We start from the raw sequence: 63,871 nt of genomic DNA on the forward strand, positions 1-63,871 counted from the left end.
GGATTGATGTCACTAACTTGCTGAGATAATAACCACCTCAGCTGCACAAAGCCCCAGTTGGAGGTTAAGAAGGGAATTGCCTACAAGCAATTTACACAGAGCAGCTAAGAAATAAAACACAGTGTCAGATGGGCCACTAAAAGCCAGCCTGGGAATATGTTCCTTCTTTCCTGCCCCCACCATCTCTGGAAAGAAACAGAAGGTAAAGCCACTGGCTACATTTATTTTTGGAGTAGGGAGGAGGGAAAAGAAGAAAAATAGGTTAAAAAAAAAAAAAACTAGTGGAAAAACAGCCATCTCAGAATGTCAGGGTTAAAAGGGGCCATGTACTCATGACCTGCACCATCAGAACGGCATATTTGATCTCGATTTTAGTGGAAAGGGCAAGAATGCCAGTAAGGGATCATCCTAGAATCAAAAGTTGATTCTCAAGCTTTAGCATCACCTGAATCAACTGAGGAGCTTATACAAATGCAGGCTCTGGCTCAGAAGGTCTGCCGTGAGACCCAAGAATTTGCATTTCTAACAAGCTCCCATGTGTTGCTGGCAATGCCAGTCTGGAGATTACATTTTGAGTGGCCAGATTATAGGCTACCTATGATAGGGCATAAGTTTTGTTGAGTTGAAAACTGGTGTCGTTTTAATATGTATAGATTTTAAGACAGGAAAGAATATTTAAAAGTCAAGTATTAGAGATTGATATATGGCATGGGAGGCTGAGGCCAGAGGATTGCAAATTCAAAGCCAGCCTCAGCAACTTAGTGAGTCCCTAAACAACTTAGTGAGACCCTGCCTCTAGATAAAATATAAAAAGGGCTGGGGATGTGGCTCAGTGATTAAGCACCCCTGGGTTCAATTTTCAGTACCAAAAAAAAAAAAAAAAAAAAGGAAGGGAGGGAGGGAGGGAAGGAGGAAGGGAATTCCTACAGCTCAACAACAACAAACCAACTCAACTTTAAAATGGGTGAAGAACTTGAATAGACATTTCTCCCAAGAAGATACACAAATGGCCAGTAGGCATATACAAAGATGTTCTTCTTCACTAATCATTAGGAAAAAGTAAATCAAAACCAACTCACACCCATTAGAATAGCAATTATCAAAAATAAAAAGTAAGCTGAGCTTGGTGGCACATGTCTATAATCCCAGCTATTTGGGAAGCTGAGGCAGGAGGATCTCTTGAGACCAGAAGTTTGAGGACAGCCTGGGCAACATAGTGAGAACCCCATCTCAAAATAAATAAGTAAATAAAAATAATTAAACAATTTTTTTAAAAAAATAACAAGTGTTGGAGGAGATGAGAAGAAATTAGAACACTTGTGCATTGCTGGTAGGAATGTAAAATGATTAAGCCACTGGGGAAAACAGTATGACAGTTCCTCAAAAAATCAAACATAGAATTACCATGTTCCATCAATCCATCAACTCTGCTTCTGGGTTTATATACAAAGAATTGATAGCGAGATTTCCAGCAGATTTTTGTGTACCAGTATTCCTAGCAGCATTATTTCACAAGAGCCAGAAAATTAAAATAACCCAAAGTCCACTGATGGATACTATAGTTTGGGTCTGAGATATGCTCCAAAGGCCCATGTGTTAAAGGATTAGAGTCCCCTTGGTGCTATTGGGAGGTGTGGAAACTTTAAAGAGGTGAGGCCTAGCAGGAGACAAAGGATGACTTAAGTGGCTGAGCAGAGAACACAGCTGGGTGGTAGGGACACAAAAGACAGAAGCTCTGAGACCTAACTCCCAATTCTAATTCACCTTCCTTGGTGTGAGAACCATCAGCTGAGGATGGGCTGCTCTAGATGCAAAACATGTAGCAAAGAGAAAAGAGGACCAGGCATCAGGAAACTGAAATTCCGGTTATAATTCTGTCAGACCTGCCTATGACCCTTCAGATGAATCCTTGACTTTCCTGGGATTAGTTCTCTAGTCAGTAACATGTAGAGATTGACAACATTCTCATGTGTAAAATAAAGAGAATGTCTCCCAAAATATTTTGCTTAGAATACTGGTCTCAAGAGATATCTGTGGGGGGAAAAGCATAATTTTGTTATGAAATATTTGGAAAATGCTGCAGATTAATCCACCTTCTGGATAGTCACAAAGCACATTAGCATGTTAAGGGCTCTGGAATGTTCTGTAGTAAAGAAATCTGTTCATTTTTCTTTACCCAGCTATCCTACTTTGGGTTCCAGAAGCAGATGCTGAAACAAGAATTTGAGTACAAGTAGTTTATTTAGGAAGTGAAGGAAATCTGGGAGAAAGACAGGGAAGGGAACATGGCGTTGAAGGATACATAACTAAGCCCACTACTGTAGGGGCAACTGGAGCTCAATCCCACTGGGGGAAATTCCAGAAGCCATCATAGAACAAACACTTCAGTCATTACACTGAAGGGCGAGGGAGCTGGGATGTTTATACACCAACTCCCACCAGTCATAGGAGTGGTTATGATGGGTGCCAAGCCTCTGTACTCCTGGCCCATGTAAGAACAGAAAAGCCCTTCATGGCTTCAGGAAGAACATTAGACAAAGAGATACAGACTCAGGCTCCTGGAAGTCATTTTCTTGTGCTGAAGTGGTAAGGCCAAAGGGACATAGCAAAGTGCTAGCAGCATTGCAACATTAGCTCATTTGCAACATTAGCTCCTTCCAAACTTATATGACCATACACTGTCTCCTGCCTTATTCCCCAACACCTAAAAATATCCTACAGAACTTTTGGAAACTGAACAATCTCTAAGGTCCCCCTGGTTCTAATGTTCTGAAGTATTCTCATTTACATTACTTAAAAATAACTTTACAAATCCTGTTGAGAGGTGAATTGTCCTTCTGTTTCTCAGCCTTGACCCTATTCCCTGATCTCCCCATATGTTAGGCAAGGCTGGCCTCCTACCAGGACTAGTGAGGAGACAGACTCTCCAAGCATCCCAGTTGGGACATCTCAGGGATGCACACTCTGCTTTTGTCCGTCTCATGCCCCAGATCCATGGGTCTGTGTCTCAGGCTTCCTCCAGAGATGAATACACCATCTGTGAGAAGCTGGCATGTTCCTTTAAAAAAGAGAGCTCCTTTCTAGGTTCCTCAGTTTGCATGTTTGATTTTTTTTTATTTTCCAACTGCATATTTGACTTTTTAAATTTCCCACCTGAAAATTTAATGGTGTTCAGAAAGAGAACTCTTAGAGCTGGGGGTGTAGCTCAGTGGTAGAGCACTTGCCTAGCACATGCAAGGTCCTGGGTTCAATCCCCAGTACTGAAAGGAAAAAAGAAAATTGGGGAAGAACTCTTGTCTGAGCCTGTGGAAAACCGGGAGACAGAAACCACTCTAGTCTCAAATCACACCTGTTTGTAATAAAGAAAAGAAAGACATCCCAGCAACTCAGGAGGCTCAGGCAGAAGGACTGCAAGTTCAAGGCTAGCCTCTGCAACTTAGCAAGACTCTCAAAATGAAAAATTTTGAATTTCAAGAAAATGGGCTGGGGATGTAATTCAGTGGCAAAACATCTCTGAGTTCAATCCCCAGTGCTGTGGGAAAAAAATTAAAAAGAATAGGACAAATCCTTAACCAAGAACTTGAACAGTCCCTCCAGACAAATGGGCTGTCTTTTAAAGAAGTCACAGACTGACGAACAGTCAGCCCCATCTGACCTGGCTGTCATCATTCTCTCTCAGAGCCCAGCGTTTTGAAGGCTTCCTTTGGTGGAAAAAAAAATTACACTGGCCTTGGTTCAAGTCTTCTCACTCTCTTTAGCTGACAAGTCTTAAAAAGAAATCAAGAACCAGAAAGAATTAGAGGTTTGCCTATTTTTCCTCAGTCAGAAGCTGCATAGCTTCTAGAATTCATCTTGAAGTCCCATTTTCAATCTCTTTCTCCCTGCACAAACATATCAATAACTGTCCCATTATACACACACCTGGACTATATTTACAAAATGTGAGTAGAAATTATCCTGCAAATTGTATTAACACTGCGAATAAATTTAAAGATGTTTGTGAGAGACAGCAAACCAACCTGTTTCTAAATACCAATGTCAACGTGACATCAATGCCAAGTTAGTTCAGCCGGGAGCCTGGCTCTGTGCTGGGCACTGAGGAAAAGCCAGCCCGACTCTGTGCAACTACTGCTTTTGGAGGCAGAAAAAGGTCAGATGCTAGCAATTGAATACGGCTCACCTCACACAAAAAATGAATCATACAGACCTTGGGTTCAAGGAGTTTACAGTTCAGGAGAGAAGACTAATATGTTAAACAACCAAGGTGAAACAAGGACTTTAAAAGGTCCAAGTACTATGCTGAGGAGGCTGGGGGTGTTAGGGTCAGATGCTGTAAGGAAGTAGAGTTTCTGACTTTTGTTAAAAAAGAAAATAAACAATTACAAAAGTATGGTTTAAGTCTCCTATAGTTCTCCCTTCCCAAAACAACATTAACGGTTTAGTGCATTTTAGATTTTTCTATGCATTTTTTTTCTTCTTTGATTTAAAGAAAATTTGATCACGCAGCCTATATTGTTTCACAACTTTTTTTTCACTTAACCTTATATACTTATGCATCACTTAAGGCTGGGGATATGTTCTGAGAAATGTGTCAGTAGCCAATTTCATCATTGTTCAAATATCATACTAGCACAAATTAAGATGACTGTGATGTCACTAGGTGATGTAATCTTAGGGGGCCATAAGAGTATACAACCTCTAATTAACCAAAACATTGATCTTCAATGCATACTGTATCCTGAACATCTTCCTGTGCTTTATCAATTTCATTTTTTTCAAACTCCAACATATTCCACTGTGAGGAGGCATCATAATTTGTTTTTTACCATCCCCTATGAATGGACATTTAGGTTGTTTCCACTTCTTGACATTTCAAAGAAAATTGCAATAAGTATCTTTGAATTTAGATCTCTTGTATCCTTATATCTTCCTTTTTTTTAACTTTAAAAATCCTAAGAGTGAAATTATTCAATGAAAAGGTACAAACATTTAACATCTGACAAACATTGCCAGATTTGAGGAAATAGATTTTAAACTGGGTCTTGAGAATTCGAAGGAAAGAGAAAAACAGGGGCTGGGGATATAGCTAGGTAGAGTGCTTGCCTCAAATGCACAAGGCCCTGGGTTCAATCCCCAACACCAACAAAAAAAGAAGGAAAAGGAAAACAGGACTTTTCAGAGAAGGAACATAGAGCTGTAAGAGCAAGTGGCAAGCTTATTCTTGCTACCTGGAATTTCACAACTCCTCATTGCAATTAATTCCCATCCCTGTGTTCTCTCTTCAAACTCACCCCCATCACCGTTCGAGTAACTGAGCTATCTATGATCATGCCCAGGACAATGGCTGTGTTACATAGAGGGAAAACAGAGAAGAGACTTTTCCATTTCTTCTGCCTGACTCAGAGCCACCATATGGAGGACTGGCCCTTGGCTACCCATCTGGAATCAAACAGCCAACCCTTGACTCCAATTCCAAAACTTTCCACCACCAGGTGGCCTCAAGCAAGCATCTACCTCCTCTGTGCCTCAAGGATTACATGGGGATCGTGACAATACCACTGCTCCATAGGGTTGTCTTGAGGATGAGTGAGATTGAATAACCTTTCAAAGCCTGATGCACACAAGAGCTCCAGGCTTGTCTTTTCATGAGGTTTTGATTATTCTGTGGCAGGCTGTCTTCAGCCCCTCTCCCTTCCAATGACAGTGATCCCTCAGTGGAGGACAAGCAGAGGCCTCAGCATTTTGGCTCAAATGTAAAATGGAGATGCTACTGCCTACCTTAAAAGGGTGTTGTATAGATTCAAGGTGAGATAGCTAAAGGACCTGACCCCCTGCTGGGACTCACTAGCCAATATCTGCTATACAGTTGCATGCATGTATCTTCCCTATCTACAAAGGGTATTAACCCCCTGGGCCTATTTAAGGTAGCAAACAGAAACAAAGTCCATATTGGATAACCATTTATAAGCAATAGAGCAGGAGGTCCTGTAACGGTAGTTTAGAAATCAGGAGGTAGAATGGTAACATAAGTGGAGGTCATAGAGATTTAGGCAATGGTGATAGAATTAATAGGGGCAGGTGGTGACTTACCTAGTCCCTGTCTTTTTGACTGGGGACTATATAGAGGGTCTTCCCTTAAATATGGAGGCTGATAAAGTGTTAAGAGGGATGCCCTCAGATGCAGGGGAGATTTTGAGAATGTGGAAAACAACAGTATTCAAACTGGAACCCAAACCCTGAGGGTATGCAAAGGCTTCCCAAAGGGCATGTGTGTACAGATGGTTTGGGAGTGGAATTAAGGTTCGTGGCCTCAATTTTCGCACATTAATCTGCCTGAGGATACATCTAAAGCCAAACGTCTTGGAAATTTGCCTTCCCATCTCCCCCCTCATGAGTGCCCAACCCTCGTTGTTAATTCCTATTTTGCTGCTGTTGTTGTTAACCGTTTTCTCGATGCACATATTTTCTTTATTGGAACATGATTTTGTCCAGAGGAGAATTTTGCAAAACTCTGGTAGGAAAAACAAGGAAAGAATATGATCTGCAAAATGTCAAGAACCAGGAGAGGTTTTCTGACACTCTGTATGTGATGAGAGATAGCCAGATCAGGACTTTTATTACAGTCTGTCTGATCAGTGTATCAGAAGGAATTCTACCATGCACTGGGTCATATTCTGTAATCGATGATAAGTTGTCAAGAAAGGTTTTTTAAATGAATTGCTTAGACTAGATTGTGCCTTGAGAAAAATGGTCCTGCATTCAGAAAATCTCATTTTTTTAGAGAGGCAATTTTAGTAGCTAAATATTTGAATGTAGTTAAATATTTATAGATTCACAGTATTAAAAATTCAGGTTACCTCTGGTAGGCAGATGTTTCTTATCATCAGTCATAGACTTACAGATCCACATATCTCTCATTACCTGCTTCTTCAGTTACTCTTATATGTCCTTTCAAATCATCTAATTGCTCCAGCAACCAGGGCATTTTTATCAATTCTTCTTAGTTAAAAGGCTCAACCTCCAGTGTACCATGTCTAAAGCTGGAATAAATCTAGAACTCCAAGCTTTCCTTTATCTTGTCATTCCCCACCCCCTCCTTGCTTCTACCATCGAGACCAATCACCTCCAACTCCAGCCCTAAGCTGTCTGCTGCTTGTTCCCTCTGATCCTGCTTGTCTTAGCCTATTTGAGATCTTAGAACAAAATGCCATAAATGGGTAGAATATAAAGAACATAGGGGCTGGGGTTGTGGCTCAGTGCGCTCGCCTAGCAAGCACAAGGCACTGGGTTCAATCCTCAGCACCACATAAATGTAAAATAAAGATATTGTGTCCACCTAAAACAAAAAAAAATAAAATAAAAAAAGAACATAAATTTATTTGTCACTGTTCCAGAAGCCAAGAAGTTCAAGGTCATGGTGACCACAGATATAGTATCTAGTGAGAACCTTTCCTGGATCATAGATCGTGCCTTCTCATTTTGTCCTCAAATGGTAGAAGGAGCAAGCTAGCTCTCTGAGTTCTCTTTTATGGGCACTAATCCCATTTTTAAAGGCTCTCTCTTTATGACCTACTGACCTTCAAATGGCCCCACCTCCTATTATCATCCATCATTTGAGTTAAGGATTTTAACGTGAATTTTGGAGAAACACAGACATTCAGACCATAATACTCCTATTTTCCTACCCATTCACAGAAGAAAGATCTGTGACTGCCTCTGTTGGTCTACTTCTTCTGCAGGAGCTGGAAGACCCAGTTAGGGAGTCTGGGGTTGCCTTCTGTAAATCTCGTAGTCTGGACCAAAAGCAATAGAGTTGAGACTTGTCATCTATTTAATCACCTTATGTGATTATATATGGTCCAGAAGAGCCCGCCCCCTACCCCTTCATCCTTCTCACTGCTCACTCTCCCACCCTTACCTTAAAATTAACTCCCAGAGAGAAATCAAGATGAGGTGCACATAGGATCTATACAACACAGACAGCTCCTGGCTCTAGTCCCTGCAGCCCTCTGAAACTACCCTGGTTCCTTCATCTTCTTCAATTCTGCAAACCCATGCCCTTCAAATCAGTCCCATTGTTGATTAACCTAGTATCACACAGAGTGACAATCAGTGAACACGCATGCAATGTATATGAACTTCTGTTGCTTTATCATCACACTGGTAGAAGATCTAAAGGATCTCAGTTCTATTTTTCCACCAAACAATATGTTCCCTGTGATAGATATTACCTGCTAGGAATGCACAAATTTGTGAGTTGCTCCATCATCAGAATCAACAGAGGTTGTTTTTTGTTTGTTTGTTTGTTTGTTTGTTTTTGAGTGCTTGATGTAAGTCACTGTCATGAGCTTGCTAGCCCAAGAGGTCATTCCTTACTAATTTTGATAACTGTCATAAGAAAGTGATAAAATACTTGCTACAATGCTCAAGGTGGGAACAATGATGTCCTACTGTGGGAGCAGAGAAGGCTTATGATTAAGAGTGCATTTTGTTGATACCTGAAGTCCAGTAGACCAAGATCAGAAGGAACATTTCTGACAGAAGGCCAAAAGAAAGGAAAAGCAGACAAGCAACAAGGTACAAGGCAAGCTTAAAGAACAGCAATGCCCAGTTTGACTGACAGGTCAGGTGTGTGAATGTGAACTGCGGGAAAAAATGCAGGAAGGGAAGGTATGGCTACACAGTGGAGGGGACCTGCTTTGTGCTTGGTCAAAAGAGGGTCCCCTTAATTCATCACACAATGGAAAGATATCATAAAATGTATCTGAACCAGAGAATGACTCCATCTGAGCTATACTATAAGAATCCAGCAGCTTTGTGTGGGATGATTTTTAAGGCAGAGAGAATGGGGGCAGAGAAACTAGTAAGAAAACAGACACAATAATCTTGGGAGATAATGCAGGATTGAATTAGCACAGTCAAGAGAGGAAGGAGGGAATTGATGGATGGGAGAGATACTGCAAAGGTAGAAAACTGACACTATTTGACAATTCTAAATATGAAATCTTTGGCAAATGTGTGTATCATTCTTATTTGGTGTTACTTAGAGTAGTCAAGATCTGAAGACCATCTGTCATTAATGTTAATGAGCAAATAAGATTTTCTCCCCATTTAAAGCAAGCTGTCACAATTCAGAGACCACACCCTCACAGGATAGCACAATAAGGGAATATCAAAGGACTGAGACTTACCAGAGCCAGTCACCTACTCAGTGTAAAATGGGATGAAAATAGCCTCCTGTACCCCAACACATCCCAAGTAGAACACCCAGCAGGATGTGAATCATCACTGTGCTCAAGAGCTATCCTAGGGGGCAGTAAGGCTGCATTGCAGCAGGAGGCAAACCTGTTTCAGAGCTCCTGCCAGGAAGTGGGCCCAGGGCTCAGGGTAGGGACAGAGAATGATCTTTCGAGGACAGGAAATGCTGTCCATTTCTCACCTGCATCCCTAGTACCAAGCAGAGAGCCTGGCATGTGGTAGGTGTACTATAAATAAATGGTTCAATAATTGAATGCATTTCAGGATTTCTGGAATATTCAAGCACTTTATTGAGCCACAGCAGCTGTTACCCTTCCACCAGCATCATGTTCCTGCACATCTTCTGAAGCACCTAAAAAGGCTGAGGTCTCTATGGCTTCAACTGCAACTTGAGAGGTGGTGAAGAAAGAGGCGACTCCAGAGGGGAGAGGAAGCAGGGGCCAGGGAAGAAAGGTGCATGAGGAGCACCTTGCAGAGACAGGAATCCAAGCCTACTCCCCGCCCCCCCCACCCCCACTGGTAGGGAAGGCCGCAATGCTTGTTCTCTCAAGGGCAGACGAAATAACTGAAAGTATTAAATAATCATTTTTTAATTTAAGTCAGGAAAGCATTTGGGAATATCAGCCGCGTGAGCAACTCTCATAACCAAATAACATTCAAGGCGCCCACCGCAGTGACTGCTTATGTCTCAACACTTGTTTCCTTCCTATCATTCCAGTATTGCTTCCAGCCACGATTTGATGAATCTTGGTGCCAGAAAAAAACAAAACTTATTAAAATTATGCTGTCAAACTCTTGTAATTTCACTTCATGCCGCTTCCAGCTATTTAAAAACAATGTCCCCCCAGCCCTTGGGCCCAAGTTTGGAAGTGACACCTGACTCGGGTCTCTCTGCTTCTTTCTTGTGCAAGCGGAAGTTTCTCGTATAACATCGGAGTCCACAAAGATCTAAAGGGAGAACTCTTTTGCTGTTCTCCTCTCCCTGACTATCTGTGGGTTGTCATTACATATGTGTGAAGCATTCTGAGATAGAAAATTAAACATTTTTCTAAAAAAAAAAAAGAAAGAAAGAAAGAAAAGAAAATTATAGCAATCAGATTTCTGCTACACCACACCCTCATGGGAGTCCCTGGAGCCTTTGGGAATATGAGGGGAATAAATAAAGATATAAATATAAACATATACACAGAGCATACATACACTATATATACTCTCAAGCAAAAGGTCATACTGGGTTATGGCTATGTTGATGATCTTGGCCCATCAGATGAACTAAATGGAAGAAATTCAGGAACTTCCAAGGTGGACCTATGCAATATTAGACAATGAAAGGTATGAGCCTCCCAGAAGAAAGTAGGACATTAAGAAAGGGTAATGGTGCCCTCCCTGGATCTGATGTCCACCTGTGAGCCTTCACCTTTGTGGCTGATAAAACTAAACATACCCAAGGGTGGGACCAGCCTCAAGAATAAGCAGATGAGTGTGCCTCTGGGAAACAGTGCCAGGCAATGCTGGGGAAAGAAACAAGAGGCTTAGGAGCCTGGCAACAGTAGCACACAAACTAGTTGGTGACTGAACTTTAGTGAAACCAAGACAGGGAATCCCTCTGTGATCACATTCATTTCCTCCCTCTGGGTTTTCTTGTTGTTCGGTTTGGATTTGTTATTCCAATGCATTTTCTAGTAAGTTTCCTGTGGAAAAAGTCCAAACTTACTTCAGTGGAACCAGGGGCAGGAAGGATGCCAACCTCTAGACGAAAGTAACCAACAGAAACCAGATCACCCCCATCCCAGCTCAGATACTTAGAGGAGTGGGGGCCATGACAGCAGCTCAGGTGAAACAGGGGAAAGCAAGTAGAAGCAGAGTCGGGTAGGCAGGAGAGAGCACAATGTGACAGCCAGGTGTTACAGACCTTCCTGGGTCTTCCTGTCATCTGAGGGTGATCCCTCTCTTCATTTTGTTCCTCAAGTCTCTAACCTATGTTGACCATAAGGAAGAGTATGGGCTATGACTGGGGACAGAGAAGAAGGTTAAGAGCACAGAGTTTTCACTCAGAAAACTTGAGTGTGCCACACTTGAGTGTGTTCCCTTATACACAAGATTGGCAATCTCTAAGCTTCTATTTTTTTCATTTGTTAGAAAGAGAAACAGTACTCACCACCTCATGATCAGTTGTTGTGGATAATATAAGTGAAAGTTGATTGGACTTTGGTTGTTCAGACAGCCTGTTGCTCTCTTCTTTCAGGGAACTACCTTTCCTTCCACACCTTCACCCTAACGTCCAAATGGGACTTGTTACCTTTATGCATGACCTTGATGACACTGACTGGTCAAGAGATAATCACTTATTCCAAATTATTCCAGGCACAGAACATACCCCATGAGTATTATCATTGGTCCCAGGATGGGTATGGGTCCTAAGCAAGTCATTGGGACGCTTCAGAAGACACACTGCTAGCCACCTTGCTTTTCTGTGATTTAGCTCTATGCTAATTTGAATTGTGATCTTGTCATATGCAACCAAAAGAATATTCTATGAGACGGGAGTGTGATATTCAAAGTAACAGAGCCTAAAATTGGAACTGAATAAGTTAAGGTCAGTATAGTGGTTTTAACACATCTGCAAATTCTCTGACACTCCTTCCTCAAAAGGTAGAATCTCTGTTCTCTCCTCTCGAAATTGGGCAGGTCTTGGCAACAGACTGAATGAAGAGAGTATGGTAGAAAGGACAGTGCGTGGTTTCTGAAGCTAGGAAAGAAAAACCCATGGAACTTTTTCTAGTTTCTCGTAGGATTCTCACTCTGAGAACCTTCAGTTATCAAGCAAGAAATTCAGATACCTGAGACTGCCAAATAGAGAAACCATGTGGGCAGAGTCAGCTGTTGGAGTCTTCCCAACCCTGGTGCCCTTCTCAGAATGAAGAAGTCTTTGAGAGGGCCCCAGCCTCAGCCACCCTCTGAGACCATGAATGAGAATTGCCTGACTGAAGCCAGTCAATCCAGCATCATGAGCAAAGCACACCCAGATCACCCCCATCCCAGCTCAGGTACCACACAGGGTTTAGCCCTGTGTGGAATGCTTTGTTGTGCAGCAACAGATGATCAGAAGAGCAAATGTAAGGCAGCCCAATTCCTTGCTCTGATAGCAATCTTTGGGAAGAATCTGTTAAGCTATTTGATAAATGATCATCTGCCATGTCTGAGGATTCAGCACACTAAGACTGGATCCTTAGGGACTTGGGCAAGTTGAGAACAGGTTTATGCATCGTATTGCCTATAAGTTGCAAAATCTTAAGAAGCTACTTCTGGAACTGATGAAAAGAAATGGACATTGCCAAAGATGTACTCTGGTGTATAGTAGTTGAACATGACTTGAGCATTGCAAAATGCTGAGGTGATAAGAATGTGTAATTTTTTCACGGGATGGTGCTTTAAATTGGATGAGACGTTTCTAGAAGGAGTGTACGCACCTTGGAAGGAGTGGGTGGGAGGGGGTAAGTGTGTGTGTACACTCACACCTAGGCAGTGAAAAACCAAAAGTGTGGACTGTGCTAGATTTGTTTTGCTCATTTCCCACTACTCTTCCCTTCATCTGAAAACAGCCCTTTCCCCTTCCTCTCTGTGGGTTCTCCCTTAGGAGACACCTGGCTCCCCCTGATTCTTCACTGTAAGATCTGAAGCTGCCGCCATCATACTACATCCTGCCTCACCAGGAGAATGAGGAGGTTAAAACCCAGCCCACTGGAGGCCACTCAAGGTCCTTCCCAGCATTGTTCAGATGGGATGGGGACATAGTGGCACGGGAGGGGAAAACCCTTCCTTTCTAGAGTTGACTCTGCAAAGAGGTAAGACTGAATCTGACAGTGGAAACGGCTCTAGCCTCATGAAGGATAAAGCCAACACACAGAGAGAAGAATTGGTGCAGGCCCAGGAAAGCCCACAAGAAGCCTGAGTTCCTGCTTTTTCACGATTTAATTACACAGTCCCAAATTCACAGCTCAGGCTGTTTCGTTGCATCCTCTACAATTGAAGTAATCTTTAACACAATTCCAGGGGTGTGGAGAGTGCCCAGAATATGCTTTTCACACCTGTTTCTCACCACTGCACTTCCAGCAAGAAGGAGAAAAGACACCTATGTAAGAGAAAAGCACTAACAGCCACATTCTCTTGGGACTCAGTGGGCCACAAAGCTGGCTTACCTCACTGACCTCCTGGAAAGTCTTTAAGACATAGGAATGGCCAGATTTCATCCCAAACCCCTGAATGAGAATCTTCCAAGATGGGGTCTGGTGCCTGTAAATTGTTAAAGTTCCATGGGTGAGTTTCTGATTACTTAAATACAAGTGTTTATCTCTCTTTCTTCCTAAAATTCAATAAGATGACAGCAAAAAAGAATTAAGGAGCTAAAAATATCCAAAAGCAAAAAGAACAGGAATAGAGCCAACAGCAAATGAGAAATGTCCATAACATTCTGTAATATAGAAACTACATCAAAGAGTTAGAAAAGAACACCAAACCTAAATGGCTGCAGGGGAAAGCACTTTCACATCTGGGCACAGAATGGTCAAGGGTGTGGACTGTGATGGATTTATCTTTCTCCTTACCCAGCACTCTTCCCCTTGTCTGAATACCTTTTATCTCTCCTCTCCTAGGGGCTTCATTAGAAGACTCATCCATCCTTCTAGCTCCTTCACTAGAATATTCAAAGCTCCCGTCATCTTACAATGCTCCTAAAAACAGAGGTGCAAAGTAGGGCTGAAAACAGATTGGTCAAAAGTCTATGTAAGAATCAGTTTGTGCCCAGATGAATGTCTTAGCCATGTAGCCAGGCAACAGCCCTTCCTCAACAGACAAAAGATAAAGTTCACGCTCTTCAGAGGATCAACATGCCAGGTGTCTGGGACTTAGGCAAGGGTGAGGACAAATGAGATGCTTGTAAATACAGAGAATTAAAGAAAATACTGCAGGTTGCATGGAGAGAATCTCCTGCCCTCTTATCTTCCAGCTCCCAGAGTGCTTAAACCCTTAAGACAGGAGTTTATAAAGGACTTATTGTTACTAGAATCCTTGGGTGAAGGCCCCAGCTCAGGTGACCCCAACAGACCAGGCTCTGCTGCCCAATACAGTAGACCAATCAAATAGAAGAGCAGAGGTGAAGGGCAGGAAAGAAACTTTTAATCAGTGTGGCCACACCGGGGAGAACAGATAAAGCAAAGATCTGTCTTCAAGGGACTAACAGAAATGTTGACATTTTTATAGAAAAGAGGAACAAAGGCAAGGATCAATGGTTTGGATGGTTGGGGGTTACTAGCTGGCAGAGGACGTTGTTCTGATCAGGCATGGTCTGGTTGATCATTTTCTCAGAACTGGCTTTGTGAAGCTCTGGGAAGGTCATCATCAAGATCATCATTGCTCGAGGAGGCTACCTGGTTCCCATCATGAGATGATTGCTCCTGCTTAGTTGGGCAGCCTCAGTTCCATCATGGAATAATTGCTCCGACTTACAGGGGCAATCTCATGGAGTAATCTATTCTGTAAGACTCCCTGCCACTTGGAAGTAATTTTCATCCCTGTGAGAAAGAAGTTATCTACTAAGCCTATAGTTCCTGGCATCCAAGGTAACTGCAGAAGTGGCTCAGAAAGAAAATCATTGAAAAAGGCAAATGGAAAGCCAGGAGCGGTGGCACACACCTATAATCCCAGCAATTGAGGAGGCTGAGGCAGGAGGATTCCAAGTTCAAAGCCAGCCTCAGCAATTTAGCAAGGTCCTAAGCAATTTAGAAAGACCCTGTCTCAAAATAAAAAGTAAAAAAGGGCTGGGATGTGGCTCAGTGGTTAAGCACCTCTAGGTTCAATCCTTGGTACCAAAAAAAAAAAAAAAAAAAAAAGGTAAATGGAGTCATAAAGGAACAAAATGGAATTGGTTGGGTCAATGACGGGATCATCCTTAATTTTCTCTAAGAAAACTTTCTCAGAGAAAGATAATTGGATGAAACCAACAGAAAGTCAAATACCCATCCCTTGAACAAATTTGTTCCTAGGTCTACCCAGGCACACTGAGCTTAGGTTCAGCTTTTCAGGAGTCTACAGTTAAATATGAATTGCAGCCAAGAGTCCCTAACATGGCAGGGTACTTCGGGAAAAGAGAGACCTGAACCAATGCACAGGAAAAAGAAGCCTGGAAGAAATAAAGGCAATGTAGAGAGTAGAAGAAAACTTCTTTAAAAGCTGTAATTAAGATTCTCCCAGATACAAGAAGATATTACACCAATAAAATGCTGTTTCTAAGAACCATTTGAGAACAAGAAATATTATAGCAGAATAAAAGAAGTAGAAGATAAAGGTGTGAAATTAGAATTTTTTTAAATAGAGAATAAAAGATAAAAGATGAATGGCCATTCAAAAAATATTCCAAAAAGTAAAAGCTTAGGGAAAGAAATTGACCAAAGCAAAAAGTATATGAAAAATTCTTAGAACAGAGGACATACATTTTCCCTTTTATGATAGTAAGAAGTTGAAAACCCAATCTTAAAACCCCCAAACTACCGTGTAACTGTTCATTTTATCTTTAAAATACTTACATTCACCGGAAATGTGTGGGAATAATAAAATAGCTGCTACTTACTGAGGGTTTGCTCTATGCTAGGTATTTGCCATGTTTTACATATTTTATATTTGATTTGATCTTCATGACTGTCTTACAGAGTGGGTACTATTGTTTTTCCTACTTGGAGATGAAAAAACTGAGACTCAAAGAAGTTAAATTATCTGAAGACTATGATTCAATACAAGACTGCCTGTCCTCCTAACCATTATGTTCTTTTGTCTCTTTTAGGTTAACACAAACTGCATATATGTATGTACATGTGCATGTGTTCTCTCTCTCTCTCTCTCTCTCTCTCTCTCTCTCTCTCTCTCACACACACACACAGATTTTTTCACCTGTGCTCTTCCTTGCTTTTACTGGTTGGGTCTCTGCTAACAAGTTCTGTTACTTGCTTTTGTTGTTGTTATTTTACTTTTCAGAAAGACTTAGTCCTTTGTGCCACTTCATATTTTCAATTCTTAACTAAACTGGCCATTTTATGCTTTTTGTTTGGGAGTTCAGCTCACAAAATGTGAAAAATAGACCAGTCCTTGGGTGTGTTTAACCCTCTCATTCATTCTTTGGAATTCGAAATGCCCTGGAAAGAAGAATCTTCTTTTTGTCCCTATCTGATGAGGGAAAGACCTGGTAAGAAAGGACTTTGCAGAGATGCAGGAAAGTTCACATCCCCCTTGAAAAACAAAGACCAGCTGGGAGCCAATGTTGATGGACCTTTTGACAGGAACAAGACTGCCTTTCACCAAGGAATGATTTATTTGAAATTGGGAAGATAATGTCAACAATGTCTGTCTTTGGGCTGCTCTCTAAAGAAAGGCTATGTATTCAGCTGGGCTCGGCCAAACCTCTACAAATATAGACAATGACAGAAATTTTCAAGGCATGTTGGCTCTTCTGTGAACATTATGGTACAATGGCACCAAAAAGATCATTAAATGCCTCAAGGGGCTACAGTGTTGCTGCACAACTAGAAGAGGCCTTTCTTCTTCAAGAGTTCACTTTATGTAGTATCTGAAGTTCCATCTGTCTGTCTAGGTATTCTTAATGAGTCTGTTTCCACAGTTTGTCTGAGACTCCCTTCAGTTTTGCAAAAACTAGGTATAACCAATACCCTCCCTTCCAGACTTGTGAAGGTGAAAGGGGCAATGAGGGATCTAGCTTTGACTCCAGACCAATACATGTCCAACCTGTATCACAGAAGCAGACAGTAGAAAGGTAAGAGAAAATGTCAACCACCAAAAAGAGAAAAGGCCTATACAATGACAGGCCATCTTTCAAGGGGAGGGTGTCCTATGAAATCATTGAAAACAATTCTATGGTAACATAAGAACAGTATTTTCTTAAGCCACTGGATGATCCTTATGCCTTTGACTATTAAAAAGATTATTAGGGGCTGGGGTTGTGGCTCAGTGGTAGAGTGCTTGCCTAGCATGTGTGAAACACTGGTTTCAATTCTCAGCACCACATATAAATAAGTAAAATAAAGGTCAAGAAGAGGAAAAATATTTTTTTTTAAAAAAGGATTATTAGACTCTTGGAAATCACCTGTAGTTCAGATTAAATGAATGGCAGCATTCGACAAGGTACAGAAGTCATCAAATCATCCCAGAGTGAATAATACTCAAAATAACCCACTTGAATATTTTTAAATTAATTTACTAAAATAATATTATGCAGTTAAACCAGTTTTTCATATAATTTACTTTGGAGTTTTGAGATGCCTTTATGAATTGGATAGGCCTGTCATTACTTTCCCCATTTCACAGAGAAAGAAACTAATATCTGGAAAGCTAAGAGATTTGTCTAAGGTTACATAATTATTAGTAAGAATAGCGGCTAAATTATTATAGTACTTGCCATAGTATGGTACTGGAGTTCCCCCCAAAACCCATGTTTCCACCCACTATTGGAAGGTGATGAAAACTTTAGAAAGTGAGGCCTAGTGAGAGGAAGTTAGGTCATTGGTGGGGAGGTCTGTCCTTGAAAGGGACATTGTGATCCTGGCCCTTTCCTGTCTCTTTGCTTCCCATTCACTAAAGGTGAACAGATCTCCTTCACCACAAGCTCCTGCCGTGATGTGCTATGCCACTGCAGACCCAAAGCAATGGTGCCAAGCAACCATGGACTGAAACCAGGGGCTAAAATGAATTTTTCCTTCTTATAAATTGATTATCATTGGGTATATTGTCACAGTCATGGAAAGCTAACATAGTACTTTTCAAGATACAAAGCACTTTTGCATACATTATATCCTATAAAACTCTCCCAACTGTCCTGAAAGAACAATGTTACTAGTAGACTCAATTCTAGGAAGTAAACTCAGGCTCTGAGAGGTGAGAATTTCCCTTTTCAGCCTCTCACAGCTACCAAGATTGGCCTATACAGTACTTACACCCTAGATTTTAAATTTCACCCCTTTATATTAGAATTCAAACCCAGATCTACTGACTACAAATCCACTGTACTTTCTGCTAAATCACACGCCCTTGAAGAAGATGAAGAAATAAAACTTCCTCCTTGAGTGGCAATTTTTGAGTCACGTATTTGGAAAGTGTTTGGGGGATCTATGTTGAAAAATCTTTCAGTTCAGTGGGTATTGAAGGAATAGTCCACCCAGACACCAATTTAAACTGATTTACAAATAGAAGATTCCTTTAAAACTAGAGAAGTATTGGGCTTTGGATGTAACCCAGTGATAGAGGACTAGAGGACTTGCCTAGAGGTACCAAGCCCAGGGTTGATCATTAGCACTGAAGGGGAGAAAAAAAGGAAAAAAAGAAACAAAGTCTTACATATCCCTATTTAGCACAATATTTGAAATTTTAAATCCAATCAAGAAAGGCCATGATTTTAGAAACCCTAAATGTGCCTCAGCGTGCCACCCTTAAGCCCTCCTCCAGACCAGTGTACTGAAATGAAACACATGGTTAAGACAGTAACATCAAGCAGTGCAACACTCAAATGGTGTTATGGTTGGATGTGAGGTGTCCCCCAAAAGCTCATGTGTGAGACAATGCAAAAAGGGTTAGAGGAGAAATGATTGGGTTATGAGAGTCTTAGCCCAATCAGTGCATTAATCCCCTGATGGGGTTAACTGAAGGTGAATAGGGTGTGGCTGGAGGAGGTGGGCATTGGGGACATGGCTTTCGGGTACATATTTTGTATCTGGTGAATGGAGTCTCTCTCTCTGCTTTCTCATCATGTGAGCCATTTCCCTCCACCATATTCTTCTACCATGATGTTCTGCCTCACCTCCAACCTGCTTGTCTATGAATTGAGACTTCTGAAACCGTGAGCCCTCAAATAAAATTTTCTTTCTCTACAGTTGTTCTGGTCAGGTCTTTTAGTCACAAAAGTGAAAAATCTGACTAAACCAAGTGGCCATCTACAAAATACCCAGTACCCGTGTACCCTAAACACACCCCTCAGATTATCTAAATGGGGATCCAATGGAGGAGATGAGAATGCATCCATTAACAAAGCCCAAAGGTGATTAGTCTGAACTTGGCATTCTGTCACTTTGTTTTTTATTCAAAGTTAACTTTATTTTGGCATTGATTTTGTTATCTAGTATAATTTCATTTTTCAAGCACAATTTAAAGACTGTCATTTCCACATACTTGCACCCAATGAGAAAGAGCTTTGGCGACAACTTTTTTTTATTAAAGTTCCTCATGACCAAACAATAGTGCTTCATTCATCTGAATTGAAAGACAAGGTTGTCAGAAAATCTGTAAGCTGTTTCCACACAAATTCCCAAGTGCTGTGAATAGTGCCTCTGTCCAATCCTTTTCACAGATTTGGCTTCAGCACAAAACTTGGCTCAGTAGGTTTCATAAAACCAATCTTCAGATGCCATAAATGCCCAGTGGATTTTCTGTTGACTCTAGAAATACCATATACTGCACTTAATCTTTTCATGTGACATGCTCATTAGTTTCTGCATTCCTGAAATATTAGTTTCTTGTGTGCTCAGGGTGGACTTTTTTCATTTCTTTTTTCTTCCTTTTTTGAGTGCTAGAGATTGAACCCAGGCCCTGGAACACGCTAGGCAAGTCCTCTACCCCTGAACTAAATCCCCAGTTGGAGGGGATACTTTTAAGAAATTTAAAAAAAAACTTTTTTTTTTTTGTAGTTGTAGATGGACAGAATGGCTTTATTTTATTTGTTTATTTTTATGTGGTGCTGAGGACCAAACCCATGCTTCACACATGCTAGGCAAGCACACTACCAATTAGCTGCAGCCCAGTCCAGCTTATTGTTTTTTGAGTTTTATATGAAATAAGAAGTACCCCTTTTTTTTCTTTCAACATTTTTATTTTCCTACACAAAGGGAAGGCAGGGGTGAGAAGGAAAAATAAATAAATAAAACCTTTACATTGTGTTACCCAAACTGGCCTTTCTCTTTTAATTTATCTAAATCTTATGTAACTGGCTTTGAATTAATGCTGGATTCAATGCTCAATGTCAATGGAAATCTTAGTCTTAAAGAGAATAGCCAGGGATTTACAGAGCTGGCATTATGAAATGCAGTGTGGAAAGCTGACCTAGTCACTGCAGGCAAGCTTTCGACTTAGAGAAGGTAGAGCAGGTGGCTCTGGTGATTTTCAGATTATGTATTTGATTTTTTTTTTTTTTTTGGCAATTAAATTTAAAAAGTTAGGAGCCTCTTGATTGCTCGAGTTTGTTTTTGTTACAGCTGCTCCCAGGAGAAACAGTATTTTTGCCATCTGTAAATTGGCAGTAACTTCTAGCCTTTTCTTTATGTTGTAGCATATGTTAGCAGCAGTTTTCTGTTTCTCATGCACTTGATATGCTCCTCCAATCCCTACTTAAAACTCACTTTTCCTGCGCTTCCAGCGATAAGGCCCACCAGCTTGCTCTGGTCTATCATGGTTGTGTATGTGCATTCAATTCAGCACCTCCTACATGCCCGCCACTGTCACCGGGCATCTCAGTGCACTCATTCATTCCCATGCTCTCAACAACCTTCAGGGATAGGTTTTGATGTCCCAGTTCAATAGATGATTAAACTGGATTCAGAGAGAGAGAAAAGGCAACTCCTCCACAGTCACAGAGATTGTTCATGGGACAACTGGGATTTGACCCCATTGCTACCTGACTCCAGAGCCTGGCTTGTTCATTCTAGTGTGATGTTCCTTAGACCATGTGTCATACCTGCCAGTAGTGATAAAAGGGCTGCAAATAACCAAGAGCCTCAACACTACATGCGTAAAGGTCATGCAGATTATGAGTTACACTTGGCAGGTGTTTGAGGTCATCTAGTTCCAACTTCTACCCTTATAAGCAATTCTCTCCACGATATTCCAAGTAAATGGTTTCTCAGCTTGTGCTTGAGTTGTTTTCAAATTAAAAAAAGAAAGTAAAGAAAAATGTAGTAAATTTTTGTGAATATAATCACATTTAAGTATAAATATTCATTCCATGGTTGAGTTTCTACAGCAACGTTCTATTTGGGAGCAATTGTGCAAACAGCCAATCTCAGGTTGGATCAGAGAATTCCCACCAGCAGAGCCAGGTACCCAGGAGAGACCCAACAGTGAGGTGTAATCAGAAATTGCAGTCCTTGGTGCTGTTTATGTGCCTTCCTGGGGCTGACAATCTTGAAAGTGGTACCCAAAAGGGTTGAACGGTATTCTTTAAAAACTATACAAACAACTTGATAAACAGAACACAAATTCAAAGAGAAAAAAAAATCCCAAACCCACCAGCAGAACTAATCATCTGTTTTCATCATTCTTGTTTCCTGCTAATCCTTGCCCACATGTAAACATGATTTCTTGAGTTGTAATCAAGCATACGTGCAATTTGCTATTCGAGTTTGCATGCCTAACATTATATCATAAGCATTTTATGTTCCTACATAGTCTGCATAATTATAATTTTTAGTGACTGTATGATAGTCCATCAAAATGACACAACATAATTTACTTAACTACTCACTTGTAAATTGTTTCTGGTTCTTCTTTATTATAAATTACTTCACAATGATCATCCTTCGTTTTTATTGATTTCCCCCTACATTTAGGTTGTTTTCTTGGAATCAAAGCTTTGTATACCTTTTAAAAAGTAAATTTAAATGGAATTTACTTTACATTTTGTGACAGACAAAAGATCCAAGGCCTTATAGAACTGACATCACATGTGGTTATTCTTTCATATATTATCTAGTATTTGAGTATCTAGCAAGTTTGCGTCATAAGTTAATAAAAGCCTGCTCTCTGACTCAAGAGGCTGAGGCAGAAGGATTGCAATTCAAGGCCAGCCTCAACAACTATGGAGGCCCTAAGCAACTTAGTGAGACCCTGTCTTACAATTTAAAAAGGCAATGTGGGTCAGTACCAAGTACAAAAAAAAAAAAAAAAAAAAAAAAGCCTGCTCTCACTGTGCAAATAGTCTAAAAGATATTAAAAGATTTTTTAATAGTAAAATACTTTTCAAGTCTTCCCCAAAGAAACCAAACAAAGGTTTTTATTAGTTTTGTCATCTTCTTTTCTTTTTCTTGTCTTGTTTTTTTCTTCTTCTTCTTCTTTTTTTTTTTTTAATTTTTTTTATTTTGCTACACAGGCTTGTCTTGAACTTGTAGGTTCAAATGATACTTCCACCTCAGTCCCCCAAGTGGCTAAAACCATGTTTTCCTTTTTAAAGCCTGTGCACGCTTACTTCTTACACTTCTTCTAGCTTTTCTTTGTTTGTTGGTTGGTTTGTTTGTTTTGGTTTTTTTGTTTTTGTTTTTGTTTTTGGTACTAGGTATTGAACCCAGGGGCACTTAACCACTGAGCCACATCCCAAGCAACACCACCCCACCTTTTTCTTTTTTATTGAGAGACAGGGTCTTGCTGAGTTGCTTAAGGCCTTCCTAAGTTGCTGAGGCTGGCCTTGAACTTGTAATCTTCCTGCCTCAGCCTCCCAAGCAGCCGGGATTACAGTGTGCACCACCACACATGGCTTCAAGCATGTTAGTTTGTTTCCATAGCTTTATTGATGTAAAATTGAAGTACAATAAAATGCACATATTTGAAGCATGCAATTTGATAAGTTTTAACATGTATGTATCAAGCACATTTTTATTTCTTTTTTTACATTTTTTTTTTAGTGGTAGATGGACACAATATTTTTATTTTTATGTGGTGCTGAGGATTGAACCCATTGCCCCACCTGTGCAAGGCAAGTGCTCTACCACTGAGTTACAGCCCCAGCCCCAAGCACATGTTTTTAACCAGATGATTGGCATCACTGGATTTGTTACCAGGCAGATCACTTGGGAATGGAAGGCGGCCTGGACAGGGTGGAGTTGTAGCAGGGATATAGTTAGGAAACCACAGCAATGGTTCAGAAAGTCAAACTGAGGCTCTGGCGATGTGGGATTGGGGAATAGGGATGGTCAGAAAAATATAAGCATAGGTGACATTTCTTGGAATAACCAGGGTTTGAAGATCAACTTGTTCAATGTGTAGATTTGACAAGTACTCTTGTTTGTCAGTTCTTAGGAGGTTTTCAGAAGAATGATCCTGTTCAGCCTAAGGTGTAGGAAAGACACATTCAACCAAGAGTCACTTGAGGTACTCCAAAATCCTGAGCTCACCTCCAAAAATACTAACAAGTAAAGCCATTCATTTAAGCCGAATCCTATCTCCCCATCAGCCTCCAATTGCAATGCAACCTTCTCTTGAATGAATGCCATATTATATTATCCACAAGGTGGCACTGAGAAAGGGGCACTGGGTTAAGGAGTCAGAGAACCTAAGTTCTAGTATTTGCTATGTGTTCCTGGTAAGTCACTTGATCTTGCTAAGACCAGTTTATTAACCTGTGAAATGGGGATGATAATGACTCTTCTGCCTGTTTCTCAAGTTGGTTTGGATCATCATGTGAAGTCATGCATGTGGCTCTTTGTAAACTTTAATGCACTTATACAAACGTTGGAGGGCTGAAGAAGCAGAAAGGGGAGAAGCAAGCTGATCATATCACCAGCTGATGCTGAACAGCAAACAGAAGAGCCCTAAGTGAGTGGGAAATGGGGTAAGAGAATGTTCGTGAGTAAGCCTGCAGGGCTATCCTAGTCTGCTCCAGCTGCTATAACAAAACACCACAGTGGGTGGCTTAAACCACAGACATTTATTTCTCACAGTTCTGGAATATGAAAAGTTCAATGTCAAGCTGCCAGAAGCTTCAGTTCTTGGTGAAGATTCTCTTCCCAGCTTGCAAATAGCCAACTTCTTGATATGTTCTCACAATGTAGAAATAGGAAGCTCTGATGTCTTTTCCACTTCTTTCAAACACATGAATTCCACCATGGGGGCCCCACTCCCATGACCTCATCTAAGCCTAATTACTTCTCAAAGTTCCACCATCACATTGGGGGTTAGGGCTTTGACATATAAACTGTCGAGAGACACAAACATTCAACCTGTAACAAGGGTTAATTCTGGAGTTCAGGACACTGGCAGGAACAGATCTGAACAGGAGGCTGAGGGGGCTCTAAACCCTGGGGACAAGAGGATACCCCAGGGTGGAAACTGAGCTTATTAATCCTAGCTTGTCACTTTCTAAAGCCGTACAAACTGGACAGGTTCCCAGCTTGGCCATACCTCAACCACCTCATCTAAAATGGAGACCGGTTTATTCATTCGCCAAATATTTTATTGAACAGCTACTGTGTATCAGGAACTGTTCTAAGTGCTGAAGATAAAAAGGCGACTAAGACAGAGAAAGCTCCTGTCCTTGTGAAGTTAACAGTGCCCCATGGGACTGCTCAGAGGAGTACATGGTATAAGCCACACAGTACAGCGGCTGTGCAAAATAAGTGCTCTAGAATTCTTAGCTGCTGGTTTCATCTGTTTCACCATTTTTCCCCGAGGCCGGTCTTATTAAGATGCTATATGAAGAGGACAAATGAATAGAAATCAGGGGCATTAACCCACAGGTCTGTTCACACATCGCATCTGTTTGTATTTGCTTTGTGGATAGAACTTCAGGGTCACCCCCACACTGCTCATCTCACTGGGTAGCCGGTATCTGTCCTGTTTAACTATTCTCTGGCCTTCCTTCTCCAATGAGTCCAGAAGGGCATTGCTTATTTAGGAAATGACATGTTCCGAGTTATTAATACATTCCAAATATTAAAATTTCAGCCGAAGCACTGGGAAAATCATGGCAGGATCATAATTTAGGGAGGCCAGGTGGCTAATGAATGCTTAGTGCCCAGGAATATCTTGATTCCTCTGCCCCTCTCTCCCAATTAACAAAAGCACTGATGATCTCGGGGCTGTTTCTGGCCAGCTGGGATAAATCAGCCCTCTGGCAGCTGCCCAAATGATGTATTTTAAGGGCACAGGCCATGTGGCTCTCTATTGCAAAGCAATTGGGGTCACTGTGTTTGCATATGGATTAACTCGCTGTTCAGGGATCCTATCCACTCACGGTGCCCACTGTGGGTTGACACTCAGTAGCTTTTCAGCAATGATAAAGAGGAAGCAGACCCAATGACCCTTCAGAATGCTCCCCATCTTCATTTCTCTCCATTCCTATTTTTATTACTTCAGCAAAAAGAATTCAGTCCATTTTCCCTATCTATTCTCACCGTCCCTATTCTTTTTAGGAGGGGTTTCCTAAAAGTGACAGGAAAAGGTACCGGGGGAGTAAAGTTGGAGAAAACCATAAAGATCCATACAGATGGGGCTGGAAAATTATCAGCTTGGACCATTCTTAATGATTCCAAGGCAAGACACATTAAAGTTAAGAGTCATTTTGAGTAAACTATTAATTGGATATACTGTTCTCTGGGGAAACCCAGTGTAAATCCCAGTGAATAGGCTCAGGTGGTAATTGTTCTGTTGTGAACAGTGTCTAGAAGTTCCTGAATATTCTGTCTCCATTCCCCTGAGCAATCATCTGTGACACAGAGGAGGTAACTGACTTAGTCCCTATTCAGCCACTCAATAAACATTTACCGATGGCCTACTGTGCTCAACACACCGTATTAAACTCAGAAAGGATCCAAAGATGTACAAGACAGTTCCCAGCAAGTGGGGAGCTTGCTGGTTTTTAAGTGTGATTAGGAATCAGTGTGGTTTTGCACACCTGAAATCCCAGAGGCTTGGAAGGCCTGAGATAGGGGGATCACAGGTTCAAGGCCAGCCTGGACAGCTTAGCAAAACTCTGTCTCAATATAAAAAATTAAAAGGAGCAGAGATCTAGCTCAGTGGTAGAGTGTCCTGGGTTGAATCCTCAGTACTGCAAAAATAAAGAAAGAAAGAATTTAAGTGGAGCACAGTGATGCACACCCATAATCCCAGCATCTCTGGTGGCTGAGGCAGGAGGACTGTGAGGTCAAAGCCAGCCTCATCAATGGCGAGGCCCTCAGCAACTCAGTGAGACCCTGACTCTAAATAAATTACAAAATAGGGCTGGGGATGTGGCTCAGTGGTTGAGTGCCTCTGAGTTCAATTCCCCATAGCCCCCCCCCAAAAATTAAAAAGACAGAGATTAGAAATTCACAAAAGAACTATAATACAAGGTTTATAGCTGAGGTGCCAAGGTTCTCAACTCATAGTGATCTGTGATCATAAGTCCTGAATTTTGGGGCTTGTTCAAATACTTTCTATGCCATTGTCCCCATAAATTATTAGAATATACCAAAGTTTCCAATAGTCAATAATCCAAATTACATTTTTCAGACCACCTCTTCTGCCTAGAAGCAAGACAAAAATATTCTGTCAAACTCTGATCTCTGATTTTTTGGCTAAAAACACTGGCCACTGACCTCATGAACAGTTCATACCACAAGGCGACTGACCATTCATAATTCTGCAGAGGTGGTGAACAAGGATCGTGAGTCTTCTCATGGGGCTTTCTGTCCTATGACTCAGAACAGTGGGCCTTTCCTTATTTCTCTTTGTATTAATTAATTTACCATTCACCTGCCCAGTGGACAACAGTGAAAAAGGCACAATCCTGAGCTCCCAGAAGCTTACATAATTGTTTGGGGAAAAAGAAAAAATAAATAGGCAAACAGGGTAATATCCAGAGCCTCGTATATAACTAAGACTTGAGACTTTGCTCCGATGGCAAGGGAAGCCACAGCCAGGTCTTAAGCAGTAATGTGAGAGGCTGAGTGTGCTTTAGAAAAGTTGTTATGGCTACAGTGCAAAGTGAGAAAAGGGAGCAAGACTAGAGCAAGGCAGGCAAGGAGGTTTACCGTCATCCCAGAGATCACAGTCACATCACTCCATGGGTAAGTGATTTGAGTTCTTGAGAGTAGAAAGTTGAGATGGCCCACAAGTCAAGACACAGTCTGGGGAGAGCCAGTTAAAGATAACTTGAAAATTAACCTATCTGTGTGGACCCACATAAATTAATATGACTCAAAATTGGCTGATTTAAAGGGAAGAAGACCTGCTTTGACAGTTCCAGAAGACAGATAATAAACAAATCCCTAGTATTTAGCTTTGGAATGCAATGTTTTGTTTTCTGGAGCACATCTGCAATCAATGCAATATTTTTTTTTATTTTGCCAATTTAAAAATGTTCCCTGTACGAATTCCAAACTGGCTGGACAGCCGGAGGTGGGAAAGGAAAAGCCAATAGAACCCAGGAGCCAGCTCATGAGCACAGAGATATAGGGACTCTAGAATAATGCACTGAAAGTTAATTGCCTATGACAGTCATTTATCAATGACCTTTAGGATTCCCTGGGTTGTAGACATAAGTGTCATCATTAGAAAGTTCTAGAGTTGCTTCAACTGCTTGAGTGGACCAATTGTGTTTAGTGACATTGTGGAATTTCCCTCAAAAGTTCTCCTTTGTCTTTAGCCACATGTCCCCAAGTTGTCCCTCTTCTCATCTGAACGCCAGAGTGTACAGAAAACAGTAATGACGGAAAATTGTGTGTGAAGGTAGCTACAATAAGAGTACCAATAATGGGAGATCGCCACTGTTCTCCAACCCTCTCCTGGAAGAGGGAAGATCTGCTTGGTTTCCCTTGGGCAAGAAGTCATTTTTGGTTCTCTAGTGGCCACCTTAGGACTTTGTCCTACCTCCTGATCTCAGCAAAATCACTTATTCTGAAGTTCCTACATCCATTTGTACCAGTTCTTCCTTCTCTCGCCTATGGCTAGGTCATTCTGGGCAGAACCTTCTCCTACTCTCCTTAATTTCTGCAACTCTACAGTTTTTCTTTTCATCACATCCTTATCACACCAACTGTTATGGTCTGCATGTTTGTGTCTCCCTTCAAATTCATGTGTTGAAACCTAACCCCTAATGTAATTGGTATTGACAGGCGGGAACTTTGGAGGATTGTTAGATGGAATCAGGGCCTAATCAAAGAGGCCTGAGGGAGCTGATTCACTCCTTCCACCACATCAGTCTGCAGTGAAAAGGTGCCATCTACATAGCTGAAGGTAATTCCTCAACAGACAGGGAACCTGTTGGTGCCTTGATCTTGGATTTCCCAGCCTCTAGAACTGTAAGCAATAAATTTCTATTGTCTTTGAGTTAGCCAGTCTACAGTATATTTTTATTAATAAACCAAATCAACAAATCCACACTAATTGTGACACCTGACCTCAATTTTCCCAGCTCTTGGAAATGTTGTTATCTCCAATCCCCTTCATCCGTGAATCCACACTTAGAGAATAGGCTTCTATGGAAAATTAGTTCACCTCTGAGATCTCGAATTCTTGAGTTCTCCTGCTCTGATTACAACCTTCATAGTTTTGCCCTCTCCTGCTGCTCCTTGTAGTTCATTAGCCCCTTCTCATTTCACAGACCTCCCTTCCAAGGCCATCTTGAATCACCCAGACCCTGATTTTCTGCCCTTCTTAATACCTCTTCAATACCCAACTACCACACTACATCATGATGTAGCTGTGTTTGTTCCATGCTGAAGAGCACCCATCTTCTCCCTTCATGTTCTCCAGCTCCAACTCAACACCGCTCTTGTAATTCCACATTATATCCCTCATACCGCTGTTATCAACTTGGCACAATCCCTAATCAACCCCAGACTCTTCATCTCAGTAGATAGTCTTCTCTGCTTTTTTGAGAAGTGCTTCTCAGAGTCCTTTACATGTATCCAGTTGTTTGGGTTGACATGTGTGTGGAGGGGTATTATTCTGACTCCTGTCCCCACCCCCATATATATCTCATACTCAATCTCCAGGGATTGTTATTTCTACCTTCAACATTGATCTCAAATTCCTTCATTCCTTTCCATCTCTGTCATTTACAATTAATCTAGTTCTGACCACCATCACCTCTCACCTGGACCACTGCCAGAGCCTAAAAAAATCTATACTTTTAAGATAATCTATCCCTTTCACTCTTGTCTCCTTCCATTTGGTCATTCTACCTCACAGTGGCCAAAATGATGCTTTTTAAATGCAATCCTGATTGTGTCTTTTCCCTGTCTCGAACCCCAAATATCCCTAATTGCTACTTCCATGGGTGCTGTCCCCTTCCCCAACCAGGGCAAATTAGATGTCATAGGATATTAGGGTTCTTGTACTTTTCTCTCATTGTATTTGTGCATCTCAAATACAATGACATCATTATTTTGAGATGACCTGCTTAGTGATTATTTTCCACTATTTAGTTCAGTAAACTCATTGAGAGCAGAAACCATGTCTCATTTGCTCATTACTGTGCACCCAGACCTAGCCAGTGCCTGATATGAGAGAAGAGTTGGTTTCTAACCCCCAGAGAATGTGCCAGTAAAGTGGGTCCAGCTGAAGGTGGACAGTAGGAAGCAAGCCTCTGAAATGGGGACACCTTTGACCCCATTCTCCATCAGCCTCCCAATCTTGCTTCCTTGCTACTTTTTCTACTGCCTTTTATCCCTCTTAGCCATTATCCTATAAACACATTACATTTGGGTGGTTGACAATATCCCACTTTGGCAATGGGTCTCCCTGCATAGTCCCCTACCCTCATGCCCTAGACAGCTATTTTTCTGAGTATGGTTTGTTGAGAAAACATGAAGAGGCAAGGTCCTACGTTGCCGCAGTCTGGCTGGGCACAAAATCACAAGCCACTTAAGCAGGAACAAACTTTATTTTTGAAACTGCCGCCAATGCCCCTTACGCTCCGGGAAGATTGCCCACCGACGCACGTGGCGTTCTCCCGGATCCCAAGAGGAAGTTCCTCCTCTGGAATTCCCTCCTACCGCATTTCCCCAACCAATGGGAACTCTCCAGGAGTCCAGTAGCAGGCCGAGGTGGACAGCAGGGGTCTAATATCCATATGAATGCAAATCTTAACGTAATCATATCATCTCAATGGCTTGCTGGCATCACCTTTCAACCAAAAATGCCATGCATCATATTACTTGGCTGTGGCTCTTAGCACTGCGTTCCTGCCCACCCCAACTCCTCACCCTCTCCTCAAGGTTCATGTGTACCCAGGGCATCCATTCTTCACTTGCTCCCTCCAGTTCCTTCTCTATTTCTCAAAGTTCATCCTGCTTGCTTTGGGTCCAGTCCCTCCTTCCCCATCTTTCTGTCATCTTGCCCCTTCCCTGTAGCCTTCAAATGTCTTTCCAGCCCTAATGGGATTTGGAACCCTCTCAGTCCTCTAACTACTTTGATGTATCCTCCTGACATTTTCTTCTTCCTCTCAATGCCAAAGTTCTTGAAAGAGCTCCATTTGCAGCATTCACTTTCTGCCACCCACTCATGGTAGTTTATTATTTTATTCACTCATTTTTTAAAATAGTTTTAGTTGTAGATGAACCTTTATTTATTTATTTTTACTTTTTTTCATTATGTGGTGCTGAGGATCAAACCCAGTGTCTCACACATGCTAGGCAAGTGCTCTACCACTGAGCTACAACCCCAGCCCTATGCACTCGTTTTTTGAATAGTTGACATATGCTCACAATTCAAAATTCAAAACATTCCAGAAGGTACACAGAGAAGTATCTTCCTTCCACCCATCCTCCAAGTCCTACATTCTCCTCAGAGGAAACCCCCACTACCAACTTCTTGCTTATCTTTCCAAAGAGCATATGCATACACATATTCCTGTTTGTATTTTTATACAAGTGGAAAATTTTATACACGTGTTCTACCCTTTGCTTTTTTAACTTAAAGTACCTTTGAGGTTTTTCTACACCAGTATATCCAAAGCTGCCTCATTCTTTTAAATGGCTGCTGAGAACCCACTGTGGGGACATACCATGAATTTTCTACTCTGGACATCGAGGATATTTCTAGTTCTTTGTTCTAACAAACATACTGAAGTGAGCATCCTTATACATATAAGATTTTTCCACCCTTGTGAGTGCATCTGTAGGATAAATCCATAGAAATGAAATTGCATTTTGCAGTTTAGGATTAAATTGCTCTCTATAGAAGTTGTACCAATTCATCCACCCACAGCAAGATGCAAGAAGGCCTTCTTTCCTCCCCACACTCCCCAACAGATTTTTGTAACAAATGTTTTTATTTTTGCCAGCCTGATAGGTGAAAAAGTATACTTTTAATTTGCATTTCCTTTTATGAAAGCAGTCAAGCATTCTTCTTAAGCTTAAGAGCCATTTGTGTTTCTTCTCCTGTGAATTGTCTGTCCCGATCCTTTGCCCATTTAAAAAAAAAAAATCTTTTAATGATTCTTAGGAACACTCTATATTAGAAAATTAGTTCCTTGCTTGTGGTATGTGTTGCAAATATTTTTAGTCGCTCTGTGACCCTTTGCCATATGTCTTCTGTGCCCACTAAAATAAATCCAACTATCATCCTATTGGTTGCCTCCCAACTATGAAATTCAAAGTCCTCTTTGTGTGTTCATTTTTTTTTTTCTGCATTTGACACCACGGCCCCATTTTTCTCTAATGCTTTTTTTAAAAAAAAAATTATCTGTACTACTTTGTCTTTGGTCATCTCCCACTCTGTTACTTCTGTTACTCCTTCACTAAAATTCCTGTGACAAATGCCCTTGCAAAAGGAGACCTTTGAACTCTGTCTCAGCGGTGCCCAAGAGGAGCCCTGTCTGGAGTTCTCCTGGAGGCTTTCCCGATATCTTAACCTTAATAGGATGTGCACACAAGTACTGCAGGCCCAGTACTTCCCCCAGACTCCTCCTTTTTCATAACTCACATGTTATGAAAAATTTCATCAACCTCAACATACCTGAGAAGTGCTCCTGCCAACTTCTGTCCTCTATTGGGCTCCTACTGCTTCTTAATCCACCCAGATCTGAAACCTCAATCTCTCCCAGCCTGCATCATGATTGTTGCCAATGAGCCAGGACATCCTGGTCATTAGCATTCCTTCACAACAGTCTTCAGTGATAGTCTTCTATTTCTCCTGCTGTAGCCCTGGATATCCAATCTCCCTCTTCCCTGAGAAACCTCAGTTCTTCCCATGCACCAGCCCCCACATTCCTCAGAAAGGGCTCTGCATACAGCTGGAACCCAATTTGAATTAAGGAAGCCTCAATCCAAAAGAGATGTCATATCATCCTAGTATTAGGGCAGACGGCATCCCCAAAAGTGAAAGGGAAATACAACCCCTGCCCCATTTCAGGTAAGAAAGCTAAGTCCTCCCACCTATACACAGGTACATATATGTACACATATATAGTTTCCTCATTCCTTTGGACACATCAGTGTTGAAGGAGTCATACTTGCCATGGTTTGTGGTTTTTTTAAATATTTTTTAAAGTTGTAGATAGACATGATAACTTTATTTTATTTACTTATTTTTATGTGGGTCTGAGGATTGAACCCATTTCCTCATGTGTGCAAGGCAAGCGCTCTACCCCTGAGCCACAATCCCAGCCCTGCCACGTTGTTTTTTTCTTGTTGGTTTAACTTAATTCACCAGAATGCATTTTGGGGGAGAAGGGAGGACCAGGAATTGAACCCAAGGGGCTTAACCAATGAGCCCATCCCCAGTCCATTTTTATATTTTATTTAAAGACAGGGTCTAACTGAATTGCTCAGGGCTTTACTAAGTTGCTGAGGCTGCAATTGAACTCAAGATCCTCCTGCCTCAGCCTCCCTAGCTGCTGTTATTATAGGCGTGTGCCACCGCGCTGGGCCCAGAATGCACTTTTATTCTGGTCTCCCAGGCCCCTTCTCTCCAATACTCTTGGCTTGGCCTCACTTTTGCTGCAGGAACACCCAGAGAAGGCGATCCAAGGCCCTGCACTATGCCCTAGTCCCAGGAGCCATCCAGCAACATCAAGCCGGTGGAAAGGTGTCCTCACCTTGGCACTGTTAGACCAGTGTTCCCCATCCACCTGCACAGCCCTGCTCTCTTCTTGGTCCCCTTCCACCGGCACCACAACACACATAAAGGAAGACTCAGTGGAAAATGGCTTCCGGTCAGATGTCATGGCAGAGCATCTGACATTTTAAGAGATCCTTGGGTAGGCGGCTTATTGCCCTGGCAATTTAGTATTTCTTGGAATCGCAGAACTCAGCATTCCTGCTCTGGGGGATACATTCACCCTTACTCAGATTTATCTGGATGTTATTTGGTGGCCATTGTATAGAAGAGAGTGAGAAAGGGGGACATCTGAGAATGAGAATGCAGGACGAGTTCCTACTGCTGCCCCGGGGCGGGAGAGAGAAGGGAGGAGAAAGGTGAGGCTCTGGAAGGGGTGGGGACCGCGGAGCTGGCCCGTGACAGTGCGCGCGCTGTGTTGAATTGCCGGGCACGTCGGGGCAGCGGGACAGAGCCCAGAGTGCGCGCAAAGTTTCCAAGAGTCTTGCTCCTCCCGCCGCAGCCATGGCAGAGAACTCCGACAAAGTTCCGATCACCCTGGTGGGGCCTGAGGACGTTGAGTTTTGCAGTCCCCCGGTGAGTACAGCCCGGGATCCTCAGTCCTGCTGGCGGGTTAGTCTTTGGGCCCGGGCTGCTCATGAGTGTCCGGACCCACAGAGGAATAGGGGATTTGTGCTGTTGAGTGGTGTGGAGGGGGAGGGGGATTTGGGTGCCCAAATGTGTGCGTGGGGTGGCGCCCCACGCGTGAGTGTGCAAGGGGCTCGTGATCCACAGAAAGGCGTGAGGAGGGCATCCCGTGGCTGCGGAGAATGCAGTCCGCAGGGCAGTGACTCTGCATGGCGAAAACTTTGCTGATGACACTTCCAAGCCTGAGAACAAGGGACCCTTGGAAGGGAACAAGGAGAAAGAGACCCTTGAGGGAGCTCAGGACAGGCTGTTTCTCACCAACTCCCCTGATTCCCTGGGGACGCAACACTGGGATGGCGAGGTGTGAGCCACGCAGACACCATTGGTCCTTCTCCACCTCCGCCCGCAGGCCTATGCCACAGTGACCGTGAAGCCCTCCAGCCCCGCTAGACTGCTTAAGGTCGGAGCCGTGGTCCTCATCTCGGGGGCGGTGTTGCTGCTCTTCGGTGCCATCGGGGCCTTCTACTTCTGGAAGGGGAGTGACAATCATGTGAGTCCAAAGAACGAAGCGCCAGGCACAAACCGGAGTGGGGGTGCGCAGGGTCAGGAGGCGCGCGGGGTGGCGGGGTCCTTTCTGTTACGTTCAAGTTCCCCGCTAGGTGGAGCTAGAGCACTGGTCTGTGAAGTGCCAACTCAGTGGCCAGCTGGTCCTCTAGGGATACCTTCTCCGTTCTTCCATCCAACTTGGCTATGCTGCTTTCTACTCACTTTAAGCATCATAGCAAGTCAAAGTTTTAACAAAGAATATAGAAACGAAGAGCAGTGGAGCTTCTCAGGAAAGCTGTTGGCCCCCCTTGGCCTGGGGCTTACACTAGGCAGTTGTGTGATCATGCGTAGGGAATCTCACCTCTCTGAGCTTGGTTTCCTCTTTCTTAAAGGAAGAAATGGAACTGAATGACCTCTAAGACCTCTTCCAGCTGAGAAAGAGTAGAAATTAAAGACCTAGGACAAAGGGAGTGGAGAAACAGCCAACCCCTACTTGGGTGTGAATTTGATCTTTCAGGAGGGTTTTGTGACCTATTTTTTACTAACACTCCCTTCTCTCTCTCTCTCTCTCTCTCTCTCTCTCTCTCTCTCTCTCTCTCTCTCTCTCTCTCTTTCTCTCACTCTCAAAAAAAAAGAAAAGAAAAATAAATAAAAAGAAAGAAAAGAGTAACTTACTTAATAGTGGCAAATCTCTTTGAGAATCTATTCTGGCCTAGTCACATGTGATTTAATGGTAAATGTTTCACAAACTACTGTCCTACCTTCTACTATTTATGTTAAAGCTCCATGAGCTCTCAAGGAATATAAAAGCTGCTTCTAACTTGACTGGGCAGAGTTCCAGTGTGTTCTCTAAATACCTGAATGTGTTCACCTATGTAAAAGGGGGCATTTTATCTTGATGACCATTGCCAGGTCTAGTATAAGCTTATTTCAACTAATGGAAAAGAATTCCATCTCCAGGGTATACACAAAGGGCTCTTTCTTAATCACTGTCCTCCTAGGATCTGTAACTGCTGTTTTTCCCCCTCTCCCACCATGAAATTCAAAGCATGAACGAATTCCAGTACTTAGAGAAAATGGTGCTGAAAGCAATTCAACCATTTTACACATCACATCTTCTGCAGTCACTGCATAATTTGTATTTTTAACTCAAATGCCTAATGTAGATAAGCATGCCATTTAGCACTGAGTCTGTTTTAGAGACTATATCAAATTTACAAGCATCAATTTGTAAGATCAGAATTGCACTGTATTTTGTGCGGATTTGAAAAGTGCCTTAATGTATTTGTATTTTAAATATAGAAGCTGGGCCAGATGCTCATATTTGAAAGCAGCAAATCTGAACCTGAGAACGTTTTCAATATCTACATCTCCATTAGTAGCAGGGTTTAGATTGTCATCCCTTTGGGAAATCTGATGGTATTAGAATATAAATGCTATCTTTTGATAGCAAAACCTCAATAGTACAGGCCATTTGGGAATAAAAATAGCTTTGCTTTTTAATTCTTTTAGTATATAGTTTGGTCATGATTTATATAAAAGAAATATCATTCAGCATTTAATTATTCAAGACCAACACAGCTGATTGACAAGATTCTAAGAGAGTTTGAATAATCATACTAAATAAATGAGTCTCTCTTTTTTTTCTTCCACTTCACTGCAAGATGTTTGGTTGTCTGGTTCAAAAGAAGAGTATTAAATTCTAAGAATACAAAGGAATAGTAAATCATATTTTATTGCCAAGAATCAAAGTTATTTCTATTGCCTACACAGACAGGAGAATGAAGAAAATCATGGAAGTTTTTTTTTTTTTTAATTCTCAAAATGCCCTATGTCAATCCATATTACTTGTCTGAAAAACAAACTACAAAATTCAGAACAGACTAAACTTGGCACCATCTAAGCATAGCACATGCACAGGTTTTGCCTTCCCTAAATACAAATCTAAATCACCCAAACAAAACATAATCAAAAAAGGTAAGTCTTCGTCAAGCAGAAAGACATATCAAACTAAATGGATTGTCTCTCTTTGGGGATTAGCTGTGCCTCAGCTGCTCTACGCCAATTTTCAAAGGAAAACCAGCTATAATTCACTTATTCTCCCTTTCAGATGGGTAAGTCCCTGAGGACAGGGCTGAAATTTGGCTGGAGGACAATGAAGCACGGGGTACTAATAATCAGGGGATAACTGACTGGGCTCAAAGATTGAGGCCATTTTTCATCCACATTATTGTAAATGGAACAAGTCATTGACATATGGGAAATTCCCAACAATGTGAACTGACAACCCCACCCTGTGGGATGAGGGGAGGAGACCATTGCTCAAGGACTTTCTTCTCAGACTAATTTTTTTAGACATTTTCCCAAACATTATGTAATTAATCTTATAGAACCTAGGCCTTATTAAAAACTGATTAACAAATATCCTTGGCTGTAAAAGGCACCATATTGAGCAGAATTTTGGCAAATAATATACTTCATTGTACTTGGATAGAAATAGCCTTAGGTGCCAACAACTCCCTGAGCTTAGAGTAGATAATATATTGCTTCTCCAGCAGCCCAGCTTCCTCCCCAGCTCAGAGCCCAGAACTTTGGAAACTGCAGACTGGCTCCCATCCTGCGCTACCCCTGCCCCTGTTCAGGAGAGCTTTAGGAGGGCTCAGGCTTCTCACTGCTGATGCCATGAAAATAGTATACTATGCATACAAGATGGGCTGATGTGCCAGACATGGTAAACTGTAATCCCAGCAGCTTGGAAAGCTGAGGCGGGAAGATTAGGAGTTCAAAGCCAACCTTAGCAATTTAGCAAGGCCCTAAACAACTCAGTGAGAGCCTGTCTCTAAATAAAATACAATAAAGTTCCCAGCAACTTGGGAAGCTGAGGCAGGAGGATCATGAGTTCGAAGCCAGCTTCAGCAACAGCGAGGCCCTAAGCAACTTAGTGAGACCCTGTCTCTAAATAAAATATAAAATAGGGCTGGAGATGTGGCTCAGTGGTTCAGTGCCCCTGAGTTCAATCCCCAGTATCCAAACAAAACAAAATAAAACAAAAAGATGGGCTGATGCTGTTTTCCAAAGGATACAATACCTAATTAGTCAGCATTTGTTGGGGGTGGGATAATGAAATTAGAAGACCACAGGCCAGTCTTCTGTGTTATAATCCTGCCTTCTGAAGAACTGTGAAGAATTTGGAAATGGTTAAGTTCTTAAATGTTGCATTGCTTTACAGTAAATGCTTATGTGCAATGCTGAAATGAAGGGGAAAAAAGCCTCTTGTCACCTGAGTGGAGGACATTCTTGCCAGCAGGAACTCATAGGGGTCTTGTCTGCCAGGCTCCTTTCGACAGTCATCATTCCAGCCATGTGAACAGTGACTCCTCAGAGAGCACTGGCCAGAACAGAGCCTGCTTTCTCAGCCTGACCTGCAGAAAGCACTGACTTAGCCAAAGAAAACAGGTTTTCCAAACTTGGCTGCACATAAGGACCACCGGAGGGACAAAGCTAAAACAGATTGGTGGGCTCTGCTCCAGCTCTACTAAATCAGAACCCCTAGAAGTGGTTCCTCTGATGGGGCCAGAGTGGGAGACAATGAACCACAGGCATCAGAGTGCCTTAGAAGGAGAGAAGGGGGGCGGTTGAGATGGTCAGGCTAAGCTAGATGCTGATGTTTTCTGTCCTGCTAAATGAATGCTGCTGCCTAAAAGGGTGGGGGATGGCAAAGCCATTTCTACATCTCTGATGATAGAATAAAATAGTACTCTGTAGGTCTTGTACTAATGAATTTTCTCCAAGTAATGATCCAATAACAACAGATAGAACAGATAGGTTTTCCAGTGCTTTTCCATGTGACAGTGACTCTTCATAATGAGGGAGAAAAATCAGGCTTGAATTAAATGGGAGCTATTTGCAGTTCTGACTGGCTGGCCTGACATCAGGTACAAACTGTCTTTCATCAGTTCTTAGTCCATCCTCTTTGAAAATGTACACATATGCATATGTGTCTTCACACAGAATTTATATTCATCATATATAAAATAGATAGATAAAGATAAGTAGCTATAGACATGCCTCTAAGTCCAAAAAAAGAAAGAAGAAAAGCCCCGGTACTATCTCTGCTGCACACAAATCTAGTAGGACAGCAGCACACTGAGCAGGAACAGCAAATGAATTATTTTTAAACCAGCACAGTAATAAGATATCTAAGAGCCAGCGTGGTGACACAGGCCTGTAACCCCAGTGGCTCTGGAGGCTGAAGCAGTAGAATCATGGGTTCAAAGCCAGCCTTAGCAACTCAGCAAGGCCCTAAGCAATTCAATGAAACCCTGTCTCTAAATAAAATATTAAAAAGGGCTGGGGATGTGACTCAGTGGTTAAGTGGCCCTGGGTTCAAACCCCAGTATCAAAAACAACAAAAAAAAGTTAAGGAAGCCCTCTGGATCATTTAATTTAGTGGCAAAAACAAAAACATGTTTTTAAGTGGTGAAATTTTTCTAGCAAAACCTTACTCAGAAATATAATGTGCACACACACACACACACACACACACACCAGAGAAAAAGCAGAACTGCTCTGGCTAGATTATGGGTAGACAGGGAAGGAACATCACAGTTCCACCTGCTTCACCACCCTCAGCTCTGGGCCATGCCTGTGAAGTGCCAGAATTCTAGGTACATAGATTAAAACCACCTATGAGTCCAACTTCTTCATTCTATATTCCAGGAAACTTCCAAGACCCAGGGATATGTGGCATGGCTGGCTATTTTTCTGATTCCTGGACCAGTCCTCTTCTGGGCTCCCCTCTCCCATACATGTTACATGGTTCATCCAATAATATGCACTACAATATCATACACTCATCCCATAGTGTGGAGTATTTCTCTTCTGACTCAGAATAGATATGTACCTTGACCATGCTCTTTACAAGTACCGTTCTGTGTTGATATATCCTAGTCCTGTCTCCAGTCCAATATATGCCATATTCCATGCCTCATCTTGACCAAAGGATTTAAAAGATCAATTTTTAAACAGGTGCCACTGCAAACAGACTTCTTCAACTGAAAACCCAGTTGACTCTCACTTCTCAATTTCCTTTTTATCCATCATTGATTCTCAACCCAGCTGCATGATAGAACGAGCTTTAGAAAAGAGAGATCATTACTCAAACCCCATCCTCATAAGTTTTGATTTGATTGGTCCTGGGTGAAACCCAGGCATGCTACCTGGAGAGTCTACCCAGGTGCTCTTGATGTGCAGCCAGGATTGCAAATAGCAGATATCACTGTATTACATGATTGGTATATAGATGAAGTCCTCATATATTAATGCATTACTATTAAGGATGATTCCATATGTCTCTGAAAAGTTTGAAAGCTACGTCACACACTGCAGTTCTAAAGACAAACCCTGAATTGCTAGAAAAAGAAAGCACTACTAACTCTTATGTTCACTTCTAGATTTACAATGTCCATTATACTATGAGTATCAATGGGAAATTACAAGATGGATCAATGGAAATAGATGCTGGGAACAACTTGGAGACCTTTAAAATGGGAAGTGGAGCTGAAGAAGCAATTGAAGTTAATGATTTCCAGAATGTAAGTATATTTCATGCATTTAGAGAGTTTAACCAGGCAAGCCTGGGAGACTTTTCTAATTCAAGGAGACACAGCATCTCTCTCACACACTCACATGGTAACTGTTCTTTACAGTAGTATTAGTGCCACTAATCAGCATGTAGCATGTAGCATATTCCTTCTGAGAAAGGACCACATACTTTGTTCTTCAGATTTTCAAAAGGAAAGGACCACACTTCCATGGAAAAAAAGACAATATGAAACAATAGTAATAACACCTTTGGGCACAGTGATGCATACTTTTAGTCCCAGTTAAAAGGAGGCTAAGGCAAAAGGATTGCTTGAGCTCTGGAGTTGGAGGCCAGACTGGGTACTATAGTAAAATTCTGTCTCCAAAAGTAAAAAAGATTAAAAAACACTGTCAAATTCATAAACCCATGCACTTGGGAAAACTACTTTGAAAAACAAATTTTTCTTCTTCTAGGAAATAAAAGATATGGGCCGAGAAGTCAAAATAAAACTTGATATTTACAAAAAATGGAAAAAATCACAATTGAAAAGAGCAAGTTCTTAGAATTATATAAAGTCTTGGCAGAAAGACTTCAAAGAACTATTTCTTTTCAAGCAGTCTTCTGTAACATAATAAATAAAATGTATCCTAGAATGTTGCAAGGTCTGAAATCTGAATTTCTAGAGAGGAAGGAAATTTTAAGGATCTCATAGTCCCATCAACAACAAATAGAATCTACTTACATATTTTTCCATTTAATACAGAAATGAGCATGGGCAAAATCTATTTTATAGTTTGTGTTCTCTAGCCATGACCTATTACTGAAAAATCATTCAAATTCCATTTGAAAACGAATACTGTTTTGTTTTACCACAAAAAATTAATTTACAGGCTATTTGAGATATTAAGCTAGTTAGTGATGCTTCAGCCTACATCTACTACCATCCAAAGTGTCACTCCAGACTAATTTCCCATTGGCCAACATAAATATCTTATTCTCTTTCACATTCTGCAATGAGGAAGAGGCATCACTATTTGGGTTCTCCTATTAAATCTGAAGATGGGGGAGGGGGAGGGTGGAGGATGGGAAAGGCAGCGGAGCACAACAGACACTAGTATGGCAATATGTAAATCAATGGATGTGTAACTGATGTGATTCTGCAATCTGTGTATGGGGTGAAGGTGGGAGTTCATAACCCACTTGAATCAAAGTGTGGAATATGATATGTCAAGAAATTTGTAATGTTTTGAACAACCCACAATAAAAAATTAAAAATAAAAAAATAAAAATCTGAAGATGGAGTAGGTGAAACTTCATAATGAAAAAGAGCTCTTGAAAATAATGTCTCTTCCGATAGTTTATTGGTCCACAAACATCTCATTGACCCATCTTCTGAGTGATGAGAAAAACTAAAGATGTTTTTCATTTAAATGAAAGCACTCATCTTGCTGGCACCAAACGCACTTTGCAAGTCCTTTTGAATGTCCAACAGATGCTAACATTAGAGCCCTGGGATGTTGCACATTATTCGATGATGGCAAGGACAGGCTATGTTCAGAGTGGTCTCGCCCTGGAGACAGGCTCTGCAGCTCGGACTGTGCCCAGCTGTACTTTGTTTGGTCATAGCTTTGCAAATGGTTCTGGTCAGTGCACAAGTATAATTTCTTTGGACCTATTAAAGGCTTTTACTGCAAGACCCAGGACAGGGAGATGCATTTTTTCTTTGTACTACTCAATATAAACTAATAAAATGTGACTCCTCCATGCACATCATTCAATCCAGAACAAAATTGAATGCCTATGATGTTCCCCAATATCAAGATATGCAAAGGGAACTACAAAGATAAGAAAAGATCTCTCTCTCTCAAGATGTTCATGTATCCTTTGAAAATATTTTAATCCCAAACCTATATATCTGTTTTATAATCCTTTGGTTCTTTCTAATAATGGTATTGATTGTGTTTTGTTCTCATAGACCATCAGGGCCACAAATATTTTATAAACTGATCAATTTTCTTTGATAGCTTCCACATCTCTCTAAGCCAGAACTGGTGAGTAGAACATTTTTTTGATGGATAGTACCTGTTATGGGTTTAAACAAGCCTGGACTTTTGAAGACACATGAATCAGCCTCTATGGTCATGCACTATTAGTTTCTCTTCTACTTTAAACCATCAGTCAAATTCAGGAAGTTATTGACTGAGGCTCCCTCTGTGTATGGGGTGTTGCTAAGCACAGAGGATGCAAAGATGACTGACACTTGTCTCTCAAGGACCATCCAGTCCAATCTGGGAGGCAAACACACACACACACATAGAAACAGTGCCAGGTCTGCCCAGGAAATGTGTTGTGATGAGCCGTGAGCAGAGTGCCATATTGGCATTGCTGCCCATTAGGGGCTTTAAGCAGGTTTGACAGGGATGATGACAATTGAATCAGGTCCTGAGGAACAATTTGGATTTCAACAGAGAGGTAGGGGCAGAACTCTGAGGTCCGGGAAGTGATGACCAATAGGGATGTATATTCCTGCTTCCAGTACACTCCAAAGGGGGAAGAAACATGGTGGAGACATAGGTGGGGCCAGAGTATGATAGGCTCTGAATTATAAATGATCAGTCCCCCTGTTCACCAAGGACCCCACCAAGGTTTTAATAGATCCTAACAAACAAACAAAAAAGAACCCCCAAAGGAGAAGAGCACTGAAAAAAAGTACATTGGGCTCTGTGACCTCAGAGAAACAAACACTGGGCTAATTCATAGTGCATGAGTGTATGGTTCTAGGAGGTTATAATCTCACAAGCATCTGTGCTGCTGATTTGAGCCCCTCAGACTAAATACCCCATTTAAATAACAAAAATCCTGGTTGGAAATTAAGACACAATATACTGATGGGTATATGAATGTTCATTGTTCATTTAATTTGTAAATATTTGAAACTTATAATTAGAAAGCTGGGAGGAGAAAAGGATAATATAATCTACCTAGACAGGTAGGTTATTGATTTAAAAAATCAATATAGTCCTCAACTGTAACATAAAGGAAAAATAAAATGAAAGTAATTTATAGTAAAATATGAATCTCATATATAAATGTTTAGCCTGATGCATTAGAAAACATAATAAAGTCAAATTCATGTGGGGTAGTTGAATGACTGTCAATGCCACAACCCGAAATGCAGATGGACACAAGTGTGTTTTGGCAATGCAATGTTATATCATTTTCTCAAACAGTGGACGTAAGTACCAATTTCTCTCTATTTTCACTGTAATTGCATTTGTAGGAAATTCATTGTACATTACAACTGTGCCAAAAATCATTCTCTATTTATATGTAAAACACTGTTGGGTTCTAGGCACAGATTTCTATATAGATGGGTTTTTCTCTTAGACCCAGGACAGTCAGTTCTTTGGGACTACCCCTGGCTCTGTGGGACCTAGTCTCCTTGGGCAGAGCCCAGTAAGGTCAGGAGCATCTTGATCTTTGTAACAACGAAAAACTCCAAAAATTTCTAAAATACCCTTTAGGGGCAGGACTCCATGCCTTCCTGAGAGCCTTCTGGGAGTCACAAAAATAGAAGAAATGCCCTAGAAAGAAAAAAAAAAAATGTACAGCTAAGGTGATTTTTTAAATAAAAATGTTAGGTTTTGGAAATCTTCACTCATTGCCTTTGTTAGCAAATTTCTTCATTATCAGCAGCTTCTAAGGCCTTGATTGTTTGCAAAAAAGCAGGAGGTTTGCTTGACTTTCTTGTGCTTCCTTTAGTTCTCTGTTTAATCTCCTAAGATGTCTGTCCGCTTGATGTGGATTTGTAGCTAGACACGGTGGTTAATACGTGTGAATTCTTTCCTGCTGGTCCTGCCCCTGTGGGGTTTCAGTTCTCTGCAATGTGTAGACTGTCAAAACCAACTCAGTGCTAGATTCACATTTGGTGCTGTTAATCTTTCAGCAGAAGCAACTCTCTCCTTGGGGGTTGTGGTGTTTCCTCCCACACATCTCACATTCAGAGGACAGGAGTGTTTGAAGTTAAGAGAACATATTACATAGGAAGGCAGTTATATCCCTTCCCTGCCTTTTGTTTTTTTGAACCATCGGTCCTAGATTGACATACAGAATAAGAGCAGCAGAACTTTGGGTGATAGCATAGCCAACAGTGGTTCTCCAAGTGTGTTCCTGAGGCCACCAGCAGGGTAGTAGCCAAGAGCTTGCTGGAATGCAAATTTGTAAGTCTGGGAGTGAGACCCCAAACTTTGTATCTTATTTAACAAGTCCTCCAAATGACTGTGATGCAAGGGAAAGTTTATGAGACACTGGTACAGAAGAAACTTGGGTCCAAAGGTAATTACAGTCATTTCAAAATTTAGTTTCCTAAAGAAGTTCCTTTTACCCTAAACTGGTAGTTCTCAACTTTGGCTTTGTATTATAGATACCTGGGGAACTTTTAAGACTACCAGTGCCATACCAATCAAATGGGAATCTCTGGGGAGGGCCCAGAATCTGTGTTCTTAAAATGTCTCCAGGGCATTCTGGTGCTTGAAGTCAGACCCCTTGAAGTTCCTCTGTGAAGCAGGGGATGGTGACCATACCTTGTCTGAATGACACCTGGTGCCAGGAGAAATAGGAAAAATGGGTTATGTATGTGCACGTGGCTAACCAGGCTTCAAGGCAAAAAATGAGATGTTTTGGAAAGAATGAATGAAACTTTCCTACTCCATTCACAAAGTGTTACCCACAAGCTTCATAGGGTTCCTGGTGCTAAATTCAAATAAAGCAGAACTTTCAATGAATCTCCTCCTGTGTGACTTAACGATTAACTTTATTCTTCACCTAAAAGGACTGAATCCTGAGCTAGGATCCCTAGATTTCTAAGTGCTTTTCTTCCCCCATTCCTTAGCACCGATTCTGCAATCCATTATCATCCTGACATCCATCTCAACACACATAAGATTGTCAAGGTTCAGACTTGGAGGTGGGGTCTACATTATTATGGAATAAAATTTATGACCTTTAAGACTATTTTTGGCTACTCACTTGTCATGAAATCAAAACCAGCAGAGCAAAAATAAATACTCCGGGGACAGAATATTCAGTTACCCTTCATGTCCTCTGCGGGTAGAAGCAGTGGCTGAGCTTCAGCCAAGATGGAGCCTGTGCCAGTGTTTCCCTTGAGGCTGCTCCCCAGGCAGATGAGGTGGAGACACTGTTTATGACTCTCAGGGGACAAAAACAAAAGATCCAGGTTCTCTTCTCGGGTAAGGTCTAGGAGCAGAGTTCATCTCCTGGTGACGTGATGAGCCTTTTTGTTTACTCTGGGCTCAGTAGCTTAGGACAATTAGGAATTAGTAGAATTAATTTGACCAAAATCTTTGTGTGTGTGGTACTGAGGAATAAACCCGGGGACTCTTTACCACTTAACTACATCCCCAGCCATATAGATCTATATCAATATGGGTATAGATATATATATTTTTGAGACAGGATCTCCCTAAGTTGCAGAGCCTGGCGTTGAACTTGCCATCCTACTGCTTCAGCCTCCTGAGTCACTGGAATTACAGGTGTGTGCCATTGTGCTTGGCACTGACCAACATCTTTTGAGAAATTGTTTAGGATCACCAAAAAGAAAAAAGAAATAAGACAAAGATACTGAGCTTAAGCTTGTAACTAAATAAACAGTGTAGACTAAATGCCAAATGAGAGATAGAGACAAGAGGACGGACTCACCTGAACTGGGAGTTCAGAGAGGTTTTGTGGAAAAGCTAGCAATTCATCTGAACTTGTGGTCATCAGTGGAGTCACCAACATATTCTGACCCACTCAAATATTACCCCCTTGTAGTCTCCTCTCCTATGCTGCCTAAAGTACCATTCCCTGACATTTCTATCCTTCTCTGGCTTATTTTCTTCACAACACTTATTTCTACCTGACTTTGTTTTATTTTTAGTAAATAATGGTAAAAGGTAAATCCCATGAGAGAAGGGATTTTTATGGTTTCTTCATTCCCCATACCCAGCACCTGGAATAGTGCCTGCATCATAACAGTTAATAAATGAATGAATGGATAGACGGATGGATATACTTTTATCTCCTAGGGCATTACAGGAATCCGTTTTGCTGGAGGAGAGAAGTGCTACATCAAAGCACAGGTGAAGGCTCGTCTTCCGGAGGTGGGCACCATGACCAAACAAAGCATCTCCTCCCAACTGGTGGGTACCCACTTGCTCAGACAGTGAGAGCTTTGGCAGCTACTGTTTGAAGGCACAACCCCTTCCATCTCCAGGGTCAGGTTCATGACCAGACCTCAGTTTTATTTCTTCTCTACCAAAGCAATTTAAACTATTTTTGTCCTACTGGTTCCAAAGGATCATTCTGAGTTGATGTATTAAAGATCTGGGGAAGTCACATTTAAAAGTGCAGAAAGGGGCTTGGTCCCCACATGACCCTCACTTGCCTGATGTTAGGAAACGATCTGATCAGTGATTAAGATTCCACAGTAAAGCTATGATAAGGTGCACCAACTATGGGCCAGAAGCTTTATCAAGGGAGGTTCTAAATTGTTTTGCCCAACATTGAACTGAGATGGCTTCTCTACAATTTCCTCCTTTTAGTTCAAGGTCAGTGCAAGAAAGCTATGTAACATATATTTAATTCCTTTTCTATGTATATCAATTTATGAATTTTGTTGACATAGTTCTTTCATTTATTATTAGTAAATTGCCTTTTAAGTTTGATCTTTTTAAAATTCACTAAGAATTCCACAGAGTTCTAAAGACACATTTAACAATCACACCTTATGGTTTTATGATGTTAGGTCTTACAAAGTAGTCACACCTATTATGGTGTACCATTTAAGTTGTTCCAAGTATGGTGGAAAGAAAATGGGCTTTGGAATCAGAAAAACATGGACTCAAATCCTAGTGCTGTGGATGTGGCTTTAACTCCTTGAGTCTCAGTTTTGTCATCTGAAAATTGGGGGTAGACACACTGTGCCCATGATCCTAAAGAATCTACTAGATGTTGAATGAAAGACTGTTGCTCATTATTGCTAATTTTATTATGATCATCTCTGAGCCTTCCAGTATCCCTGAGAGGGAAGCGCAGCAAGTGTTAGCTCCCTCAAGGCAAAAGAGGGAAAATATGGGTAAGCGAAGGTGCCTGGAAACTGCCTGATTGTTTGCCCCCAAAGGAGCAGCAGCAGGAGTTATCTGAAAACAAAACAAAGCATAAGCTAAAAAACAAAGTTTTGAAAGTGGCCCACCATGAGCTCTTTTCTCTTGCTTACTCCCTGTTTCCCCAGCATTCATCCTGTGAGATGTTTTCCAGACTCCATTGGTCCAGCCATTCTCCTCTGATCACATTTCTTTGTTCCTCTTGAGCTGAGCAGCTCAGAATGAAGCCCATGCTCTCTGTGTAACCCACTGATGCCAATCTAAAAATGGGAACCATGCCTCCTTTGCTCTGACCCCTGAAACTCTCTTACTGCATTATCACTATTTATTAAATACATTTGTACCACTCACTTTCAATCATAAAGACTTTAGTGAACTATCATCCTTGCCATCCTCCCCAGAAAAGGACATGGGACTCATTCTCTGTGCCTTCCATAAGAACCAGCTCCCCAATCATAGCTTACCCATATCTACTCATAAGCCTACAGTATATTTTATAAGTTACTTTTTGATGTTTTTTCCATGATTTTTAAAAACAACAGTTACTGTAGAAAATTTTGGAAATACATACAAATTTAAAGAAGAAAATAACCCACAATGGCACAATCCACAGATGACTAATGTTAACATTTTGGTGGATTTTATGTGTTGGTGGGTGTGTATCAGATATTATTTTCATAAGTGATGTGAGACTGCTGTATTATTATTTTCACTTTAGTTCTTTTAAAATGTAGATTACCATGTAGATTATGTGATTATAATTTTCAAAGTCATTTATTCTTTTTTTAAAGTTGTAGATGGACCTTTATTTATATGTGGTGCTGAGAACTGAACCCAGTGCCTCCTCATACATGGTAGGCAAGTGCTCTATCACTGAGCCACAACCTCAGCCCAAAAGTCTTTTATTCTTGAACACTTCCATTATCTTCAATTTTTCACTATTTCAAAAAATAATAATTAAAAATAATTATTTTTGAATAAAAAATAATTCACCATGGTAAACATTTCTGTATTTCAATTTTTGCACCTGATTTTTTTTTTTTTTTTTTTTTTTGCCATAGAGGTAGATTATTTGTCCTGTGTTTTAGTTGTTTGTATCATGCATGATGGACCCTCTGATGGATAAAAGCCAATTCAGCCGATACACTGTGTGAATTAGACGTGTGCTTGGCTGTCAGCAGCAGATAACTTCACTTAGAGTAACTTAAATAGGGACTTGTTTTTCTCCCACAGTAAGCAGTGCAGAAGTAGGCAGCTGTGGAATTGCTCAGGGGCCAGCATCTCTTTGATTTTTATTTATTTATTTTTATCTTTCCTTCCAATTCCAAACGTGGTGGCACCACACAACCTCTTCTTTAGTCCAAAAGAGGCTGAACAGGGTGAACTGTGATTTAAATTTGATAGGTAAAATTAGGTCTCAGTTCCTCAACATACTCCAGCCTGGATTTCAATAATCAGCACTGGCCAGCCAGGCACATAGGCCACTGGACAGTATGAGAAAGCAAGTGTCTATCCTGGCAGGGGCTGTCTCCAAGGAAGTAGGACTGTGTTATGAGGAAGGGGAAGGAGGAAGGAATGGATAAGAAACTTCGAGTATGTGCCCCAAGATTTATTTGACATCCTTAGCTTATAGAATGCATCTATATGCATTATCCCTATCATTCCATTTCCCCCCACATACTTTAGATTATGATGGGGCAGATTTATGCATCACTTACTCCCACAAATTTTTTATCAGTTTGATATAACTTTAAAAAGCTACTGTACTCAGAGAGCATTCATTTCCTGGATGGAGCCATTTAATTTAAGGTAAATAACTGGATTACCTGAGTGTTAGCTTCTTCCAATAACTTTAAGTTGTTTTAATGCAACCATAAGCCTGAGGGAGAAAGCATAAATGAAGTGCTGCTTTTAACTGAAAAGTAAGGAGAAAACATTTTAATTTCTCCAACCTATTGCAAATTAATAAATACATGAAAGGAACAACCTGGCAAAAATAAATTTGTCTCCTGGGTTATCAAACCATCCTCAGCATCTCTCTGTAGAAGAAAATCTAGGGTTTAGCTTTGAAATCTCAGTGGTGTGCCTGATGTGAGGAACATCTGAAACATGTTTTGTTATAGCTGAGAAATGGAGAAATGGTTTATGTTAAATACTACTTTGAACTGGAGACATTAAAGAACCAATCACTTGCTTTTTCCATTGTTGTTAGGAAACCGAAGAACAAAACCCCAAAAGATTTTCACTTCAAATGAAGGGTTCCTCTATCCTTTATAGGATTTCAGGGTCTGTTCAATTGCTTTTTTGCAAAAAAAAATCTTTGATCGAAAACATTAGATTAACCTAAATCTCAAAGTTGGTATCAAGTAATTTTCACTTCAACACAGAACACTTCCATTCACACATTACAGCTATCCAGAGGCAGGGTAACAGGAGGTGTGCTGAATACTGTGAAGAGAGCTACAAAGAGATTGAAACCTGAAAGTGTGTGTGCATGGCACACACACTCACATGCAAGACACACACAGAATTCTGTTTTTACAAGGTAAACTAATCTTTCAGCAACCCACAACTCAATCTGAAGCATGTCCCACCATCTTCTTTACTCATGTGCATTTCATTTTTAATTTCAGGAAGGCAAGATCATGCCTGTTAAATATGAAGAAAATTCTCTTATCTGGGTAGCTGTTGACCAGCCTGTGAAGGACATCAGCTTCTTGAGTTCTAAAGTCTTAGAACTCTGTGGCAACCTTCCTATTTTCTGGCTTAAACCCACATATCCAAAAGGTAACATTTTAAGTTCTCTTAATGGTGCTTGGAATTCTTCCTGGTCCTGTGAGATTCCTCCCTGCCTCTCCACAGGTCTGAGCATGTAACAAGAAAGATAACATCAGGATGCATGAGATGGTGTCTTGGTAATTAGCATGAGAGATAAAAGGAGAATGACAGCTGTGACTGCCGTGTGGAAGGGAAAGAGCAACAGGGTTAAAAGGAGGCAGTGCAGGAAGACAGAACACCACTGCATTACCTGCGACTTTTATTTATGATGCTCCCACTTCTTGCCGCTGTGCCCCTTAATCTCACTTGTTTGCACCTTCCAATTTTACATTTTTTTTATTCCTAAGGCATAGAATCAAGGGACTAAGAAACTGTCATGCCACCGAATCTTTATTATGCTCAAACCTAGAATTATGGGACAGCCAAAAGCTGCTGTGGGTATTCCTCAACTTCTAAGCTTGAGCATATTTTTGAGCTATTTCCAGGTGACAAAGGGCAGGTGAGACCAGCAGGCCTCACTCTTTCCCCTGAGTCTTTCCTGTCTCTAGAGGACTTCTCACTTCATTTCTACTGCAGTCATTGACCTTCCCAAGGTCTACTTTGTAGCTCTGGTTCAAGGAGGGGAAGGAGTGAAAGCCTTTCTCCTCACACAGCTGAGATAGGCTGTTTTCTGAAATATTCTATTGAACACCAGAAAAGAATAGAATGGAAATGAAGAAAGTAGAGGCATTAGAGCCACTAGGCTTGGTGGGAGACTTGTTCTGGACAGTTAGTGTTTAACAGGTAGTTTCAGCTGTTTGCAAGATGAAAAGAGTTCCAGGGATGGACGGTGATGGTTGTGCAGCAATGTGAATGCACTTAATACCAGTGAACTGTACACTTTAAAATGTTTATAAAGTGAAAAATTTTTGTTTATAGGTTTTACCACAATTAAAACAATACCCCACCAGGCTGAGAAAGTATAGGTTTCTGATTCTTCCATGACTAACTTATTCTTAGTTCCTATTCTGTTCCAAAGCCTGGAGGAGATGGCTACTCTCTAACCCAGGACAAGCTGACAGAATCCAATGCATAAGCCACTGACAGTGGCTGCCAGGCATGTCAGTAAGTAGTATCTGTCACCAAGGGGCTGGAGAAGGACTGCCAAATAGTCTGTGCTTTTCTCATCTATGCTCTTGCTCAGGTCTGTGGTTGTAACACAATTCTATGGTCACTTGCCAAAATCCTGCTTTCCATTCCCCACCTTCCTTCACCCAGGTGGGGCTGTTAGTCAGCTTTTTGTTGTCATGACAAATATCTGAGGAAAAAAAAAAAACTAGAGGAGGACAGATTTATTTTTTCTCAGTTTCAGAGGCTTTAGTCCATGGTTGGCTGGCTACACTGCTCTGCACCTAAGATTAGGCAGAAGGGTGTGGCAGGGGAAAGCTGCTCAGCCTGTGGCAGCTGGAAAGCAAAGAAAGAGTGGTAGGGAGAGGGCTAGAGATAAGATAAACCTTTTTAGGGCATTCTCCCAGTGATCTACTTCCTCCAACCATGTCCCACTGCCTAGAGTTTCCAATGGACTTTCATTGGTAGTCCATTTAGCTACCAATGAATTAACCTATTGCTAAAGTTAGAGCCCTCATGATCTAATCACTTCCCCAAACCCCACCTTTGAACACTGCTGCGTTGAGGACCAAGCTGTCAACACATGAGTCTTTTGGGTTAACATTACAGATCCAAACCATGACAGTGAGCCTTCATGCTTTCTACTACCCAGGAACTACATTTTCCAGTCAAGGACAAGAGTCCCCGCACTGTTATCACATAGAGCTCTCCCCAATCACATTCTGTCTGAAGACAAAGTCTCTTACCCAGAGTTCATTCACTCATTTGACAAACCTATCATGTACCACATAACTTATTTAAGGCTTCTGAGGTGCATCAGTGAACAACAGACAATATTTCATGCCATCAAGGAGTTTTACATTGTAGCAAGAGGACATAATTGACATTAAATTAAGAAAATTATATAGTATGACACAAGGTGCTATGCAAAAATAACAGTGCAGGACAAGGGGGTGAGGAGTGGGGATGGGAAGACAGTATAATTATCAGTGCTAAATGATAGACACTGAGTAACTTCACCCTTGGGAAGGAGCTTGTTTCTTTCATCCAAGATGTTCCTTGATCCCTCACAGTCCAATTGCATGACAACATTCAATCATCACAAGATCCATACAAGAATTACACATATGGGACTGGGGATATAGCTCAGTGGCAGAGTACTTGCCTAGAATGCACAAGACCCTGGGTTCAATCCCTAGAATGTAAAAAATAAAATAAATAAAAAGAATTATATATTCTGTGCATGAGAAAAGTAGAAACCAGCCAAATGCCCCAAGATTAGAAAAGGGTTAAAAACATATTTATCCTTTATATATTTGTTTATATATAAATACATTTATATATCTTATACATTTACATATAAACATAATTTTATATATAAATATAAATGTATTCATAATAAGTATGTATATGTATACATATCTCCAAATACATATATTTATATCTCCAAAGAATGGAATAATATAAATATTAAAAATAAAGGTAATGAAGGGTTAAGCTGGGCTCAGTGGAAAATATCTGTAATCCCAGCCATCTGGGAGTCAGAGGTAGGAGGATCAGAAGTTTGAGACAACTTAGTGAGACCCCATCCAAAGGGCAGTGCTTGCTTCAATCTTTTGTTGATTGTATTTTACAATAAAATCAAGAAAATAAACCTCCCTCTAGATGGTGTCTGTTTCCCCTCTAATTCTAATAAATGCCCTCAACTCCAGGGTCCAATAGCCCTTGCTCTGCAATTTGGAAGCCTGAAGGTCATTGGGGTCATTTATCAAAGATGCTGTAAATGGTGCCTGGATGCAGGTCAGAAGGGAAGCAGAGCGCCGATGTCCACAGAGCTCTGACTTTGCGCCAGGCACTTCCCTAGAGCATTGCATTTTGTCCTTATTTAATCTTCATTAATAACTGTTGAGGTGACTCTTCATATTCCTATTTTACAGATGAAGAAACCAAGGTTCACAGAGATTAGGTAATTTGCCTGAGGTCATTCAGCTAGTAAAAGGAGTTGTGGACTGAATCCAGGTCTCCCTGATGTTTATCCAAAGTTATCTATAGCTTTAAAGCATACTAAGTGTTCATAAATAACAAAGCATGATATAATCATCATCATCATCTGACATTTGAGTGATTATAAACACTTGTGCTAAAACCTTTAGATATAGATTTTCATTAACCTTGTCACTATCTTATGAAGTAAATATTTTTATACTCATTTTACAGATGAAACTGAAGCACAGGGAGACACCAAAGTGCATACTGTATGGTACTTTTCATCTGTTATTCGGCCATTGGTGGCACTGCCTGATGTATGAAGCAGTGTGATTAACTAGAGGGGGGGTTTGGAATCAGAATTCACATCTGTGATTGTGGCCAGGCCACCTGGGTCTTCCCAAGACTTGAGGCTCTCATATATACCAGTGGCTGCTTTTTCAATCCCATAGAACTTTTTATGAGAATCAGCCAAGATAATGTACTTTGCAAACTGTAAAGCTTTATACCTATATAGCCAATCCTTTAGGAATAGTTACAATTACTGGTCTATTAGGCTAGGGATACAGCTCAGTGTAGAGTGCTTACCTAGCATATGTGAGGCCCTCGGTTCAGTTTCCAAAACCATTAAATAAAAAGATGTTTTGAGGAATACTTAGGGCTGTGAGAAATAGAATACAGATCAGTGGTTTCAACAAATATGGTTTTGTTTTAAATTATTTTTAACAGCCAGAAGCCTGGAGGTATGAAGTTTCTAGCATTATTAGCTTCTCTGTGATACTATCATGTTTCTTTCTAACTTAGCGTTTTGCTATCTGTAGCATGGTGGTTTACCATTCTTGTGCCTAACACTTCATAGTCACAGGTTGGCTCTTATAACTCTAGATATCACATCTACATTCAGGAAGGGTAAATAAGATAGAGGAAGTTATATCTGTCCTGTTGTACCAATAAAACAAACTTTCCCACAAGCTTCACTAGCATATTCTGCTTATGTCTACCAGATATGGTCATCTGTCCATTCCTAATTGTAAAGGAGGCAGAGAAAATCAATAGTATTTATTTACTCAGCCCCATAGTGAAATGGTAAAAGAAAACAGTTGTTGAGAATGGGATTTTGTCAAACATCTTTCAATGTCTGCTTCAGTTAGTATTATAAAACCAAAACGAATTATCTGTATGTCTTAACTACAGACCCAAGACTCTAAAAGATGCTTTCATAAAATCATCAGTACAAAAAGTTACAAGAGTACTCATGTTTATACTTTGACATTCTTATGTTTTTCACCCTGGAAAAAAAAATGCAGATCTAACTTGCTTAATCAAATAAATGGATTAATACACATCAATTTTTGCAGAAATCCAGAGAGAAAGAAGAGAAGTAGCAAGAAAAATTGTTCCAATGACCACAAGAAGACCACGCAGTAGGTCCCGGGGCAGCCCAGGCCCTGGAAGACTGAATAATGAAACCAGACCCAGTGTTCAAGAGGATGCTGAACCCTTCAATCCTGATAATCCTTACCATGTGCGTACTGGTGTTCTGGTGACATGCCCAGAGGAATGCATTCAACGTAACTCTGAAATGGTCTTTCTACTTAAGGTTTCATACAAGCACTTAATATTCAACTGAGAACTTTACTCAGTTGTTTTAAAAATACATCTTCATCTATTTGGCAAAAGGTTTATAATTAAGGGTAAGAACACTTAACATTGCCTCTGTAGTGTAAAGTCCTTATTGGTTCTAACTCTATTCAAAGTTACTTTCTTTGCTCTCCCCTTTTGTCACAGGAAAATCCATGAAAACAAATTCATATCATGTATTTGATTATTTAAAACTGTTTCCAAGAGTGTATGCACCCTGGAAGCAACACACAATGTGAAAGTATTCTCTTTCCCTCTTTAAATCCACTTTATTCATCCATTTAAGAGACATCTGTGAAGAACCTGTTCTTTCTCAGGCCCTGTGCCCACAGTTATTAACTTCTGCCCTGAGGGCTCTCAGCCCTCAAGGAAGGGATAGACTCAAACACAGATGAAAACACTAGCCTGCAACTTGGAGAATTGATGTTTGTTAGGATGGCACTAAAGTGCTAAAAACTCAAAATCTTCAAAGAAGTATCATTTACAGTTACTGTATTTTGCAGGCAGCAAAAAATATACATATTTGTAACTAGTTATTAAAATAAAAAATGTATGCACTTTAAAAAAAAAAAAACTCTACAAAGGGAACAATATAAAGTGTTTCCCTTCCATCCCAGACACCCTGCCAGCAGCAGCCTATTAATTATTATTTGCCCAGTTTCTTTGCAGAAGCACACACACACATATGTGCAAACACACTGTAACACAAAAATTCTATGCCTTGCTTTCCAGGTTATGGGTGTGTGTAATATATATATATATATATATATATATATATATATATATATATATATATATAAATAATATTTTTCCTTTTTTTTTTTTTGGTGCTGGGGATTGAACCCACCCAAGGCCTCACACATGCTGGGCAAGCACTCTATCACTGAGCCACATCCCCAGCCAATGTCTTGATTTCATTTCCATAAAAATACAGTATTTTGGAACTTGTTCCATATCTCCTACATAGTTCTACATGTACTTAATATACATTTTAAAGGCTACCTATAACTCCTACATAATACACATTAATTCTATGTATCTTTTCATTTAGTAGTATTCCAACATATGGATGTACATAAACTTACATATTTCTGCTTTGGTAGGCATATAAATCATTTCTCTACAGCAAATACCTTTAGAGAACTCACAGGGATATGGGGAGTAAATGAGGGAATGCAGGTGAAGTCTTAGCACAGGGACTAGTACATAGCATTAACTTGTTCATCGTTAGCTGTTGTATCTTTTGCACACGTTGTCTTTAGCATACTGAAGCATGGGTCTGCTACATACAAGTAGATGGGACTCTTATATTTTAACGGATACCAAGCTGCTAAGGAATTATACCAGCCACGTCTGCAAATGGTAATGGAAGGACCCACTTACTATCGAAAGAAAAAAATTTTTATTTTTCTCTCGTGATACTGGGGGTGATCAAGGTCCTCACACACATTGAGCATGTCCTCTAAAATTTAGCTACACACCCATCAAACTTTAAAAAAAAAATTAAGTCTTATCTTGCTCATCTTTTATTATGTGTAAAGCTGACCATCTTTTCATGCACTGTGTGCATGTGTGAAGCATTCAGTCCTACACTGCTTCATACAAATGTATTTTCTAGTTTATCATATCAGGCTAATATGTTTTAGAAAGATTTAAAGCCAACAGTATTTTTTAAATAATCCCAGATCTTATCAGAAAATTCAGGGCGCCATAGTATTTCCATAAGCACAACTAAGAAATGAAATCTGAATAGGCAAACAAAAGTTGATGATCCTTGAGGTGGCTGGGTGGCAAACAAAAGTTGATGATCCTGGAGGTGGCTGGGTGGCCTGAAATCAGTTCCAAAGATGAGGGTATCAGCCCCTTTACAGAAGAGTAGGATGACTTTGCCCTGGTTCTAGACTTGAGTGATCCATATTCTTTAAATAACACTCCAGTTATAACAATATTTCCCTTTATTATATGTTTGGCCATTATTTGTCTTTCACATATTCCTTTAAAGAATCTTACAGTAACATTTTTTTTAATCCTGACAAATCTTGCTGAATCCTCAGATAAGACCTCAACCAGCAGATCTTTTGACACCATTGCCCAAAAAGTCAGCTGTAATTTCAGTTGGTTGTTTTTGTTCCAGATGTATCTAATCTCAAAGCGATAAGGAGAGAAAAAATAAAAATAAAAAACAGAGTAAGATATTTGAAGATGGCATTTGAACATGGCTGAATCAGATAGTGTTAAGGAATTGTTAATTTTGTTAGGTGCAATAATGACAGTGTGGTTGTGTAGGAAAATGTCCTTTTATTTTGGAGGCATTTCTAATGTATTTATAAATGAAATGTTACAATACCTTCAATTCTCTTCAAATTCATGTCAGAATTTGTCAAATTGAGGTAAGTGTATTTATGTTCAATATTCAGTTTTTTCAATTTTTAAAATAAATTTAAAAATTTTAACACCTATCCTCCTAATTAAGATTACATTTCCCACCAACACCAATCAGCTACTTCCAAGGAGTTAAACGAACATGAGAATTTTAAGGGGCAATACTAGAGCGGACAGAATCTTAATCCCTAGATATTCTTGAAAAGGTAAACCAGATATGCAAATGAGCAGGGGACAGATTCCTCCCAGCTTTATAATTTCCCCAGCAATGAAAAGACATTTTTACATCAATTATGATTTTGTTGGCAAAGCTGTCTTGAATTCTTATGGATCTTGAATGTTATAGACCCTTTATGACTCTATGGAGATAACATTCCCATTTTGTTGCTGAAAAGAAGACAGGAGAAATGAAATGACTTGACAATGTTTTGGAAGCAAGTAGAACTGGGACTAAAACTTGTTCTTAGCTTAGACCCATGGGTTTCAATATGTGCACTCTGGAGCCTTGGAAAAAATTACTAAAGAAGGGCACCTGTGTTTCACTGACTTAAAATTAGCAGCGGCAGAAATGCTACTTTTGATCATAGTATTTATTTTCTTACTTGAAACTAGTTGAGTCATACTATTCACGTGTGAATATTCATAATCATGGCTCATTAAAGGCACAGAAGAACTTCAGAGTGCCATTTAAAAACCCCACAATTTTCTGTCAATAACAGATTAGGTAGGTGAGGATTCCTTCATGTCAGAAGACATTCTAAATGATGGCAGTTACAAGTAGATTTTGCTGATCTCTTATGGCGTATTCAGTCCAAAAAAACCTCAGGATCAGACTTTAAAACAATGTGCGATAACCTCATTATGAAGAAAAATAAAGATAATTCTGTTTTATTTCACAGCAGCAGGAAGGAGAAAGCATGACATTTGATCCTAGACTGGATCACGAAGGAATCTGCTGTATAGAATGTAGGCGGAGCTACACCCACTGCCAGAAGATCTGTGAACCCCTGGGGGGATATTATCCATGGCCTTATAATTATCAAGGTTGCCGTTCGGCCTGTAGAGTTATCATGCCATGTAGCTGGTGGGTTGCCCGTATCTTGGGCATGGTGTGACATCACTTCATGTAGCAGGTGCTGTCAAGTAAAATTAACTTGTGAGTTGACAACCAAAGAAGCATAAAGCATGCTGATGTTGAGGGACCACAAAGTATTTCATTCTAAACCTAAGCAATGTTATCCCAAACAGAACTTCTCAACTGCTTTCCAGAACTTTACCTAGTATGTGAAGTACACTGAAAAGATGGTATAAAGTCTATAATGCCATATCTTTATTATGTGCTTTGCTTTAACAAGGCCTATGCAATTCTTCCCCAGCTCTTAATAAACATAAAAATTTTATAATCTGTCAAAGACCTCATCATTTGAGTTCTTTTTTTTCATCAACCACATTCAAAATCATTTCAAGCCATTCTGTTATTTGTAAAAAATTCCCAAATTATTTTTAATCTTTTATTCTTCCCAGTCTTGCAAAAGTGCCTGGAGTTCCCAGATAAAAACACAAAAATAGGACAAATAATGGAATTTACCTGAAAGTAAGCAATGCAATCTCACCGTGGTGGCTTATGAGGAGCTATTTATCTATAATTTATGCTGGCATGTGACTAACAGGTGGCTGTCTTATGTAGTCTAGTCACCTCCAGGAAGAGTGTTACAATAAAGAAAAACATAGAAGGTAAACTAGACTTGTGAGGAAGCACTTTATTGACATTCTGAAAAGCAGGTCTTCATACCCTTTTCAATCTCTTTTCAATAAGTGGTTGTTGAGCAAGAAGCAGCATAATGATTTTTACCTTTGTAGTACAAATCAGGCTGCCGTGTAGCCCAATTACCAATAAGTTACTATCCTAGTAATAGGGCTGCCAGTGTTGCTTAGCAGATGCAGCTAAGGAAGAATAGCCTATTTATTTATAATGACATAAAGGAAATCTCCCAGGAACAAGAACTGTCTTTAGAAATTGAAATATAAGATCAGGAAGAAGATGAGCAGGTAACTTCATATTTTTGACATTTTAGTTTTGAACCCTACGTTTCAGAGATAAAGAACATTTTTCCAGAGGAAAATAAAAGCTACCTAAAACACAGGATTCTAGGATGACAGAAAGTCCTTAACACAACTACCATATTTTGAATATACCTGATTACTTTGTCTCATGTTTGCCAATTAAAGTCTGTAAAAAGATCAGAATGTTTAAAAACCTAGTTATCAGATCCCTCCATCTAACAAGCTTGGTCTCTGAAGGAAAAAAAGAATGAAATATACACACTAGAATGACATGAAATGGTCACAACTGACTTTAGGCAGCAGTTACTTCCTGCAGTTGAGTTTTACATGCTCTTTTTGCTCGTCTATTAACTAAACATGTGCCAAGAGTTCTGCACACCATCTCCCACCCACATGGCTCAGCAACCTGTACTGGGTTCTAGAACCAAAATAATGCCTACTTGAGGCCTACATGGATATGCAGGAGTTAGCCAAGTGAAGTTAAGAGAATGGGCATTCTAGACAGAGACTAGTTTTGAGTAAACCCAGATGGTCTGAGGCTATATGATATATTGGAAAAAAAAAAAAAGCATTGGCTGAGGTAGGAAATATCAAAATGGAAAAGGTAGAAGCTAAAAAAAATTAAATTAAAAAATTTTTTTTAAAAAGGAAAGGTAGAAGCTATGCTTTATACAGCATGTTAACTTGGATTTTTTTTTTTTCCTTTCTTACTAGACAAGAAAGAGGAAACAAATGAAAGATTTCAGGCAAGGAGGTGCCTGGTTAAGTTTCATTTCAAATGGATCACATTAGTAGCTTTCTATGTGAGAATCAAGCAGGTTCCACATAGGTGAAAGGGGCATCTCAGCAAGGAGAGCATATCATAAAGGAAGGCTGCCTCATGAAAAGATGCTCCCTTTTCAAAGCTCATAATTGGATAAAAACGTGGGAGGCAAATAATTTAACACATAAAAAGAATCTGGATGTTTTAAGGGCAGAGGGAAACTCAAGACTAGATAAAGGGTAAGAATAATACAAGAGACCCAAATTTTGTTCAAAGAAAAAAACTAAGGACTACTTTGAAAAAGCAGCAGCAAATGGACAGAGAAAGAACATCAAGTAAACAGGACACTGGGAAGAATACAAAGTTCTATACAATTCTGTACCATTCCCTAAATTAACCAGGCCAGTCCAAAAGTTGCAAACACACCACAATTTTCTGTGCTGAATCTTGACTGATAGGTCAGTACATATGTATAGGCAAATATATTAGTGATACTTCATTATTTTAGATACGTATTTTTTAGTGGTGATATAAATCAATCCTTATGGAACATTTTAGGCTAGTTTTCAAGGTTTTAGTTTGACTCCAATTGGAAGGGGGCTCCAACAGCTTACAAAAGGTAGCTGCCACTGGGTGTAAGAAAAATGAAGAAAAGGTATTGCAGGGTTTTAATACATATAATTGTTCTTTCTGTCACATTAACATATGTCACTGAAAAATACTAACAAGCTTGTATTTCAACAGGTTTAAAAACATATTAACCTTATCCTTTTAACTCCTATCACCATCTCAAAAAAATATAATGTTAAAAAGGCAAATATGGGGCTGGGGTTGTGACTCACCTAGCATGCATGAGGCACTGAGTTCGATCCTCAGTACCACAGTAAAAAATAAATAAAATAATATATAAATAAATAAAATAAAATATTGTGTCCACCTAAAGCTAAAAAACATTTTTTTAAAAAAGCAAAAATACTAAAAATAATTATTTAAACCATTCATTTATTTTATTTCATGAGATTTTATCATACTCTAAAAAAAATTCCTTGTGGGTGGAATGGCTTAATGTTTAAACTAAATATGATTCGTTTAATAAAGTAGTTGTTTATAAAAATGGTCACAATTTTTTTTAATTAGCTGATTTATTTGGGGAGAAGAGGGAATTGACAAAAATCTACATGCATAGATAGTTCCAATAGTGAATCTCAAACATGAAGGTATAAATCTGAGTTAATGATACAAACTGCAGCAAAACATTTTACAGGCAGAGTGTGTTTAGTGTTTATAAAAGTTGAACTCATTTATTTTAAGAGTTTTTGTACATATATATGCATGCCCGTGTTCCATATGTATATACAGGTGTACTCCACTGGAAAAACTCCCAACAATATTAGAATCAAATTTACCAAATAAGTTATTGTTGGCTGATGAAAGACTCACCACATGTTTTAAACTACTTACATTCAACCATTATTCAATTTACATAGTACTTACTGTGTAAGTAACCTATATATATATGTGATAAGTATGTCTATATATAAAACATATGCAACATATAATCTAAACTTAGCAAATGCTATTTTCTAAGATGTTTGGCTTACTGAACCTTTTTTCATGTTTTACAAGTTTTAAAGTCAAATATATCGGAGTCAGTCTATTAGGTTTTATATTATCACCTCAAAGTGATATAAATCATGGTGGCACTGGAAATAATATACTCAAGCTGAGCTAAAGCAAGTTACTAGTTAAAACATAAAATTATTTATAACAATTTAAGTGGTATACCCCAATCAATTCTCACTACAAATTTGGTACTAATTTACAGATATCAGGTGTCATATCTTTTTTCTTTTGCCAAAATCCTTTCATATGAAATTCTTACAAATGAATCAGAAACATAAACCATAAAACATTCAGTCTCCTTCTTCTCCTATGTAGATGGCTACAAAAATTCTAACAGCAAGAAGAAAGACACTTTGGAAGAAATATCTTTACACAATTTTCTTTTCGTTTTTGAGCACTCATTACATTTGCAAACTTATAATTACTTAAAAAGCAAAACATGATTTTTGTGGTTCCCTGTCTTTCCGCCTTCTAAGGTGCAGATTACTTAACTGCTAGGACATTTCTTTTAATTTCCTATATTTAATTAGCGTAGACTGTTACCCATCTTCTTACAATGAATCTGACTTATACTGATATAGACAGACCTGGAAAAACTGGTCAAGCGTGAACTTTCTCTTAGCAGGACATAACGCTGTTAAAGGTAAGTAGTTTCTTTTCAATTAAAATCATATTCCTGCCTTTTAGTTACTGAGGTAACTATAAAACTAAATAGTAAAAAGATCTCCATAAGATGCACTTTACACTCAGCCTATTCAACCAACACCATACTCACTTAGCGCATGTGAGTATCAGACAGGGAACATCTGAGAATATGTCCACTGCTAAAGAAATAGTGCCTCATGCATCAGTACTATGTCATGGTCCTCCAAGAACACTTGATAATCAAATATTCTCTGCTAAATTTTAGAAATATCTTGCACTAATAAACTAGTGTCATACTCAAAGTGATTCTCGATTTGTTTCATTTTGACTCCGATTTTCTTTCATCATGTGCAATACTACACCAATATATAGACTCAAAGACAATCATAATGATCCTAAGGTTTAAATGACAGAAAAACAAAATAATCGTTGGACAATTCTCTTTTGCCTTTTTATTTCTATGTAAAGAGGAAAACAAATCTTGTAAAGGATCACCCAAGTAGCTTTTTACTCTTTTCTAAAATTTATTAAAAATAAGGCATTATATGTGACTTGTGCTAACTCACTTCTTTCTTTATTCTCTCCTTAGTCCTTGAAATCAATTGCCGCAGTCTGGCTGGGCACAATCAGGAGCCACTTGTCAAAAGAAACTAACTTTATTTTTAGAACCACACACACCAAACAAAACAGCCTCTCAGAGGAAAAACCCTCAGAGCCTCAACTGCCACCACCAGCTTTCCACAAGCCTCTCTCCCACACAAGCTTCTCTCCACCTCCCACAATCCTCCTGCTCTTGAGGCCGATTGGCTGGGTCACGTGGGCGGAGCCAAAAAAGTCCCCCAATGAGCAGCTCCGTGGTCTGAAAGGGCAGGGAAACAGCCCAATGAGCATCACCGCAGAGGAGCCAATCAGCTAGATGTTGCTGGGGTGGCTGTGAGCCAATCATCAGCCAGCAGCTGGAAGTTTGCTGGGGCCCCTTTGGCTGTGGCTCTCAACAATCAATGTCTTCTAAGTACAATCCCTGAGATCACCCGTTTCAACATCATCATGAAAACACAGACTTATGGGAACCTATCTCAAATCTACTGATTCAAAATCTCAGGAGGGAAGCCAACAAAGTCTACATTTAAAAAATACAAGTCTCCCAGGTGAGATTAGTCACTATTAAATTTAAGGACCACACCCTTTATATTATACAAAATATCAGCCCAATGCTGTATTTCAGTTGCCTGATATTTTTGAGCAACTATCAGTAGGCCAGTCACTACATGATTAGTTTTGAAAGAAGTTCTGTATAAATTATATTCACGAACTGTCGTGAAGGAAAAAAGTATGAGAGCACTTTGAAAAACAAACATCTATAAAACAAAAAATTTAACCCAAACATAGACAGTATTTAAGACCCATTCTAGGTCTAAAATTCTAGTGTCATTTTTGTTTTCTTTCCTCATACTGACAAAGGATGGAATGCAAATACATGGTTAAGGGAATAAGATGTTCCAAAGCTACCTTTAGTCTTGGCAGATGGCCCATAAAACCATGCTCTGTTGACTTGATTTTAACAATTCTATTAAATATAAAATACTATATCACACTTACTCTTAAGTCCCTGTTCACAACCATTCTATTTAATCCAATCTTCTCTCAGTATTTCTTCTGCTATAACTGTACTAACATTCCAGAAAGAAAAATTTTTTCTTAAGCAAACATTGCATCAACATGATATTACCATTAATTTAATGTGTAAGAAAGGGCAGAAATAAGTTTGAGTATTCAGACTGAGGGCTTCAATTATGCCCACTGATCACATACTATAATTCAAATTAATCACATTAACACAATTAGGGT

General features: G+C 40.2%; 1 protein-coding gene across 2 annotated transcripts; it reads left to right on the plus strand.

The window, feature by feature from the left end:
* The first annotated feature begins 33,618 nt into the window (after positions 1–33,618).
* On the plus strand, positions 33,619–58,360 carry Cnmd (chondromodulin). 2 transcript variants are annotated; one of them, XM_027928991.2, is made up of 7 exons: positions 33,619–33,690; positions 34,151–34,291; positions 39,741–39,881; positions 45,958–46,071; positions 49,668–49,821; positions 54,264–54,430; positions 57,828–58,360. In XM_027928991.2, exons 1-7 carry the CDS (start codon positions 33,619–33,621, stop codon positions 58,041–58,043), a joined length of 1,005 nt encoding a protein of 334 aa, XP_027784792.1. In that variant the 3' UTR covers positions 58,044–58,360. The 2 variants fall into 2 exon arrangements, with proteins under 2 accessions (XP_027784792.1, XP_027784794.1); XM_027928993.2 differs by having other exon boundaries at positions 57,831–58,360.
* The last annotated feature ends 5,511 nt before the right edge of the window (positions 58,361–63,871 follow it).

This window comes from Marmota flaviventris, chromosome 4 (assembly GCF_047511675.1).
Source record: "Marmota flaviventris isolate mMarFla1 chromosome 4, mMarFla1.hap1, whole genome shotgun sequence".
In the NCBI taxonomy this organism is placed as follows: domain Eukaryota; kingdom Metazoa; phylum Chordata; class Mammalia; order Rodentia; family Sciuridae; genus Marmota; species Marmota flaviventris.

Coding starts and splice junctions, on each gene's coding strand:
- Cnmd (XM_027928991.2), top strand. CDS start 33,619: ATGGCAGAGAACTCCGACAAAGTTCCGATCACCCTGGTGGGGCCTGAG. Junction 39,882..45,957: donor AAGTTAATGATTTCCAGAAT/GTAAGTATATTT, acceptor TTTATCTCCTAG/GGCATTACAGGAATCCGTTT. Junction 54,431..57,827: donor ATCCTGATAATCCTTACCAT/GTGCGTACTGGT, acceptor TTTATTTCACAG/CAGCAGGAAGGAGAAAGCAT.